Raw genomic sequence first — 72,089 nt, forward strand, 5'->3', positions numbered from 1 at the left:
CAGACCAAAATGCCCTATGTGGGGAGAGACTGTACTTCAAATATACGTTGTTTCTGGAGCCAGCTGTCAAGAGACCTCTTTCTCAGAGCAACCTCTTTCTCTAGAGCAGGGAGGAGTTCTAATGCTGGCTGATGATTAATACCAAAACTGACATTAGGCTTCTCGTCTGATCTTGGAGAAAAGTGACATTGTAATGATTGCTCACGATTAGTAGATCTTGACTAAATGAGCCGCTGCTGGAGACCTGACTAGTCCTGGCTAGTCATTTGAGTGTGTGGACCCTAAGAGCAGAGCTACTGGGGGTAGCTCTCAACTATGTCCTCACAAACCTGTCCATCTTAGGAGATACTCTTTTTCTGTTCTCACAGGCAAAAGAGGCAAAAAAGGTCTTCCACCCTCTCGGACCAAAGCTGCTCTGGGAGGAGTTTCTCTGCTGGTGGCTTTAGATTCTGGCCTGATGAGAAGGGTGTAATAGGGATCTCAGGTAAGAGCTGGGACGATCAGGTGTTTGCTGCAAAGATCAGGTGTTTGCTGCTTGGTTCATTTACAGCCTACATGGAATACAAAAGTCTCTTTTACTTTAGTGCAGGAAAGTTAGAAAGTATGCATAAGTAATCATTGTACACAGGAGAAATTCTTCCAGACGTTTGAAATTCTCTATGTATTTATAGATATACAATCAAATATAAAAATAGAATGGCATTTCGTTTTTTCAACTGCTTTTTTCACTTTTATTATATCATGAACATCTTTTAATATTAAGAAATACAAATTTGGGGGCCTCCCCAGTGGCGCAGCGGTTGAGCGCTGGGTTGCGAAGCTGCCCACGGCCTCTGCGGTGCCAGTTCGATCCCCGGCTGCTCCCCGGCCACCGGAGGAGGGTCCCGCATGGCGCGCAGACCTCTCCTGCCGCCCGCTGCTCCCCTCAGCAGTGTACCTTGGTCCTTCTGCCTGCTCTGCTCCCCGCTCTGGCTCTGGTGAATTCTCTCACCCTCCCGCGCTTCTGACTGTACCCCAGTGCATGTATAAACAAAACAAACAAACAAATAAAATAAATAAATAAATAAATAAAAAGAAATACAAATTTGGGCCTCCCCTGGTGGCACAGCGGTTGAGCGCTGGGCTGCGAGGCTGCCTGCACCCTCTGCAGCGCCGGTTCGTTCCCCAGCCGCGGGCGAGGGTCCCACCAAAAAAAAAAAAAAAAAGAAAGAAATACAAATTTGTCATATTATTTTTATGGCTACAAAATATTGTGCCATAATTTATTTCATAGTATCCTGTCATGGAGTATTCAGTTGTTTGCCAATTTTTGCTATTGTTACAAACAATGTGGTAATAAAAGCTTTTTTGTACGTGTTATCACATACGTATTTGATAATTTCATGAAGTTTCTGGAAGATTAAAAAATAATCAAAGGATAAGTACATCCTTGATAATGTACATATTTGATAATCTATCTCCTGCCAGTGCAGGATGGGAAGACCACTAATGGGCCACATCCATTGTTTTTTGTTTTTACTTCTCGGAGATCTTGTGTCTCGTTCAAATTTTAATTTTTGACTTCTAGTGAATTTGGTCATTGAAAGAATATTGAAATGTCTCTTTAAATTGGAGGGGGGACCACAGGGGACTGAGTTGATGGTGCACGGGTACATTGGTGAAGGAAATTCTATGGGGGCTACACCTGAGCGGGAGGGGGAAGCAAATATTGTTTAAAAATGAACAATGATGTAAAAAAAATATAAAAAATAAAATTGGCATAAGGAAATATATATTACATAATCATATGTATCATTTATTTTTATATATTTTTTATCTTTTCAATAAAGTTCTCTGGATATTTTATCAAAAAATGAACAATGATGTAAATGATTACAAAATGATTAAACAGGGGCCTCCCCGGTGGCGCAGTGGTTGAGCGCTGGGTTACGAAGCTGCGCGCAGCCTCTGCAGCGCCGGTTCGATCCCCGGCTGCTCCCCGGCCACCGGAGGAGGGTCCCACATGGCGCGCAGACCTCTCCTGCCACCCGCCCACTGCTCCCCTCAGCAGTGTGCTTCGGTCCTTCTGCCTGCTCTGCTCCCCGCTCTGGCTCTGGTGAATTCTCTCACCCTCCAGCGCTTCTGACTGTACCCAGTGCTTGTATAAACAAACAAACAAACAAACAAACAAACAAATAAATAAAGCATGCCTCTAAAAAAAATGATTAAACAATGATTAAAAAATAAATTTATTCTTTTGGGTATTTTCCGTGGGAGACTTATTAATGTGAAACCTCTTTGAGGCATGATTTTATTAATTTCCACCTTCTCTTTCCTTCCTTGTCCACCTCTTCCTCCTCTTACCTATGTCATTCCTTCTCTTTGGATGTTCAGACTTTGGGTGCATTGTCCCTGGTCTGTCTCTCCTGTGACCATGGCCAGAATGTGACCCAGGGCATTGCCCTGCTGTTATTTCAAACATCCCCACTTGCCCCAAACATCCCTAGGATAGAATTTGACTCATATTTTAATCTTATAAACACTGGAAGTAGGCTGGACTGAGCACTGAATGGTTAAACATGAATAAGACACAATTGCTATTCTTGGGAGCTGGGCATCTAACAGGTGACTGTTAATTCAACACAGACTCTGAGATGGAAGTGCAACAGGTCTGGAGAAGGCAATAGTAATGCCAATTCTTGGATCTCAGATGATTTCTTTAAAAAACTGAGGTTCGAGGAGGAAGATACTTCAGGTGTAACAAGCAATATAATGTTAAGAGCAACCACTTTTTGAGCAACTGCCACCTGCCAGGTGGACATATGTTACTACTGCTAGTTCTTCCAACAGCTGCATAATGGTTAGGTCTTATCCTCACTGCGTTACAGCTTAGGAAAGAAAGGTTTAGGGAGGTTAAACAACTAGCTCAAGGCTGCTAGTTTGTGTCAGAATGGAAATTTGAACCTTAGCCTGTCAACATTTGCTTCATGCTTTTCCAATTACTATTCGAACAAAAGGTATAGGGTAGAGAGTGTACAGAGATATGATTCTTGAGGGATATAAACTGGGGTGGGCTGGAATATAGGGCCAAATTCAGAGAACAGTAAAGAGCTAGCTAGTGCCTCTTGCTGTACTGTCCTTTAGGTCTCAGTTCAGATATCACCTCCTCCAGGAAGACTTTCCTGATTTCCTCAGATTACCTAGAAGTCCATCCTCTTCCCTCCTCACTTGTAAGCATGACCCTGTGCCTCTTTTTCCATGCAATAATTCACCATATACTAATTGTCTACTCATCAGTTTCTGCCCCCTGGACAACAGATCCTTGAGGGTGGAGCCATATCTGATCATCTCTGCATTTCCAGTTTGTGACTGAGAATGAAAGAGTCAATGATGCACTGGGTGTGGAGAAGATGGGATAAATATGTGCAAGGAGACTGGCAGGATTTGGCAACAAGTGGTGGGCTGAGGGCTGGGAGGAAAGAAATCTCTCAGGGCTTAGCCTGATTAGGAAGAGAGAAGACCTGTCCTAGAGAAAGGGGTCAGGCAGAAGAAGCAGGGTGGTGGATGGTCATCACCTTTCCACGAAGAGAGAAGTTGGGGCGGGGCGGTGGTGGGGTGGGGGACAGTGTGTGGGGAGATGGCATTCTAAAGTTAATGGAATCTAGTACTAGTAGCCAGGACCCCTGATAAACATGGGCCTGTGAGTAAACATCATGGCTCTGATCTAACATGTTTGGGTCCAAATTCCAGCTCCAGCTCTTGATTGCCTTAGGAGTTTTCGCAACTTAAAGAACGGCCTGTCTCAGTTTTCCTCATTGGTAACATGGGGCCATTAATGCCACCAAGTTCAAAGTCTGTTAGAGAATTAAATTGAGCTGGTGGCTTGTGCCCAGGGCTAACATCACCATCCTCCTTTTTCTCTGGAAGTCTCCTCCCTTCTCAAGGTTCTGCTGAAAATGCAAAGTGTAAATAGAGTGTGTGTGCTTGCACTGGGAGTGTGAACCACCACAGCCTGAGGCTGAGCTGGTGATGGTAAAAGAACTATTGCGGGGTTTATTTGTTTATTTAAGGTTTTGGGCTTTGTGGGGGGTCACAGGCTGTGGGTCAGATCTCAGTTCCAAACTTACTAGCGGTGGAATCTTGACTTAGTTACCTAACCACTTCGAGCCTCAGATTCTTCTATAAAACAGGAACCATAACAGTTTGTGACTCCTAGGGTACATTGTGAATGTAAATTGAAATAACTGACTTCTCATTAGACACAATAACTTTCAAATTTCTCTTCATGGTCTGTTAGTCTCCCCATTCTGACCTCAATGGTCATTCCCCTCTCCGTGAACTCATACCCCAGCCACACAGGGATCCCTGTTGCTCCTCAAGTTTGTTTCATTACTGGGTCTGTGCATTTGCTGGTGCCTTGGCCGGAGTCATTCACCCCCTCAGGTCTTTGCAAATCTTTTCCCCTCACCTCATTCAGGTTTGCTGAATGTCACCTCTGCAGAGCAGTCTCCCGGCTCTCCCAGTTACTCCCCTATTTTGCTTTCTGGTTTAGCCCTCTCCTGATGTAATACTCACATTCCTTCTTGTCTTTGTCTCTCCCTTGTGGAGTGTAAGCTTTATGAGCACAGAGACCTGGTCTGTCATTCACTGATATAACCCAGCATCTAGAAAAATAGATGGCACAGAGTAGGTACTCAAAAAATATTCATGCTATCAGCATATGAATAAGCAAATTTCTTAGCATGGCAAATCATAGCACGAACTATTAAATGTTGGCCATTTTGACTCTCACCATTCATATTATCACTACATGAAATCAGCTATTTGTGTCAGGGCATGGACTTTGGGGCCCAGTGCTGAGGTTTGAGTTCCAGCTTCACCTTTTCTGCCTGTACAATTGCCTGTGAAGGCCCTGGGCCCCGCCTTCACGGTGTGGTGAGGAGCAAATGGGTCACTCCGTGTGAAGCCCTAGAGTGGTGTCTGGGTAGAGGAGGTGCCCACGTGTTGGCATTTTGATGGATCCATGGCTCACATGTGGCCTCAGAGCCAAACCACTCAGGATTTCAGAAGAATGAATTCCAAATTACATTTCTCCCCTCTTTTATACTGTGTGCTTTGTTTTTACTTTTCTAAAACTCAGATAACATGAAATTAACCATTTTAAATCAAACAATTCAATGCATTTAGTCTATTCAAAATGTTGTCCACCCAAGGCCACTGTCTATTTCCAGAACGTTTCCTCATCCCAAATAGAATCTCTGTACCCATGAATTAGTCATTCCTTAGTCCCCTCTCCTCTCAATCCCTGGAAACCACTAATCTGTTTCTACTTCTATGGATTTAACTATTTAGAATTTTTCAAAATAAATGGCATCATAGAATATACGACCTTTTGTTTCTGGCTTCTTTCACTTATGTTTTAAAAGTTCATTCTCATTGTAGTATGCATCAGTACTTCATTCCTTTTTATGACTGAATAAGGTTATTCCACATTTTGCTTCTCCTTCCTCTATTGATGGACATTCAGGTGGTTTCCACCTTCTGGCTATCATGAGGAGTGTTGCTATGAACATTTGTGCATGCATGTCTGAATCTCCATTTTCAATTCTTTTGGGCATATTTAGGAGTGGAATTGTTGAGCAATGCTGTATTTAACTTTGAGAGACTGCCAGATGTTGTTCAGTGTGGCTGCTCCATTTTACATTCTCACCAGCAATGTCTGAGGGCTCCAATTTCTCCACATTTTCACCAACACTTGGTATTTTCTATCCTTTTGATTCTAGTCATCCTTGTGGATGTGAAGTGGTATCTCTTTGTGATTTTGATTTGCATTTCCCTTAAGACTAATGCCATTGACATATTAAAAAAACTAGCAACAACAAATGTTGGTGAGGTTGTGGAGAAAAGGAACTCTCCTGCACTGTTGGTGGGAGTGCACACTGGTCCAACCACTATGGAGAGCTGTGTGGAGATTTCTGGACCTACTAAACACAGAGCTTCCATATGATCCAGCAATTCCACTCCTAGGTATTTACCCAAAGGACACAAAAACATCAATTCCAAAGAGCACCTGCACCCCTATGTTTATAGCAGCACTATTTACAATAGGTAAGCTTTGGAAACAACCCAGATGCCCAAAAATAGATGACTGGATCAAGAAGATGTGGTACATATACACCATGGATATTACTCAACATTCAAAAAAGATAAACACATGCAATTTGCAGCAACATGGATGGCGCTGGAAGGGATCATGCTCAGCAAAATAAGCCAAAAAGAAAAAGAAAAATACTGGATGGTCTCACTCATAGCAAGAATCTAGAAAACTTAAATAAGGGACCAGGAAAAAGAATAACTATAAGAAAGAAAATATCAAAATCAACAAACAACTATGAACCAGAGACACTCTATGGGGGGGTGGGGATCAGGGAAAGGAGGGCTTGGGGTCAAAATAACGGGGTGTAATTGTATGGGGAATATAAAAAATAAAATGTAAATAAAAAAAAGACTAATGCCATTGGATGAAATTTCCTTCTCTGTCGGTTGTTAGACAAGAGGCAGGACTTGGTCTGATTACCTTGCCTCAGGTTGTACTTCATGGAAAAATGCATCAAAAGAATGTGATCTTCCTTTTGGCTTTCCCTTCATCTTGGGGGTGTGGGATTGTTTGCCTGGGTTCTTTTTTACTTTGATGTGTTGCACAGGAATTGGAATCCACTCTCCTCTGTTAATCAGGGGCATCAGTTCTGACTCAGCTTGGGCAAATGAGAAAGCAAGGAGTTCAGACTCTGAACCAGATTGTGGGTGTTTTTGCCCTGACTCTCCCTCATCCCTGTGACCTTGAGCTAAATGAGGCAATGTCTCTGTGCCTCCCTTTCTTGTCTATAACTGAGTTTAATAATAGTACTATATAAATAAAGTCATTTTTCAAACTTCAAAAAAAAGATAGAGACTCCCTGCTGGCACAGGGCTTAAAGACACAACTATCAAGCTATTGCTAGCCACAGCAGCATGAGTTTGATCCCCGGCTGGCCAGGGAGCAACCCACATGGCACAGCAGACTTCTCCTGAATTGCCTGCTGCTCCCCTCAGCAGTGTATTTCAGTACATCTACCTGTTCTGCTCCCCAGAACAGGTGAATCTTCTCTGGTGAATCCTCTCACACACACCCCCACCTCTGGTCTACACCCCAGCTCTGGCATGCATAAATAAATATATTTTTTAAAAAAGATAATTGCCTCACAGGATTACTGTGAAGATTAGATGAGTTAATATATGAAAGCCAGAATTCAGTGAAGGGCTGCTATTATAATCCTCAGCATTCTGTGCTTGGCTTCAGCTGGACAGGCTGTCAAGCTTATGTTTGTTCTCTGCTCCGCTCACCAGCTTTCTCAGAATTCTTTTTTTTTTTTTAAAGATTTATTTATTCATGCATACAAGAACCAGCATACAGGCCAGATGTGCGGGAAGGTGAGAGGATTCACCAGAGACAGAGCGGGGAACAGAACAGACAGACTGACCGAAATACACTGCTGAGGGGAGCAGCGGGTGAGACAGGAGAGGTCTGCCGCACCATGTGAGTATCTCCCCGGCCGGCTGGGATAGAACTCATGCTGCAGACAGCTTCACAGCACTGCCCTCAACCGCCTGCCCCACCTGGGAGGCCCTCTCTCGGAGTTCTTTAGGGACCATATTCCATTTGAACTTCATAGGAAACCTCTTCTCTGTTATTTGCATGTATCACTCTTCAAAGCAGGAGTGTGGTCATGTTTATTATCTCATCTTGTGTCCAAGTGAGACTAATAAAACTCTAAAAATTGTGCATCTCTGATCACCAGATGCAAGCCCAGAAACGCAGAGTGGAAGAAGTGGAATTTGAAAGGTGAGTTTAGTCGGCCTGGGCACTGGGGGCAGAAAGAAAAAACCTGCTTCTTTTTCCCAAGGGGGTCTCCCCATAGGTCTCTGAATCCTGCCCCACCCCCAATTTGGACCTCACTTGGACATGGAAGGAAACACTTAAAAGAGACTGAGATATGGGTGAGAGACTCATGGGGAGGCTGACAATAGCACCCATTATCTTGATTTTGATTTTGCTCTTTTGCTTCCAGACTTGCCTGACCCCTTTCCTATAGGTTCCTGCCAGAAGGTGCCTGAGACTTGTGTCAGGTTTTTGGGCCTCAGATAGACTTTGAGTCAATCTTGTTTGGCTGGGCATTTACTCACAAGAGGATGGGCAACTTTGGTTGTTTCATTGGGAAACTATTTTACCTATATTCTTTCGCTTCTCTCTATTGCACACTAATTGTATTAAACTTATTTTCTATTAAAGTTTGTATGCACTAAGAGTATTTTTCATCTTTATGCAGAGAATGGCAGAACCTATTAGAGAGTGCAATAGGTTTGGGGTGTCCCTCAATCTGCCTGCTAATAGAACCTCTCCCTTTCATGGAGATTACTCTCTAACGGAATTAGAGGGCTTGGGTTTGAATCCCAGTTCTGTCACTTACAAACCGGGTTACCTGAGGAAAGTTTGCTGAAAGTGTAGCAGTCAGTTTCTTCATCTATAACATGTGACTTATATTTGACAATATTTTTTGTGTTGTTGCATTCCAGGCACTTAGAAAATGCCAAAGTAACTGAGTTATAGTGAAATAACCTGATATTATGAGTCTCTTGACATGCAACATTTAGTGCACAGCATTATTTAGAAGCATTCTTGCTAAAAATAATTAACCTGAAACTATGTGCTTTTGTCTTAATTTCTAGTTTATGAGAAAATCAGAGACAGAGAAATAGGTAAGAACATTACCATGAAGAAAAATTCAACAGTGGCCTCCCTGGTAGCGCGGGGGTTAATGTCTCAGAGCTATCAAGCTATTGCAAGCCACTGCCTGCTGCTCCTGGCAGCAGCATATTTCAATAGATCTGCTCCCCATTCTGACTCTGATGAATCCTCTCACCCCCTGCAACTCTGGCCTACACCCCCGTTCTCGCATGCATGCATAAATAAAAATAAATCTTAAAAAAAAAAAAAAACATAGAATGAATTAAGTACACCAGACTCAAAAGAAATGATTTGGACAAACACTTGAGAATATTTAAATATGGGCCAGGATTTAAATGACATTTGAAAATCATTGTTGACATCAGATGTGATATTATGATTATAGAAGAGAACATTTTTACTTTTGGAGACGTATACTGAAGCATTTTGAGATAAAGCATCACCTCGACAAATTACTTTAAATGTTTCTGCAGACAGGTAGATGACTGATTGACAGGGAGGTTGATAGATAGGTAGTTGATAGACGGATGTAAATACAGCCATTATAACTAAGTTTATAACTATTAAATCTAGGTGATGGGTACATGAGTAAGCATTGTTCTATAGTTTTACAACTCTTTATATATTTGAAAATTTTTAGGATAAAAAGGTGTGAAAAAGTCCATGTGGTTGCTGCACTTATGCATGGTGGGCCTTAGGGAGGTGAACATTTGGCCCTTGACGTCAGCAAATTCTGATGTCTCTGCATGTCCTCCATCAGCACCCACAAGGCCTTGGGCAGGCTCTCTGCCACTTCTGTAAGGTGGTGTGGCCTGTGTGAGCTGATTTGTTTTTAATGTCCTTGAGGGGAGCTTTGTGTGTAAAAGAGACACTATTTGTGGTTACTTTTTAAAATTATACTCAATTTAAATAATGCATTGAAAAAAACCCTAATTTTCCTTAAGCTTTTAAGTTCAACTGACAATTCTCATTATTTTATTTATAAATCTAGTAAATTTTAACAATCACTTTTAAAGAGGCTTTCTACATTTTTGTTAATTAGATCCCCTTATATATTTTAAAGTGGAATTATAAATTTAATATATTTGGTTTTATTTATAAGCACTTCAAATACCTAACAATTGGAACATTCTTAAATATTAAAACAATTCTAATAAGTATAATAAGTTAAACTTAAAAACATAGTGCATCTCAAGTTCTTATAAACATTCCAATATTGTTTACAAACCTAGTAAAATAACAAATCTAAACAATTACTCAATTACACATTTTAAATTGGATCATGAGGCTAATATATTAAATTCTTTAATGCCAACTCCTCTTAAATATTACAAACACTCCAAATGCCAATATACACAAATTGTTGCAAAATCTAATAGAAAACTATTAATACTCAATTTGAACCCTTCCCAAGGTCAAAGGACACTCGTGGAGGAAACGTTAAATAGAACTAAAGCGAGTTGCAATTTCTATCTCAACTTTTGGGGTAATAGTTTTACCCCAGTTTTACCAGGTAAAATTCCCACACCTTGGGCCTCCTTGGTGGCACAGCCGGTTGAGCGCTGCGCTGTGAAGCTGTCCACAGCCTCTGCAGCGCAGGTTCGATTCCTGGCCGGCCAGGGAGATACACACATGGCGCAGCAGACCTCTCCTGTCTCACCTGCTCCTCCCCTCAGCAGTGTATTTCAGTCAGTCTACCGGTTCTACTCCCCACTCTCTCTGGTGAATTCTCTCACCCTCCCGTGCCTCTGACCTCTACCCCAGTTCTTGTATAAATAAATATATCTTTAAAAAAAAATTCCCCCACCCTTTCTGGGTTCTTGAGCTGGTCGAGCAATCAAACCATCAAATAGGTTGGGTGGGGGGAAGGTTTACATCCTTAATTGAAAGGCCTGGGGCACTGAGGAGAAGGGATGGGGACTTTACAAGAGAAGGAAGAGATGACTTCATCTTTATTCTGGAAATAAAGATGGATTTCTTAGGTTGAGAGAACATGTTTACAGATAAACCTACACCTGGATGTTACCCTCCCAAACTACATTCTTCTAGGTAGGAGTGGCTATGCCTTCTTCAGTTACAAGGACAGTGGTGTAGGAACCATGATCAGTTCTATTCAGGGAAGGGCAATAGGTTTAACGGAAAGGTAGGAGCTCCCTCAGACTTCTCCTTAGCCTCCAGGCCTTCACTTTTCTCAGCTGGAACTTGCACACCAGAGCCGGGTGTCTAGGGGAGCCCAACTCCGAAAATCTCGGAATGGTCTCATTTGAGAACTTTCACCGTAAACTGATTTTCCTGTGGATACAGGATCCCATTTTCCTTGTGACACTCCCCGGCAAGTTAAACTCTCCTAACAGGAACTCCTTGCTTATGAAGGGGCTTCAAGGTATACATCACCCAATTCTCCCATCTGGTCTGAATCAGCAACTCCCTAACCCAGTTTGCTTCACTTTATTTATTGCCTGATTCTGTTCAGAACCCCTCTCCGCTCCCCCCACCACCCCCAAACCCATATATTCTTCCTGTCTAGTGGGACTGCAGCTCATAGCTATTTAATGATACCCAGTTGGATTCTGTGTTCCTCCAATGCATTTGTCAGGTCCTACAAATCAGCCAAGTCATTCTGGAGACTGACAGGAGCCCAGAGTGCCCCTATTACCACCGTGCCACTGTGCGGGGAGCTGCACAGTGTGCCAGGGACAGAGGCACAGGTCGCTTCTTCACTCAAAACCCCAAAGACTGTCCTGACTATTGCCACCTCCCCAGATCTCTATGAGGAGGGACAGTGGTTCTTGATCCAAGGACCACAGAATCCGTATTCTCTTTCATTACTTCTTTTCTATCTTTCTCCTCCTGCTCACTCAGTCGTGGTGTAAGGATGAGTGGGATCATTTTGCCCCCCTTAAACCTCCTGTTAAAAAAAGAAATAGCAGTCCCCAAATGGAGTCTTTCCTGCAAGATTTGCCAAGACTTAATACCTAACCTAACAGCAGTTCAGAAGCTCTCAAAAGATTTTTTTTTTAAATATAATTTTCCCTAGACTTGGCCATATAATTTTCTTTTTTTCTTTTTTTTTTAAGATTTATTTATTCATGCATACAAGAACCTGGGTACAGGCCAGATGTGCGGGAGGGTGAGCGGATTCGCCAGAGACAGAGTGGGGAACAGAACAGGCAGACTGACTGAAAATACACTGCAGAGAGCAGCGGGTGAGACAGGAGAGGTCTGCTACACCATGTGGGAATCTCCCTGGCCGCCCCGGATGGAACCCGCGCTGCAGAGGCTGTGGACAGCTTCACACTTCACAGCAATGTGCTCAACCACCTGCGCTACCGGGGCGGGGTGGGGGGGCCTCCAAAAAGGTTCTTAAACCAATCAATCCCGAGTTTCCAGGTCTAGCACTATGGTGGTAATCTGCATGGAAGATGCTCCCTGCCTTCCCTGGACAGAGGGGCTTTGCTTGAAACAATCTCTTTTCCTTAGCTTATAACTTCGTCCCACCCTCTTTCTGATTATAAAAATCTTCAGCTGTATACAACCCCTTGCAGAGTTTTTCTACCTGCTATCACTAGGTTAGATCCATGAATCCTTTAATAAAACCAACTGGGTTTCTAAATTGAGTCCATTGAGTTTTGTTTTTTTAACAGTTTTGTTGCAGCAAATGGACATGAAACAAACTTTCACCCACCCGCATCTGGGGAAGGACAAGCTGGGTTCTGCAAACCTCCCTGAGCTCTTGGTCCTCTCTTTGTTTTCAAGGGCTGTGGTAAGTTCCTCTTGGTTTGAACTCATCTCTTTACTTCAAACTTCAGATCTAAATCACTTTTTTATTTAGGGCTTAGTGGTCAGCCTGAAACTGACAGATTCTAACAAGAACCCTATCCTTTAGTTTAATCCAAAATTCCATGCTGGACTTCTCCCATTTCTTTCTCTTTCTCTCTCTCTTTTTTTAAGATTTATTTATTTATGCATACAAGAGCCGCGGTACAGGCCAGAGATGTAGGGTTGAGAGGATTCACCAGAGACAGAGTGGGGAACAGAACAGGCAGGTTGACCAAAGTACACTGCTGAGGGGAGCAGTGGGTAAGTCGGAAGAGGTCTGCTGCGCCATGTGGGTAGCTCCCTGGCCGGCCAGGGATCAAACTCATGCTGCAGAGGCTGTGGATTTCTTCATAGTGCTGTGCTTAACTCCTTGCGCCACCAGGGAGGCCCATGGACTGCTTCCATTTCTGATCCTCAGTCTGCTGTTTTAGTCTCCGTTGTGAATTCCTGGTGGGTCCAAATTAGAAACTGATCTGGGTTCAGGTGGGACTAGGTCCAATTTAGACAGGATTGGGCCCAAGGTTAGAAACAGAATAGATCAGATTGGGTTGAATTTATTCCACAGAAATGTATAAACCCCAATCCTTGGTTTTGTACTATATATCATTTTGGGAACTGTGGGTGGCAGCTGCAGTTCTGTTTGTTTGGAATGAGTCCCTTTTCTTTGAGGTCGTTGGCTGGTTCAATCCTGTCTCCAATGCTTAGTTGGTTGGTTACTGTTTGTGTCCACAGTTTTGTTTCTTTGGATAATGCTGCTTTGTGTAAATGTGCACAATAGGTAAAGGCAGTTGATAGAAAAGAATCTCAGAATTGAGAAAGAGTTTATATGTTAGCTTGGCTCCAGGGAATCTCTTTTTCTAGCTAAAAGAAATGGAATTCTTTATGTCCAAAGAATTGGTCGTGCTTCCTTATATTTAAGAACTGTAAATGCCAAATCTAGAAAAATCACAAGGTAGCTCTTTAAAAACCTGGAATTATAATGGTCACAATGGGAAATATTCCAGTTAGACAAGGTTGTTTAAGAAGAGCACTTTAGGGCCTCCCCGGTGGCGCAGCGGTTGAGTGCTGGGTTGCGAAGCTGCCCGCGGCCTCTGCAGCGCCAGTTCAATCCCCGGCTGCTCCCCGGCCACCGGAGGAGGGTCCCACATGGCGTGCAGACCTCTCCTGCTGCCCGCTGCTCCCCTCAGCAGTGTACTTTGGTCCTTCTGCCTGCTCTGCTCCCCACTCTGGCTCTGGTGAATTCTCTCACCCTCCCGCGTTTCTGATTGTACCCAGTGCTTATATAAATAAATAAATAAATCTTTAAAAAAAAAAAAAAGAAGAAGTGCACTTTAAAGTTTGCCCTATGCCAGGTTGCCTCAAAAGGTCCTGGTACAGGGCAACCCTAATGTGAAAGGGTTGGCCTGCATGTGGGTTCTCACCTGCACACTTACACAAAACGAATAATGAGACCCAACAGTAGGCACACACAAAAAGGGTTAATAAAGCCTTTATTTACAGAAAGGGGAAATGAAGAGAGAAATAACCCAGGGAGAAAGAGAGAGATAAATTGGTGAATGCGTCCTACCAGTTCCGCTGAGCTGGGACCCCAAGGGCATGCTGAAGGCCAGTGAAAACCAACCCCCAAGGCCCACATGCCTGGTTATATATCAAGCCTGGCTGTTTAACTCCACCCTTAACTCCCAGCAATCCTCCCTTCAGTGGTGACTACATTATGGGATTTGCAGTCCTTTATACCTTGGATCTCCTTGGCCTGGGGTGAGAGTGGAGTCCATAAAACCTGAGTTTGTGGCATTCATTCAGGACATCCTCTCCCCTCAACAGCTGTAATGAAGAATTAAAGATCTAAGAGGTGCCTGAAACAAACGATGATTGGAATGACAGAACTCCTGCTTTTGTCTTTCTTTTTTTCCTGCATGCTCCTGATTTGCTTATTGTCTGAATTTTCTTTCCATTCTGGCCCATAAGCAAAAGTCCAATTTACTACCAATTTAGTACCATTACAGACAACCCCACATGAACTTCTTCCAGGCTTGGCAGGACTCAAGGATTGTGTGGCCTTCTTGGTTTTCTTATTTTGTGTCCTGAAAAATTGGCTTGGTTAACATCAAGTTGGAGGTCATGAAAAATGGGAGACAAAAATGTAGGTAGAACTCCATTTGTAGCTAGGATCCACTGACAATCCAGAAACTATCTTTGCAAGTTTTCCTTTTGGCTATCATTGGTAGTGGGGTCTTAGGAAAGTCTTAGGAAAATAATATATTTTGTACTCTTTGGGAAGGCTTCTCAGGTCCCAATACCACTAGACATATTTATTGTTTATCCCTATCTTGGCTAATACCAGACTAGATATTTAAGAAGGTTTATTTTTTCAAAGAAAATTTTGAAAGGCTTTTCCCATAAGGTAAGCAATCAGGAAAAGAAAGACATTCATATAATAGGTGGATGGGTGTGTTAGTCCTTTTGTAACAGGGTGGTCCCCAGGAAAGGGGGAGGTTCCCTGCCCCACCCAAGGGAGGGTGGAGCTGAGCAGGAAGAGGAGAAGCTGCAGAAGAGACTGAGGAAGGAAGCAGGATGGAGCCAGGAGACCTGGAGGAGGCGCATGGAGCCTAGAGACACGTGAAGAAACTGCACTTGCCTTTTGGTCGTGGACTGGGTGACACAAATGTGGGTGAGAGACCCATGGGGAGGTGACCATGGCAGCTTTTATCTTGATGTTGATTTTGCTCTTTTCCTTCCGGGCTTGTCTGGTTGTTTCTGACCCTTTTCTGTGGGTTGTTTCTGACCCTTGGACTTGTGGCAGGCTTTGGGGCCTTGCTCTGGGCCATTCCCATATGGATGGATTTTTACCCACGAGGGGATGGGTAACTTTGGGTGCTTCATTTAGAAACTAGACTCTTTGCCTTTCCTGTCTTGTTTCCTAGTTGTATTGAAGTTCCTTCCCATTAAAGTTTCTTATGTTTTGTGTTTATGCGGCGGATGGCAGAACCCATTTAGAATAGGCAGGTTTGCGGGGTTTGGGCTGCCCCTCTCCCTGCCCTATAACACTTTGACATAATTTAGGCAGCAATTATTCTTTTTTTTTAATTTTATTTTTATAGTCCCCATACAATTGCAACCCCCTTATTTTGACCCCAATCCCTCCTTCCCCCCCGCCCACCATGGTATGTCTCTGGTTCATAGTTGTTGATTTTGATTTTCACTTTCTTATAGTTATTCTTTTTCCTGGTCCCTTATTTAAGATTCCTGCTATGAGTGAGACCATCTGTTGTTTTTCTTTTTCTTTCTGGCTTATTTCGCTGAGCATGATCCCTTCCAGCGCCATCCATGTTGCTGCAAACTGCATGTGTTTATCTTTTTTTGATTGCTGAGTAATATTCCATTGAGTATATGTACCACATCTTCTTGATCCAGTCATCTATTTTTGGGCATTTGGGTTGTTTCCAAAGCTTAGCTATTGTAAATAGTGCTAGGCAGCAATTATTCTTTGAGGAATTAAAACCAACACTTTTGTTAAATAAATCTAGACTTTAGAGGATCACAGATGCTACTCTGGAAACAAGTTAAAGGCTACCCTTCTTTACCATCTATTTCTCCTTTTTATCTCCAACACTTAGAATAATTCACAAAGTCCATCACTGAGTTCCACATTCTTTCTCTGTAGTTTAGGGAAGATTTTATACCCCACATCTTTAGGAAATAAGCAAATTTGAGATGCTCCATTTAGGGAGAAATTTCTCATCAGGAGAAAAAACAAAATTATGGGAAACGGCCAGTGAAAATTCTTCAAAGTATTCTCCAATTAAACTAGTTACTAGAGGTAATTTGCATAGTAAACCTCTCTCTGTATTTGACTCATGGCTAAAATTTTAAATGAAAACAAGGATTTCTGTATGTTGTGTGTCCCAATGTATGTTATGTATATATGAGATAATAATCACCTCAAGATGGTATTTAAGAACATTTTTTTATTACGACTTAAGCATTTAACATAAATGCTCCTGACACTGTCAAATTTTTTACATAAACTAACTTAAATGTTTTTCAAGATTACATGGTTTAGGGGACTCATTGGTAAATGCAAACTAGTAAGTCTGCTGGTTTCACAAAATAGGCGTGTCTTCAGAGTGAAGAGACCACTTTATCCTATCTGCATTTGTTAATCAAATAAACTTGACTTATCTGTTATTAAAATTGGTCAGTGAGAAAAGTAGCCTAAGGATAAGGAATAAAAGTTTTTAGGTAAACTCCTCAACAATAATTATTTATTTTAAAAAACAGTTTCCAGGGCCTCCCCTGGTGGCGCAGGCGGTTGAGTGCAGCGCTGTGAAGCTGTCCGCAGCTTCTGCAGTGTGGGTTCAATCCTGGCCGGCAGGCGAGAATCCCACATGGCACAGCAGACCTCTCCTGTCTCGCCTGCTGCTCCCCTCAGCAGTGTATTTTCAGTCAACCTTCCTGCTCTGCTCCCCACTCTGTCTCTGGTGAATCCTCTCACCCTCCCGCGCATCTGGACTGTACCCCAGCTCTTGTATGCATGAATAAATAAAAATCTTTAAAGAAAAAAAAATTAAAAACAGTTTCCAGGTGGAGGGTGAGCCCTTCTAGGAGGAAAGGCGGCTATGACGCGAACCATCATGGTCAGACGACACAAGATCACCGTCTTGGCTGAGACTGGGCCCGGGACTGGGTGTTGGGTCTGAAGCTCATCGGGCAGGGCACTTTCAAGCGACCACCCATTCAGCAGCAGCTCCACAACAAGGGCCAGCTCCTGGACAAGGACAGCATGACACCGGAGGAGAGTGAATTTCCTCCTAAAAATTCATAGGAGGATGATGACCCTATCCCAGTGGCTCTGGCCTTCCGGGAAGGTGATGCATTTGGGGCCCCATGCTTGGAACCTTTCTCCAGTCCACCTTTTTATTTATTTATTTATTTTATCTTTAAAGAGCAGGTTTGTTAGGGAAAGGGACGAAAGAATAAAAGACACATGCATAGACATAAGCGGGCAGGAAGAGCTGCCCCGAAAGGGACAGGTTTGCTGAGAGAGGCCTGCAAAGTTGCAGGCAGACGGCCCTGAGGAGAGCTGCCTCCGCAGAGGGAGGTCAGTGAGGAGAAGCCCTGGCATGGTGCAGGTCACAGGTGAGCAGGAGGCTGCTGCCCTGCGGAGGGAGAGAGTTGGTGAAAGGAAGCACCTGCATAGTCACAGGTGGGCAGAAAGATTGCTGCCTTTCTAGTCCACCTTAGTTGCCCAGTGTGGTGAAGGCACAGGGCTCAGGAAGCAGCACCAGTGAAGACACTGTGCAGTGAGAAAGCTCCAGTCCCGAGTGCTCCATCCCGTTCCTAGTAAAAGATTAACTCAAAGCAAAAGAGGGTAGGCTGTGGGACTTCAAGAACGAAGCTGAAGTTGTGAATTAAATAGTCTGTGAATACCACACAGATTCAGCATAAGTAGAACTTCAGAGCTGTAGAATCTGGACACTCTCTAGTTATGGGGTGACCTCTTTCTCAAAAAGTCAGAATTCTAGGCGCACTAGACTCAATATTTCCTGGGGAAATAAGACTTTCTTTCATAAAACTCTAGTAACCAGCATCACTTTTTTATACCTATTCACTTTATGGCTCCCCTCCTCCGTGATTGGGACCATATTTTTCTCAAAGAAACAAAATGGTATTAGAATTGTTATCACTTCTCTTTATCTTGGCTTGTGGAATTTGGCAAAATTTTAAAAAATGGGACGTCATGGCCTTTGGAGCATTGCATGAATACTCAGACAAGAATGTGAAAGAACTTGAATGTTTAATAGTTTGTGAAATACATTAATTTATCCTCTAAAAATGATTAAAATATAATTTTCCTACCATACAATTCACCTATTTAAAGTACACAATTCAATGATTTTTAGTATACTCACAGAGTTGTGCAACCAGCAACAGTCTAATTTTTTCCCCTAAGATTTAATTATTTATGCATACAAGAGCAGGGGTGCCGGCCAGAGATGCGGGGGAAGGGTGGTGGTGAGAGGATTTACCAGAGACAGAGTAGGGAGCTGACCAGGTGGATCTACTGAAATACACTGCTGAGGGGAGCAGCGGGTGAAACAGGAGAGGTCTGCTGTGCCATGTGGGTCACCTCCATGGTCAGGGATAGAACTCATGCTGCGGTGGCTGCGGATAGCGTCATAGTACTGAGTCTAAACCCCTTGTGCCACCGGGGAGGCCCCAATAGTCTTATTTTTTAACATTCTGATCATCCTGAAGAGAAACCCAGAACACTTTAGTTTTCTTACTCCATGCCCCACCCCCAGTCCTAAGCAACTACTGTACTGCCTTCTATCTCTACACATCTGCCTATTCTGGATTAATAAATGGGATCATGTTATCTTTTGTAATTGATTTCTTTCACTTAGCATGTTCTTGAGACTCATTCATTTTGTTTGAATGTTGCGACAGGAACTTTGTTGCTGCTTTGCTGTGGGAATGCCATGAAGGACACTGCAGTCATAGAGCAGGTTTGCAAGGCAAGACTCTGCTACTTGAGCAGAAGTTCTTGTGCCATTTGTTGACAGCAGACAGGCTAGGAAAGCTGATCATGTGACAAAGGTATGAGGAATAAAGTCTGGAAAGTGGGATAGGAATGGGGGACAAAGTTTTACGAGGGACAGGGAAGGAGACGCTGTGACCATACGTCAAGAGACATTTACATCAGCAAAGTATTTGATGTTATCACAGGCAGAATTATCCCGAGACCACTATGGAGATAGTCACATAACCAGGTCAACAGCAGCCTAGGCGTCCCGGGACCTGCCTTGTGATATGAGCCATACGCCATAGGTAGTCAAGGAATTCTCTGCTGTGATTTGCAGACAGCAAATAGGTCACAGTTGCCCATGAGTGGCCAGCTAGTAGCCAGCTCATAGGATCCCACATTTGAATACTGTTTTCTAATAATTTTTTTGTTTTTTTGTTTAGTTCATAGTCATGAACTTAACTTAGCAATCCAGCTAGACTTGGAAGGGGATAAGGAAAATATGGAACCCAAGGAACTGTAGGGAGAACTTAAAGGATATAGGATATTTTGAGCAGGTAGGAGTAAAGAGGTATCTTCCTTAACCTCAGAAGGAATGGTCTGGTGGTTAAATTAAAACACAAGTAAAATTTACTAGATTTGTCCATAGTCAGCACTGGTAATCCTGGACCCAAAGCACTCCATGGCTTCCATAGTATTCATGCCCTCCTTGCCAAAGACCACATGCTTGCTTTCCAACCACTCGGTCTTGGCAGTGCAGATGAAAAGTTGGAGACCACTTATGTTGGGTTCATTATTCATCATGGACAAGATACAGGACTGGTATGCTTCAGGATGAAATTTTCATCAAATTTCTCCCCATAGATGGACTTGTTGCCAGTGGCACTATGGCAGGTGAAGTCACCAGCCTGGTCCATAAATCCTGGAATAATTCTGTGAAAGCAGGAAACTTTATACCAAATCCTTTCTCCCCAGTGATAAGAGCATGGACCTTTTTTGCTGTCTCTGGAAATTTGTAAATAGTTTGAAGGAGATGTGGCCAAAGGGCTCGCTATCCACAGTGAAGCTGAAGAACTTGGTGGGGTTGGCAGCTGTTCGATGTGGGAGGTCTGGCAGTGGCAGCATCTGTAAGCCCTATTTCTAATGCTTTGGGGTATATACCTAAGATAGAATTGTTGGGTCAGGCTTCCCCGGTGGCGCGGCGGTTGAGCGCTGGGTTGCAAGGCTGCCCACAGCCTCTGCAGCACCAGTTTGATCTCCGGCCACCAGCGAGGGTCCCACATGGCACGCAGATTTCCCCTGTCGTGCCCGCTGCTCCCCTCAGCAGTGTACTTCATCAGTCTGCCTGTTCTGCTCCCCGCTCTGGCTCTGGTGAATCCTCTCACCCTCCTGCGCTTCTGACTGTACCCAGTGCTTATATAAATAAATAAATAAATCTTTTAAAAAATATATTAGAATTGTTGGGTCACATGGTTTAACTATTTGAGAGCTTCCAGACTGTTTTCCACAATGGCTGCACTTTACAGTCTGAGCAGCAGTATATCAGTATACCAGTTTCTCCCACATTCTCACCAACATTTATTTTCTATCACACACACACACACACACACACACACACAGCCTTTCTAGTGAAGTGGTTTGCATCTGCATTTCTTTAAAGACTAATGGCGGCAACAGCCCTTCTTCCCCCCATGCCTATGCAGGGGCTTCTTTTCACCAACTCTCACCCTCTGCAGGGCAGCAGATCTGTGAGTTGTACCACCCCCGGCTTCTCCTCTTGACCCCCTCAGTGCAGGCAGCTCTCCTCAGGCCGCAGCTTATAATCATGCAGGCTTCTTTTAGCAAACCTGTCCCTTTTGGGCAGCTCTTCTGCCCGCTGGTGTCTATGCAAGTGTCCTTTACTCTTTTGTCTCTTTCCCTATTAAACCTGCCCTTTAAAAAAAAAAAAGACTAATGGCATCGAACATCTTTTCATGTGCTGGTCGGTCATTTGTATCAATATAACTTTGGAGAAATGTCTGTTCAAGTTCTTGCTCATTTTTTAATTGACTTTTTGTGTTCGAGTTGCATGTATTCTTTTAATAAACATTTCTGAGCAGAAATTGTGCACCAGGCATGGGGATATGGCACTTAGGAGGAAAAATGCAAAGATGACTAAGGTCAGATGCCAGCCTGCCAATGGCTCTTGGCAGTGATGTGAGCGGTGAGTGCCCCTGGCAGGGACAACACTCTGAGAGTGCAGGGGCGGGAAAGAAACTGCACTTCTGTTGGAACAATTTTGGGATTTCCTAGAGGGAGTTGGGCAAAGGGGGTTGAGTGAACTTACTTGGGAGTCGATGTTGTAGTTGGGGAAGATGGTATGAAAGGCCTGGCCAGAGCTCAAGTATCCCCAGGGAGCTTCAGAATGCAGAAGAATGTTGGGTGGGGCGGTGGGAGAAGGCATGAGAGTGGCACATACATGAGAGGATGCACAAATATCAAACACTGTCAAGGTTAAGCTGCAGAAGACTAATGGGAGGTTTCACCTTGGGATTCTAAGTTCCTGAAACCTCAGAAATACTGAGCAAGAATTGTCCTTACCTACAGCCACAGAAGACACCGTTCCAGTTTGTGGTCGAGCTGCTATCGCTCAGGTCTGTGAGTGTGACTGAGGAAATGTGGCTGGAACACCATGAAACCAGAATTGTCCTGTTTCCTACTAGGAGATACCGTGTTAGCACCTGAGCTGGTGTGTAGGGCCTGCCCCTTCCCCCCGGGGTCGCTACTTGTCTGAGCCTTCAGTGGGATCTGAAGGCCATTGGTTTCCCACCAGGGCCTCTGCCCTGTGGTTTCTTATACTTCAGGTCATCTAAGACTCTTGGGAAAAGACCCTCTGGCTTCCACTCCTTTCTATCCCAAGTCTGACAGAGATCTTGGTTCCAACTGGGTAAACTCCTTCCTTAGCTTTGGCAGGAAGACAAGTGGTAATGCAATAGCTCATGTACCCTGAATGCCTGCCGGGTGCCAAGGACTCCAGGGGGAGGAAGAAAGCCAAGATTCAAGTCTGATTCAGGGAGAGCACCTGGGCTAATCAGAGTCCAAAGTACTGTGGTGTAATGGGGCAGCTGCATGGCCAAGGTGCTCCCGAATACCCCTCTGCATGAGGAATGTTAATGGTTTGCTGGGAATGGCCTCTGGCTGTAGAGCACTTGCAGCAGCCTCTGGGGAGTGCGCACCTGTGGGAATGCTGCTGTATTACCTCACATACAGGTTGAACATTATGAATTGGGTGTGGCCTGGGAGCTGGAGAAGCCATGCTGAGCCTGAGCCAGCCTGGCATATATGATCATAGTCCTTGTTCTCCTCAAAGAGAAATGATTCCATCTTTTTCCTTTCAGGAAAAGTGTGTGTCCTGTGATTCCTTCTTTTGTCACAGGCAAGGAAGATATCTGTGAGGAGAGCGTCTGCTATGGCTACTGATAGATGGAATGCCACCTACTCAATGCAGCCCCAAATCCCAGGCCATTCTAGCTCTTGTGTGCTTTTTAAAATTGTAAAATACACATAACATAAAATTTACCATTTTTTAAAAATTTACCATGTTGACTATTTTTAAGTGTATAGTTCAATAGTGTTCAGAGTAGTTACATTGTTGTCAGTCAACGTCTAGAACTTTTTTGTCTTGCAAAACCAAAACTCTGTACCCATTAAACAATGACTCTCCACTCCGGCTTATCTCCCCTTCTCCCCCTGCAGCCAGTCCCTGTCAAACACTGTTCTATTTTCTATAAATTTTTTTAAAGATTTATTTATTTACGCATACAAGAACTGGGGTACAGGCCAAAGGCGCGGTGTTGGGGGGACATGAGAGGATTCACCAGAGACAGAGTGGGGAAGAGAACAGGCAGATTGACCGAAGTACACTGCTGAGGGGAGTAGCGGGTGAGGCAGAAGAGGTCTATTGCACCAGGTGGGTTTCTCCCTGACTGGTCGGGAATCGAACTCATGCTGCAGAGGCAGTGGATAGCTTTATAGGTTGTGTCCTAACCCTTCCACCACCAGGGAGGCCCTATTTTCTATAAATTTAACTATTCCACATACATTATATATGTGAAGAGTCACTGGGTATTTGTCCTTTGGTTTGTTTTACTTACCTTAATGTCCTCAAAGGTCATTCATGTTGTAGCACGTCTCAGAAACTCCTCCCTTTTCAAGGCTGAATAATGTGTCATCACATGTTTCCATTACATTTTTTTTATTCATTCATCCATCAATGCACTTTTGGTTTATTTCCACTATTTGATTGCTGCAAATAATGCTGCTGTGAACATGGGTGTGCAAATATTTCTTCAAGACACTTTTGATTCTTTTGGATATATATCCGGAAGTACAATTCTTGTATCACATGGCAATTCTGGTTTTTGTTTTTTGAGGAATCGTCATACTGTTTTCTACAGTGGCTGCATCAACAGTGCACAAGGGGTCTGGTCTTTTAAATAGCTATCCTTCTAAGACAGGAGTCTGTTCTCTAAACAGATCTTAGTTGAAATTGGGAATATAGAACCTTTTTCCTCTGCTTTCCATTTTCATCTTCCTTCCTCCTAAATTTTCCAGTGTAACTGGTTTGATTGAAATGAATCTGATTTTAGGGATTAGATTCAATGAGAAAAGTACTAGAAATCCCATGACCTGTTAAGAAATCGACTTCAGCCTATAGGCCTTTGTGCCAAGGAGAACAAAGTAGACTGATGTGGTAATTCCTACTATTTTGTGCATTTTTCTGCAGTGTACCACGATCTCAGCCTTTCCTCTAACAGATATTTAACCAATCTTTGAAGTTACTTGAACCCCCTCCCCCCCCCCAACTCCTGTGCATAAAATACTACTTCTTCCGTTCTAAGATAAATCATTTCAAACTGACATTTCTTCATGGAGAAGAGGCCGAAAGTACCCAAATTGCACAGACTTCTTATTCTGTTGCTCACTGAGCTAAACTCTAGAGGAGCAAATGAAACGTGTTCCCAAAAGCTTGTGTGAGAGGGAAATCTGGCCAATACCTCTTCTCCCTGTAGCATCTGTAACAGGTAAGGAGAAATGTTTCCTGGGCTTTCAGCTGGCTGAGGGAAGGTCTTCCGGGACAGACTCCAGGCGGTGGTGGAGCAGGAAGTCAGAGCAGCTGGAGGAACTGTGGTTAGGGAATCTCCCCTGGGGCTGCAGCCTTTGCTCCATCTAGTTCCTTCCGTGACAGCCTTATTCATTTCTTCACTCCCTGGCCAGGTTCTGTGCTTCCCGGCTCTCCTATGTGAGGGCCTCCCTCTGGTTCAGGAATGCTGAGGGCAGAGGATTGGGCTCCAGAGACCCCCCATGAGAAAATCATCTTAGGTCCACTTCCAGGGAAATTGTCAAGACCCCTAAGAATGTTGCTATAAATCCCACAAAATCTGACAGTGCCATTGCCAAAGTCAGAGCAGGGGGGTGAAAATAAAAGGCAGTTTTGGACAATACATTCTTTTATTTATTCTTTTTTTTTTTTTTAAAGGATGAACTATCTGTTGTCACTTCAATCAGAAAAAAAATGGTTTTATAAGGGTCAGGTGCTCAAGTTCTCTGTGTTGGCCTCAATGCTCATCTTTTTCAGAACATCACTAATTTGTTTTTCTCTTTTGATTTTTCAAGGCTGGCCAGATATTCTGAGGGTTGTTAGGACCAGCATCTGGGGAACAGTATCTATGGGTGCTTTATAGATTTTTGTCGTCCCCAGGAACTTTTGCATACAAGTAAGATTGATTGGAATAAAAGTTTCAATGGCATGTGAGTAGAAAATTCCTTTGTCCTCATAGTTCTCTGAGGAGCAACAGAGAAGAAAAAAATTCCTTTAGTGTACAGAAGATATGGGCCAGTTTGTACTTCATATGAAAGGTGACTACAGGCCACGTTGGAAGAGCACAAAGCTCACTCAGGTCACTGTTTATTGAGCTTCTACTCTATGCTTGACTCGACAGGAGGTGCTGCGACCAGGAATACTGAGATGAAGAAAACAGGAGTCCTCAGATATACAAGTGTGAGACTCATTTATTTGTGGTATAATAAAGTGAAATCTATTTTGTCTTTGCCCCCAGTTCCAGACATAGAATTCATCAAACCCTTGGAATTTCTGGAGTGACTGCTTTGTCTTATTCATAGTGGGATTCTTTCCACCTCACCTGAGTTTATGCTGACAGGTGACTCAGGGTGGGCATTTAGATGGTTTCAAGAGAGGAGCTGGCTGAGTTCATGGGTTGAAATTGTCAACAGGGCATCCCAGGTGGCGCAGTGGGTTGAGTGCCACACTGTGAAGCTGTTCACAGCTTCTGTAGCATGGGTTCTATTCCTGGCTGGCCAGGGAGAAACCCACATGGCATTGCAGACCTCTCCTGCCTCACCTGCTGATCCCTTCAGCAGTGTCTTTGGTCCGTCTTCCTGTTCTGCTCCCCGCTCTGTCTCTGGTGCATTCTTTCGCCCTCCCATGCCTCAGACCTGTACCCCAGTTCTTGTATAAATAAATAAATCTTTAAAAAAAAAAAAGAAATTGTCAACAACCCCTCCCTGTCTCATCTCCAACGAGGGAAAACGGGAATGGAGACTGAGATCATTCAGTGGACCATGATTTAATCAACCATGCCTTCCTTAATAAAACCATCATCAAAACTCTTAATCGGTGAATCTTCAGGTTGATGGATATAGAGGTCCTTTGAGACTGAGCTAGATGGAGCTGTGTGCCCCCACCTCTAACTACCCCCTGCCCCCGCCCCGTGCCCTGTGTACCTCTCCATCTGGCTATTCGTTTGTGTCCTTTATAATAAACCATCATCATATGTACAGTGTTTACCTGAGTTCTGAGTTGTTACAGTGAATATCAAACCTGAGGGGTAGGTGTGAGAAACCTCATATTTGCAGTCAACCAAATACATATGTTGGCCCTCTGGGGGCCCCACTATCAACTGGCAGCCAATGTGGGGACAGTCCTGTGGGACTGAGCCCTTAATTTGTGGAGTCTGTGCTGAGTAGTGTCAAAGCTGCATTGAATTGTAAGACAACCCAGTTGGTGTCAGAGAATTGAAAATTGCTGTTGGCAATGTGAGATGGTATTTTAAACTAGGGCTCTGATACTGGGTCTGCCACTGTTAAGCTGGATCATATGAAATTGCCTTTTTTGGTAGGTCCAAAACAGTTGAGTAACAGCAGGCATGATTCATCCTAATGAAATCTCTTTAACATGATTTGCAGTAGGCATAAGACAAATGGCTTTATGTGTATCTTCTCCTTTTTGCTGACATTTCTGGGGTATGTGCTGCTATTATTTCCCAGTTCACATATGAGGAGAATGAGACTTTGGGAGGTTAAGAAAAAGTCCCAGACCACATGGCACTGAAAGGGCGGCGCTAGATTTGAGCTAAGGTCACATGGCAGCTACTGCTGAGTGTATTCCTTCCTTAGGGCTGCCATACAAAGTATCACACACTGGGATGCTGAGACAACAGAATTTTATTCTCTGATAGTTCTAGAGGCTAGAAATCCAAAATCAAGGTGTTCAATGGGGTTGAGACTTTTTGGAGGGCCCAAAGGAGAATCTGCTCTTTGTCTCTTTCTTGATGCTACCCTTGCAGGCAATTTGTGGCATTCCTTGGCTTGCAGCTGCAGCCCTCTGATCTCTGCTTTTATTGCCACATGGCCTGCATGTTTCTCTTTTCTTCTAAGACTTCCAGTGATGGGATTCAGGTCTGATCCTCCTTCAACAAGACCTTATGATTACATAACAAAGACTCTATTTCCAAATAGGTCTAATTATAGGAACTGAAAGTTAGGACTTTAACACTCATTTGGGGAAATATAATTCACTCTGTGCTCTCCAGTGGGAACTCAATGGCTGCAGGATGCTGTGTGCTATCCACATGTGTGTGCCTATGTTAGGGCAACAACCTTCTAATGCCTGTGTGCTCCTGGGCCCTGCAGGCCTGACACAGAGCCCAGTTGGACTGGCCGAGTTGACAGAGTTCAGGCATGGAGGAGCCAGACTCTTGCTCCACCACTTTGGGGAAGACAGCTTCCAGGTGGACCCCCAGGACAGCAGGCAAGGCCAAGGGCATTTTTCACAGCTGCTATGGACAAATAGCCCTCCCTGCAGCATGTGTTAAATCACCTTTACAAGAAAATCTCAAACTTAGAATCTGGTTGAAGATGCTATGTTTTTCTTGGTAATCAATTCTCTTACTTTTGGCTAGTGGGAAGAAAGGCTTCAACAATCATAGCTAAAAAGCTTGCTAGAAGCTCCTGGAAGACATCCTGAATGTTCTCTACTGAAATGGGGGCAAGTTAAATGAGAAAGTGACTAGGATTCAGGATTATAGAACAGCACATTCTCAGTGATTTCCCAAAGAGAGAGCATGAAAATGTGTAAAGTGCTTTTTTGAAACAACTTTTGTAATGTTCCTGCAAGCCCCAGGAAGAGTCAAAATAAATAATAGCACAGAGAATGGTGGTCACACTCACCTGGCCTTGACTTTTTTGGGGGGAGTGGGGAGTGTAGTGGTTATCGATCTTGACCTGGGGCAAGCCCCGGGTGGTTTTTGGCCTACTGTAAGTTTAGTACTTGAGGGACCCTGATAGGAGTCTGTCTTGTTGTGGAGCAGACTGATAGAAGCTGGCCCTGTCCCCTCTTTTTTGGCACATTACAGGGTTCATTTGAACTAACATGTATCCTTTTGGTGATATTGCAAAAACGTTTTGTTTTCCCCCAGGGTTCTCATGAAACATTGCCTGCACTTTTAAGCAAGTCATGCTTCTGAGGCCAAGCAAACAAAATTGCCAAAGAACAAGTTTCCAGGCCTCACTTAGGGAGAAATTTTCCTTTGGTCGTTTTAACAATGGATTCAGTTACTAGAAACCCGAGTGCAGGGCTAAAGACGCCATGTGCTATCTGTTAACACTGCCCTTCACCTTTTGGACCTCTGCCCCGGGGCTGGCCACACAGATTCTTTTTCTTGGGCCAGACTGAGGTTTCTTAAATGTGACTCAGACTGGAGATTAGGTCCAGGCAGAGGAGATAATTGTTTCTAGTCTGCTTTCTTCTAACTTGTTCCAACATCACCTTTTATGACTTCCTTTGACTGCTCCTTCATGGTCCCCAAGTTTTGGTCTCTGGACCTTTTTATTCAGTGCTGTTCCACTCCGTTTCATTCACTTCACAGCTCTTATGCCCACAAGTCCAGAATCGTAGCACAGTTCTCTTTTCCAAGCACTATCCCGAGATTGCAATGCCCATCAGCTGGCATTTCAGATGCAACATTTTAAAAGTCAGATTCACTGTTGATTTCACTGCTTTCACTTAAAAACAACCATTCTTGACAAACCATTCTTCGGTCATTTGAGCTTAAGAGTTAAGGTTCCTGCACCATCTGTTAAAGTTACACACAGAGATCTTGCTCCACAAACTCTCTTCCTTTCTATCTCACTGCCAGGGCTCTCTTGCAGGCCCTACCACCTTTCGGTAACTATTGCAATAGTTCCCCTCTTAGTTGCTCTTCTAGGTCTCAAAATTCTTTAAGATGGCTTAATTGATTCTATTAACATCACAACTCTGCCCATGTTGTTTTCCTGCCTAAAATAAGTCCTCTCCTCAAGATGAGACCTTCTCAGGGAAAGCATGACACGCTTTTCATAAGTCCTGCTTCAGGCACAATGAGTATGATATTCCTTAACTCCAGGCCTCCTGATAAATCGTTCCCTGGAAATGCATGCTCCCGTTCTTCTCTCCATCTTTTGTATCACCAACCTACTAGGCTGATTTCTCTACTGGTACCTCTCAAGTGTCTATCTTGCTGAGATCTCATCATAGTCTGAGGATTCATTTGTGGCATACGGACATAAAGTTGCTCGGATTTGAACTTGTGGATTACCTGCAAGCTACTTGAGTCCTGGTCTAGGCCCTTGGCCTCAAGATATCTGCTGTATTTGCTAAACTATGGTGAATGCTGACTCCATGTTCTCTGGTCCCATGTCCCAGCTGCTTCTGACCCTTGCATCCTTGTTTTCTTTACTCCTTATTTTAATGAGACACAGGCAATAAATCTGGCATGGAAAGAACTACTCTCTGCCCCCCTACTCCAGGCCCCACTGGTTTTATATTTTGTTGGAGACAAAAGCAAATCTAAGATTCAGGTCAACACCAATTTAGAATAATTTCTGCCAGTTGGAAAAGAAACCTTTGAAAAAGACATTTGACTTTTTTTACTTGGGAAAAATTTGAAAGCTATAGCCTTTCAAGGAAACAGGATACTTAAAAAAAAAAAAAACACTAAAAAAAAGAAAAAAAGAAAGCCCACCCTAAAAACCAGTCCAGCTTTATGGAGTTCAATCCTGTCAAGCTAATCTAATCTTTTGTGACAGAGCAGCAGACCTGGTAAATCAAGGAGGAAAACAATAGTTGGAATTTATCTTTGTGGGCTTCAAAACTTTTGATTTCTGGGTCCCACTCAATATGATTATCATTAAAGTCGTTGAAAGGTTAATGAGATTGTATGTCTCTGTGTGTGTGTGTGTGTGTTAGAAAGAGAGAGAGAGAATGAGAGAGAGGTTAGTTCTAGTTGGGGGGCTCCCTATAGAGTCAGTCTTGAATTCAATGGCCCTATACACTCACCTGAGTGAGGCAGATGACAGAAAAGAGAACATTCAAAGTTGGCATTAATCTTAAGGTGGGTGGAGCGTATAGATGAATAATCAGCAAGGGAAGTAACCTTGGCAATTACTAAGAGATCAACATAAGAATGCAGGCTTGACCAGAGAGTTCACGTTTAGGGAAAGAACAGTCTTTACAAAGAATTTAGCATAAAGATGCTGGGATGCTGAGATGAAGAAACACAACATGTAGGAGTCCTGATGTGCAAAACTTGCAAATTAATTTTATCCAGTTCCAAACTGCACAGCTAAAGGCAGGATAGAGAATCTAGTCAAGAATCAAAGGAGAGCCACAGAAGTAATGAAACTAGGTTGGGACACAGGGATTGAAGACTTCTACAAAAAAGTGAAATGAATTAGGTTTATTGAACTTTCAGAAGGACACCTTATAAGGGCAATAACAAACAAAAATAGAAGTAGGTTTAAATTTTAATACATGCAGAAAAAATTAAAGAAATTTTCCTTAGTCCTAAGACTGGTAAATGGGTTGTTAAAGCAGAAGAGATTTCTCTAGGGTAGTGCTGGGGTTCCTGCTGGTTAACCTATAAAAATATGTCTGTACCCTACACTGATGAGACAGGTTAAAAGGACTTTTTTAAATTCAAAATTGAAAATTAAGAGGCAGTCAGTGCCTCAGTTGTTACCATCGTCCTAGGCTTGTTATCATTTGTAAATAAAAATTTAAATGTTGAATAAAGCTAGTTTTTTAAAATTAGTCTTGGGGACAGCAGCAATGAGTTAGGACTCTTCTGTTTGTGGATACAGCACAGATTTGATCTGTGGTGCAGCCAAACTAATACAAATCCCACTTCTAGCATAAACCTGTCCCCAAAGTATCCAATCTAAGTAGATGGTAACATTGGAAATGTGAGTATGGCACCCTAAATTATTAACATCTGTTCCTGAACACTATCTTATTAAAAATTTTTTTAAGGTGGGGCACAGCATGAAGAAAAGAACACAATGATTTTCTCTACAACAATGCTGGTAACTAATAATCACACAGTCCACTCTATGTAAGTTAATTCTTTATATTTAATCAGTCCATTATAAAACTTCCCAATTAATTAGTAAAAGATGGCTTATTTTAATAGCCTTAAACATTGGTTGCTATTTAAACAAGACATTCTAAAAAAAAAGCAATCACATAATAGTTTATAGTAATTTACAAGTGGATGGTATACATTTAGATACAGAGGTAGAAGTTCACTTTTACATTTCACTAATACACATTTACCAAATTCAAGGCACAAAATAGTTTGTTTTACAAAAAAATACTGTAAAAATGTCATTTGCTGTTCTATAATGTGAGTAAGACTTTCAAAAGAATCTTTACACCCTTCCATACATGCTCCATAGAATAAGACTTTCCCCCCTCACTAATAATAGTTGGCACAAAAATGGGGACTTTTTTAAATGTAGAAGTTCCCATTTTTAGGAACTGTTTCTTTGCAGAGTTGCTATGTAGTCTAGGTAAAAGTCCAGCTAAAGAAATGAAACACAGCAACTTCCCAAGGAAAGGGCACTTTCTGTATGCAGCAAAATTCATAGGTAGAAAATGTATGATCTTTTGGATAAGGTCTCCAGAGTAATAGATAATTAAGGAAATATTTCCCAGATAAAATTAAAAATGCAGCTAACAGTTTAGTTGTTAGGACTTTAAGAAAGAGACCAGATCACCTTTACTGTGACAACCAAACATTATTTACTTTAAATTGATGGAGATCTTAAAATTCCTTTTTAAATGAGCTGTACATACAAACACCATGAAAAAGTCACATAGGGCTTTGCAAAACCGAAACTTAGAAAACAGGAGAAAATATAGCACACTATCAGTCCTTGAAGTTGCAAGGGTGTCAATTGGCTAGAGTTTAATTACAAGAATTAATAAACTCTATAGGAATTAAGAAAAAACCACATATGCAAAATACACTGTAGGTATCATCTCTAGACTTTCTGCTTATTAAAAAAAATAATGGTAGCCTGGAGATGTTGCACAGTGCCTGTCAAAAATGTCTGGTTTTAGGGTTCTGCCTGTAAGGACTCCTTTGGCAACAACCTATGCCCACTTTTGCGGATCACGTTTTCCCAGTATTCTAGTTGGTTAATTTACACTTTATTTTTTTTAAGTTGATTTAAAAATAAGTCAACATGGATTTAGAATCCAGAGAATGTTAATAATGCTGAAGTGGACTGGACTGAAATATCTTGATCGTCTTCTGATAGAAATGATACTCCATACAAAAAAAGATTCTTAGATTCCATTTTTCGCTTCATTATTGTTTGTGGCTTGTTTTCTTTGAGCAATAAAGGGGTACATACACTTGTCTGCTCCTAGGAACCGATACATGCACACAACTGCTTCAAAAGGGAGGATGCTGAAAAAATAAGCCACAGGGTTATTAGCAAATGTGAGAAGTCTTGTGTTAATCAAGTCATAGGGGTAGGCACAGAATGACCCCATTCATGAGGGAACCCCCCAGTTACCTCTTCATGAAAGTCACAATGTACATGAGGCGGGGGGTGCAGATCATGGGCTGGTCAGTGAGGATGGCCTTCATGGCCTGCTTCACACAGTAATCAGGTTTCAGAGGGGGTAGAAATGGCTCAATTTCTTTCCTGAAATTCATACGTTAAAAAAGTAAAATTAAGAATTATCTCAAAATAGCGAAGAAGCCTGGAAATACATATAAAAACATTGACAGTGATATCAGAGGTGAGGGGCAGGATTTTAGGTCTATTTTGTTTTCTTGTATTTTCCAAATTCTCCTAATATGAATACATTATTAATCAAAACCAGTCTACTTTTCTGTAAAATGACAAATTCATGTTTTAAAAATGATTTAAAAGGTATTTTAAATTATTTTTCTATTTTTTTCAATAGAAAAAGAAAATGATGTCTGGCATAGCAAATACTAAATCCAAATAAGATGCCAAACATTTAATATGAAGTGTAGTTAAAATAATGGTGTAGAAAGATTGGCATAACTTTCCTGAGCTCTAAACTCTCCTGGGTGCCTGAGTAGAGAAAACCAAGGTATTTTCTTTAAGTGGTAGCGGTAGGGAAGGTTCTCTGAAATGAAGTACACATAGATATTCTGCTTTCAGCTGAATTCATTCAGTTACATGTTGAAATAACCTAATAATATAATTTATTCCTTTCACTTTTCATTGTCTAGCCACAGCTTTGGACACCTGCCGTGATGCTAAATAGGAAACAGAGCTCCTTGGAACCTCTGCAACTTGTTCCCTAAGTACACAAGAGGACAAACCCAAAATACACATACACACACACATGCACGCACGCACGCACGCTACAGCTCAGCTTCATTCCCAGTCCAGACATGGAGTCAGCCGGACCTGAGATGGAATGACTCAAATCATCCTCCCCTCAACCTACTTCACAGCTTGCTCAGGTTCAGCCCTGACCAACAGGGAACTGGTTGGGTTATCTTCCTTTGCCTTTCAAATTCATCCAAGCAAAGACCTCAAAGTGAGCATGTCCTCACAAGTATCCTTTTAATCATTCATGGTTTTGTTTATTCTGCTTAGTTCAAGTCAGATGTGACTTGACATCTTTATTCCCATATGCCTCCTTTCAAAGCATGTGGGTATTTTATTTCATTTAGTAAACTAAACAGTTCTCATTCTCTAAGAGTGAATCTGGCTACATATACTCTCTGTAAAAAAAGTTCCTAAATCTGAGGGTTTATAGTTAAAGGTCTTTATAGAAGAAAGCCCTTCCTTTTCTGTGACAGTGACATTTTTTGTACTCAAATTCACGTTTATTTACCAACATTAATATTAAGAAACAAAATAACTCCTAAAGAAGTAGTTCCTAAGAAAAATCCTGGGTATTTATGTTTTCTCCTTGATGATGTATAGAAGCCCTTTCCTATCTGATGCTTCTAGTTGACTTCTGGTTACATGTTGATATTAATCAGTAGCGGTACCAGTTTCTCATCAATCTCATACTCAATTTATAAACTTTAACCAATGAAAACTATAAGTTAACTGTCAAATAATAACGTGCCAGGCTATGTTTGATGTTCCAATCCCAAATATTCCACCAATAGGGGAAGATGATTTTTAAAATGGCTTTTCACCAGTAGTAAGATAGGTACTCACTGACCTGATTCGGCAGCCTCTGAACATGCCAGTGTCTACAAGGTAAGGGCAAACCAATGTTGTTTTAATTCCATCCTTTTCAGCAGCCTTTAACTCATGGCTCAGGGATTCATGAAAACCCACAACTCCAAATTTACTGGCACAGTAATCCTGAGTTAGAGAGGAGAGAGAAAAGAAATGCTAAGTATGTGCACAGATCTCCCAAACAAACCCACTGAAGTTTCCCTGGTCCTAGTAGCTTTGGTTATATGTTTGATATAAAAGGTTACAGGTGACTAAGCAAAGAAAAGGAAAGCATTTTAAAAGATGGATATCTGATGTGGTTCAGTGCAGAAATAATATTTTCAAAGCAACAGCAGAAACAGATGAACACTTTTTGCCACATCAACGAAGTATCATATTACTTTGGGGAAGTTACCACAAAGGAGTCTATGAAAGCTAACAAGTTGAAGTTAAAAATGGAGAGAGGCTCACTTTGAAGTGTCTGGAACATTTACAAATGATCTCTTGCTCTGTGAAGGAGACTGAAAAACCAGTTTGTTTAAATTAATGCTGGGAGAACAAAGGCAAGTCTAACTTAGGTTATATGTTGTTATGATCCTATTTTCTTTTTAGGGTGAAGTAAAAATGAAATGATAGCTATGTCTTGTAAATTTAAACTAGAACTTAACTGAGGTATATATAGGTTAACCTAAGTATAACTTAACATGGTGTGGAAAGAAAGTTCTTTTCTATTAACCAACTTTAAATTTAGGAAAGGAAATGTAGAAAGTAGAAGCCATCAATTTGGCGTCCTTCGTATATTTGCATGGAGTGGTGTTTTCAAGTTCATGCTACAGGCACCCATAAGACCAGTAGCACAGAACAAGATACGCACATGCTTTAAAATTTGAAGATGGTGAAGAACAGGGTTTGATTAAGCCCAGTTCGACAATGCTAGACACCTCACAACTGATGAGCAGAACTATCTCATCTGATAAGCTAATACAAGATAGCTCACTTTTGGCAAGCTGACCAAAACAGAACATCAACCTTTGGCCTCGTTTATCTGTTCCCTGTGGCACTGCCATTGCCCTTCATGGTTTCATTTCTGACCCTCTGCCTTTACACTGTCATCAAATAAAACTGCTTAGAAAAGGGGGTATCCTGAGGACTGGCCCTCCTACTTCTCTTGCTGCTGCTGCTTTGTCAAACTAGTATAAGTGATTTTACAGCAGAACATGTGGAGTTGTTATTTATTGATCAATTGATTGAATGATTTAAAAGAGTATTTTTTTTTTTTAATTTTTGCGTTGAAGACCTGGGGTATAGGCTAGGGGTGCCGGGGGTGAGAGGATTCACCAGAGATAGAGTGAGAAGCAGAACAGGTGGATCTACTGAAATACACTACTGAGGGTAAGACAGGAGAGGTCTGCTGTGCCATATGTGGGTTAGCTCCCTGGCAGGGGATCAAACCCAGCTGGTAATGGCGACAGTACTGAGACCCAAACCCAAGGCCACCAGGGAGGCCCTGGAGTTGCACTTAAACAGCAGGACCAGGTTACTGTAGAACACACCACAAACAGCACACAAGTAGAGTGTTTTCATGAGTATATAGGCAGCAAGTATTCTTTAAAGATTCTGGTGTATTTGTCATGAGATATAACAATTGAATGAAAGAAATGCTTTATATCTGACAAACCTCAACTCCAGCAGTACTGAACAATCCCAAGGAACTTGCAACTGTCACAATATGACCATGATTAATCTCCAGCATTGTAGGAAGAAAAGCTTTAGTGGTCTGAAAGAAAAGTAAGATTCAAGCTTTAAGAACTAATATTTTGAGTTTCATCTAACACCCATCTAAAATCCCAGAACAAACCTTTACCAGCATAATGTTACATTTCCCAATTTATTTAAAAATATTTTACATTTAGCAAAAAGAGAAGTTCCTTTAAGGATGTGTGATTAACCTAGCACCGTATCATCGGCATGGCATTCTATTATAAGCCGTGACCAACAAGGCTGTAATACAAGAGCTCTGGGGGACAGTATCCAGAGATGAAAAGAAAGCCATTAGTAGGCTTTTTATCACCTTTCAAGTGATAGTTATCTGCTAATCTAAACTACTCCCAGGTCAGAGATTTTTTTTTTTTTAATGCTCAAAACACTTTAGTGCAGCCTACCCACGGACAGCGGCCTTGTACTGTTTGCCTTGTGGCTATGTCTGAATACCAACAAACCCATGAATGAAAAAGACACCAGCATCATCCTCTAGCTCCCAAAGCTTTATAACCAAAGTGTACCATCAAGATGTAAAGTATTTTAGACATTAAAAAGCAGGATAAACAATCATTTTAGTGAAAATTATGTCAATGTTAATTCTGAATGGGAAGAACCCACAGAACTCTAAACCACTACACTCCTCTATGGGGTTTACTGGGGAGTGACTTTCCCACGGAGGCAGGTGACTGGCTACTCTGGAGCAGAACACGGGGCAGGCATTCCAGGGCAATGGACCAGAGGTGGCACCAATTCCTTTATTCACCAAACTCTTTTTCATCTGGCTTGCTTGCCTTTAACACACAAGGCTGTGTTTAAAAAAAATTTACTTCAAATTGCTTAAGATGATCTATTAACTACTCTACCAGGCTTCTAACAGTTTTATAACCTGCTTCTTAAAAGAAAGCAGCAAAGAGCAATCTGTCTGCTGTTGAATTATATCCTACTGCCAACACAGCTTCCCATGATTTATGAAATTTAAAAAAACCCAAAAACCTAAACACTACACAGAAAAGAAGAGATGCATTCCCTTCTTAGAGGACTTCCTGACAACAGATAATGGCATTTTTACATACATATCTAATCTGTTACAACTTTTGTATGTACAGATCAAAAAACAGGTATTCCATTAATTTTGATAGTCCATGTTCCAATCTATGGTGGACACAGCTGACAGGGGAATCTTTGTGAAGAACCCTAAAGTCTTCCCCAGTCTGATTTCTGGTCATCACGCAACAACCCTTATCCTCCAATTCATACCCCGTTTGTCTGGACCTTCCTGCTGTTGCTACCCATGTCACACTTACTCTCACTTGTAGGTTTTACCCATGAACTCTTCTCTTCTCTGACAACCTGCCTCCAGTGGCCTCCCATAAATTTGAAGTATACTATTAATCGCATATTTAAGTCTTTTATGCTTTCCAAAGTGCTTTATAATAATTGTATCACTGAGTCTCCAGATGAATTTCTATTGAAAGTGGGTAGGGTGTTTAGCCTTTAATACTATTCTACTCATCTAGACTTTGTTCATATTTATTTGGGACACACAGTGGATACTACTCATATGCTTTATGGTGTTTTGATTTTGACTGCTTTATATTTGTCTGGTTGCCCCAGACTAAGCTGGGAAAGATATATTATTCTTCAAATATTAAGCAAGAACAACTAAATGGTGCTAGACATTGATGAAGGTGAAGGGCCATTCTCATGCACTTCATAGACCTAGCACACTGCTGGATGTACAACAGAGACACACGCCTCAGCTTGTTTTTATTTCTTTGTAGTAGTAACAGGCAATGGTTAGAGTAATTATGGTAGTAATTAGAAGTCTGTCTGCTTGATAGCCAAAAAACGCAAGAGCTGATACTTTAAATCATTATAGGTTCACCACTAGGCTCTATAGCTGATATAAAGCTATTAAGTCATAGAATTGCAATACAGTAATATCATCGGTAGCTTATCTATTCCAATTTAGACTAGAAAAACATATCCTTAAGTAGTCAATTCTATGTGAATCCTAAGTATCTGGTGATGATTAGTTAAAAAGTATGAAATGTTACTCTTGATGTTATCCAGATATTTCTAAGTATTAAAAATTTGCCTAGTCTTAGAAGACAGGGATAGATTTAGCATTAAATCTATGCAGTTATATCCTAAGAAACGACACACTATACAAAACAGCAGTAAGAATTTGCTCTTTGGTTACCTGACAAAACTCATTCACAAGGTTAGTGTCCACTTCAATTCTAGCTGGCAGTGAGCTCTAACTAGAGTAACACGACTTTGAGTGGTTGGCTCTAATATCTTACCCTTATTCATGTTCAACATCATTGCCTGCAGGTGTTAAATGACTAATCCAGAGCCCCAGCACCACATAAAGGTAGGTGATAGAAGATTAACAAGTTCCTAACTGTTTTTTAAGTTTAATTTGTGGCAAGTTTCTGAAATGGATTAATGTCCCTACCTCCCTCTCCTGAAATTAGTCTGGAGGTAGTAACTTAATTCATTCAACAAGTATTTCTTGAACATCTATTAAATGCAGGTACTGTATTATTATCTGGCAAAATGATGATGGGTAAATGGAGGCTAATACCATTCCTGCCTCTAAGCAGAATTTACACTCACCAGCAGTAAATGTGTGTTACATCAGCACAACAAATATAAAAGAGTTCTAGTATAACCTACACAAAAGCACAGTACTTATGGCTGCATATTCTAAAAAAATGTGACTTGGGTCTGGTTCCTCCCTTTTCCCCAAAGTGGTTTGGAGGAACAATTAAGCTACTGGTTTTATATTTGAAGGAAAAAGGAATCCAAATACGGTTATGTGACTAAAATATTTCCCAATTTTGGTTTGTAAACATGTTTTTCAGGGAAATATACTTCATTTTAAGTAGCTAGTAAAGGTACAGGTTTGTTTCAATATGAGTTTTTTTTTTTTTTTTAAGAGGAAGGGGTTTGTTTGTTTGTTTTTTTAAAGTAGTGGCAAGTCAATGTTTAGTTTTAAATATGTGATTTCTATGTCTAATCAGGGACAAATTTGGCTTTCTGTACAAATGAAATCCAATTCACCACTGCATTTTCTACATTCCAAGACAAAGGTCAATATTCTTTATTTAGAAAGACTTGCCGATTATAGGCCTAACACTACGGTGACTACAACAACCACTAACTATGTCGAGACAACAAACAAACTGTTGAGGAAACAGGGAGGTGAAGTAAACTAAAGCCACAGTTGGCCTTGGAACCCAGACCGGTGGTCTTCCGTAGCCTGTGTGTCAAGCACTACCTACTATGTGCCTGGCAAAGGCAAGTCCAGGATAAGAGCATTCACACCAGGACCACTCAAATTTCTTTTTAAACTTGAGTTTTCAGGGCTCACTGTGGAGCCTGAGTCACGTGATCAAGTAATAAGGCTGTTAATCATTTCCTTTGCTGCCTGAATGAAGGCGAGCAATTACTGCTCGAGTGTTATTTCCACAACCAAACTCCTGCCTTATGTCTGGGGCACATTACCAAATAAACTTTGATCAACACTAATTCTGTTTCTTACTTTACAAGATAAATGCTATAAATGGGTGGCTAGAAAGCATCTAGTTTTCAGGAATTCTCCCAAACTGACTAGTTTTCTTCTCTAATTACTCTTGCCCTCAACAGTCTGGTGGATGACATCTGAGATAGCACAGCATATTCCGTCCTTGACACAGTTTGACAGCACAAAGAAATCTGGCACTTTGCAATGAATTATTAATGTGCACAAATATTGTAGCATGTATGAGATGGGGACCAGCAAAAGGTGAAGTGCTAGTTGCCATGACACCAGTCAGTTCAAGCTAAGGTTTGTGATCTTTAACTTTGTCTCAAAGAGGGGTTAGAAGAATATAAAGGGTGAATCTCAAGTACACACACATTGAAGTATAAATTCATGCACATGCTGCCATTGGTGAATCCAAAAGGGGCAACTCAGAAAACTCACTGACCACCAGGACTGCTGTTTTAGCTTCACTCTAAGAAGGGATTATTAGATTAGGAGTTATCAACTAATAAAGGGATCTCTAAAGGATATGAAGTAGAGTTACTTGGAGCCAATGGTGAATGGCAAGGTTAGCTAGACACTTAACCTAATACAGAGAAATGCACTCCATTCCACAGCTCTACCCTCTCATTTAAATGTTTAAGAAACAAAAGAAGACATCTAGTTTGTAATCAGGAAAATATGGTTGACTCTGGATCTAGTGAGTATCAAAGTCATTTACCAATATGCACCAATTGGTGTGTCCAGTTAGAGAATTTAGAGTTGAAAAGGACCTAGAAATTATCTGCAAAAGGGAAAATAATGGACTCTAGCTAAAAATTGTGGAGTTAGAACTTTGATTATCTGGGATTAATTTTATCACAAGTCTCCAATACCATAATCTGCCACAGCTGACAATGTGACTGAAAAGGAAAAAAAAAGGAAAAAGGACAGTCAAATGGACACTGACATTCCTCTGAAACATGCTTAACAAGTCTAATATTGCCATTGCTCCTCAGGGTTCCTCTTCAAAGCACTGGGCACTTTGAAAGATAACTGTAAAGGTCATATTTATAATATAAACAAGAACTTCTTAAACACAAGTGTGACTGGACATAGATGTGACATGTCATATCTCGAGAATCTTTGAAAGTTGGGTTTACGCCAAATTAACTTCCAACAGCTCCAACCCTCCAGATCATTCTTGGTGCTCTTAATGACAGACTGCATTGCAGAGCCTGCAGCTGCACTGTCAGGACAAATTAGCCTAAAGTTAAACAAAAGAGAATGTGAAGAAATGCGGTATCCGGCAAAGTCTGACTTTTGAAATTTCAAGATTGATGACATTTTGAAGGTGTAGGTAAAACAACCAGAATGTGTTTTCCATATTTGTAAGCAATTCCAGGTTATGGACACTAAGGGAAATGCAAAGTTAATTTCTCACAGAAGAAGACCTCCTGCTGTATTCTTTTGTGTCTATTCTGTGGCCAATCCAAGAAAAGGCATCTTTTTAAAAGAATCATTTTTGTGTGTTTATCTCTCATTTGAACATCAAGAGACAAAGCACAAAGTGGACTTTCATTTCTAAAGAGGACCATAAATCATTATGATGGGGAAGGATTAATACTATCAGCACATACACAGTTTTCTGGTTCAGAATCTCCAAGTAAGAGTAATAGATACAATTTGAAAACACAACCAAGACCCCACTGAACAAAGAACATCTAACTGGTGACTCGTATTGTTCACCTCCGAATAGTGCAACACTCTCCTACATGTTTTCTTCCGGTCTGTGTTGATAGCAGAGTAACTTATCTTTATCGGAATCACAGAGGAACATATTGCTATTTACAAGGCTAAAATGACATCTGGTGGCACTCATCTCAGGAAACTCTGTCACCACTCCTCGAAAACTATATTCAACAGTACAAACTATCGAAGGCACTGAAAATATAGTGAACTGAGTAAAAAGTTAACAGGAAAAACGTGTGTTCAAAGATGTAAAATGCTAATACCACTAAGCTAACCTGAAAAAGGAACATGGCAAAATAGACACTCTTAATATAGATTTAAAGTTATCTGCTTAATAAATATAGTATTGACTATCAAACTTCAGAAATTTCACTTTGACCATATAAAGTGTTACTTGAAGATCTGCATATTGCAATTATCTTTGATAAGGAATTGAGGGCCTCCCCTGGTGGCACAGCGTTTGAGCGCTGGGCTGCGAGGGTCCCACAAAAAAAAAAAAAAAAAAAAAAAAAAGGAATCGACACCTAAATGTATATTTGTTAATGATAGTAAGTTTAAATATTTTAATTGCAGTTGCTAGCATCAATTCTGAATTTATATAGCCAGATAACTGTTTTTTTTTCTTTTCTATTAGGATGTATCTGTAGAGACTGAAAGGTTTTTTGATGAATGATGCAACAGAGCTCTAAGATACTGAAATACTGAAGCCTGAAACTACTTTCTTAGGTTTAACAAAATGGTCTCAAAATCTATCAGATTGAGAAAAACACTCTCTTTAACAGTAGAGGGAAGACTAAAGAATATGTCACAATATCCAAATTTATACCAATGTTACATCTACTATCCTTTTTATTATTATTTTGGAGTTAGTTTAAAATTTGAAGGCATCAGCAGTTAATACTTAATGTACACGCACAAGTATACTCCTACAGTTGCCCTGCAACCAAGAAGCTAATAAAAAAGCTAGGCTCTTCAAATGAACACCTAGATGATGACACCATTAGTTATTCAGCAAAAATAAATGCTTCATTAAGTTGCCTTCCCAATGTTAACACATTGGACGAATCTACCCCCAGGCAGCGACTCAGATATCAGCATTCCCTTATATTTTTAGGAATTGCTATGCAGAAACACCAGAAAGAAGGTGACTTAACACTCAGTCTGTCTGGAAAGAACCCTGGCTTTCAGGGTCCAGAAACCACCCAGTTCTGACTGCCAATAACTTTACCTTCCTCAATCTTAAGTTAACTTAGTTGTAAGCTAAAAGGAATGAAATTATTTCTAAGGTTTCTTAGATCAAAAATGTTATGATGACTTATAGCCATTAATTCTTTCTTCAATATCTACCACATATTCAAAATGCATGTCGTAACACTGCGGAATGACTTGCATAACACTCTCGTAAATGACTCAGCAAGGTACGACTCCATGGTGCAGTTGCCAGCATCTGATGAGTAGTAAAAATATGTATTCATTAAACATTTATATGTGTCATGACTGTGCCCTTTAAAATAATGTAACTTGAATTCATGCTTCTTATACATTAAAAAAATACAAGTTATCTGCAAAGAAATCCTTGTTTTTCTGGTTTTACTTGCATCCACGGAAGCACAATGTGTTAGAGGAAAACTATGAATGATAACCAACTTTTGTGAAATGCGACTTTCCCTGACTCTACTCTTGGCTTAGTCCTAGGTAATCAAAGACGTGATCTAAGAGCTGCTTCAAGCTCTGGCCCCTGCCCTGATCTAACAGCTTACAGAATAATGAAAATAACCCACAAAATTACAGTCAAATAGTCTGCTAAACAACAGGTTGTCATGAATCTTTTTGCTTTGTCCCACTCAATTCACAGCTCAGAAACTGTAATAAAGACGGAGCCGCCGAAGGGCAGAGGCTTTGGTTCTGCTCGAGTGACTAGTAACCACTTTCATGAGACATAACCTTGTGCAAGGAGCTCAGCCGCTGCTCAGGCAGGCAGTCTGAAGTGGCAAGGCTCCTCTGCCCTCTGGCCCACAGCACAGCCCAGCAATGCCCCCATGATCACTTTCCATCATTCCTTGTGTTTTGTCTATGTAAATAATTCAAATTCAAATGCTTTCTAGTTTGCGTACTGTGGAGTCTTAAAAAATACAATCAAGAGCTTACTCCTCAAAACTTGTTATTCTTAAGTATGCACATCCACTATAATAACTTAGAACCTAATTACTATCTATGTTTTATTAAGTACCTACATTGTAGTAGGCATTGTTAAAGATACTTTTTGTGAGCTCTGAAAGAAATTTAAGAATCCTAGAAGCCATAAGCTATAAATCAGTGGTTCTCAGACTTTGCTCTTCTTAGACTTTGCTACTTGTTAGTCACATGGTGAGGAGTTGCTCCTGATGCTCAGGGTGTACCCAGGCCAGTTTTAACAGGGAGGGAACTGCATATCAGGAGGCAACATTTCCCAGGTGATTCCAGTATGTAGCCAAGTCCAAGAACTAGTGTTCCAGAACAGAGTAACTCAATCTCAGCAACACTGATGTTTGGGTTGGGTAATTTTGTGTCATGGGAGAGCTGTCCTATACATTGTACTGTGTTTAGTAGCTTCCCTGGTCTCTATCCCTGGTTACTAGATGCCAGTAACAACCACACTGGTTCTGATGAGCAAAAAATGTCTTCCAGATGTTGCCAAATGACTCCAAGGGGGAAATGGCCCTCATGAGAACTACTCTCTAGAAGGCAAATCAAGTTCCATATAGTTGAGCAATAATTCTTTCTAATCTCTAATTCTCATATTCTAACATATTTTTTCTAGGTTTGGAAGACATTCTGGGTTTAAAAAATTCCACAAATTTGGGAACAAAAACCCACCACTTTTAGTTTATGCCAACACTTTCAAACTACCACTCTACTACTAAATGAAGAAATATCTTGAAGGATAATAATGCTAATCCAATAACTGCTCTGATGTATTCTATCCTCCTCACAGAAGAGTACTAAAGTATAAATAGAACTAACAGTAATCATTTATCAATCACAGCACTGGCTAAGCTACCCAAAACATTATTAGGTTGTAAAAATTAAAAAGGAAAACTTCCTCTTAGGTATCGTGTTTGTGAGATACCATTCCTTCCTTTACCCAATACTGAATGCTGACTATATGCCAGGGGCCAGGAGTTAAGAAGGGGTATGCACAACAGGCAAGATTCCTGCCCTTCTTTCTAGACTGGCATTTAAGTCCTTGGCAGGAACAATGTAGCTCTTCAATACATGACCTTGACTTTCTACCATGATGCTTAAGACTTTGAAAACTCCATCCTGGGCGCATCAACCAAAGGGAAAACATGTGAACTCTTCCATTTAGACATTGTGCTAGAATCCAAACCAAAAAAATTTACCTAGATTAGGGTGGAGGCCAGAGTACTGACATTTTCCTAGTCTAGAAGATTCCTAAAGGGCTAGTTACAGCTCTGGAAGTAAAACGGCAGGTAGAAGGAGAATATTAGAAGCAGGAAAGAAAACACTCCGGAGGAGTTCCTTCTCAAACTTTGATGTGCATTAGGAAATCACCTGGGAGCTGAATCAAATGCAGATTCTGATCCAGCAGATCTGGGAAGGCGGCTGAGTCTGTCTAGTGTGCAGCTTGGCCAGGTGATGCTGCTAGTGCTCGGGGTTAGAGACTGGACATAAGGTTCTACATGAGCTGGGTGTCTGTTTACTCCCAACTTCAAGCGGCTTCACATCAATTTCTAGAAATTCAACAAAACAGGCAGACTAATTTATTCATCCTCTATTACACCCAGGTTCTTTGAAAGAGAACATTAGGGGTTAGGAAGTTTCATCTTCCACTTCTCACACCCTTCCCCTCCATGTTTAGCAGATGAAATTTGGTTCAAAGGCTGGTCAGAACTCAGAGTTTTGTATAAACAACTGCAGGAGTCTATTCAATTACCGTGTGCAAATTTGCCTTGGATCCAATTTTAGCACTAACAAGCTCCTCTGCTGTGGTTTGAATGTTAGGGAACCCCCCTCCCACACTTCCCCTCCCCATTCATATGTGTGTTTAAGTTTTTCAGTCTATGGTATTCTGGTACAGCAGTGTGGATTGACTAAGACACTGCACGCCCAAACCCATTGAACAAACTCTCAAAATGAAACCTAGAATACTTCAAAACTCTTTCCCCTCATCAACAGAAGCTTTGAGGGTTTAGATTTCAAGACAAGGAATTAGACATTAATCTCAGCATTTACCTTTTTAATTTCTACTTCTTTACCTTTCTGAAGCTTTATGCTTCAGTAAGCCTGAGAGAAAATTTCACCTAGGAAAAAAATTACCCCTTTAAAAATCTGATGCTAGAGTCAGCTAGCTAGAACTATACAAATCCATGAATATGAATAGCATGAATAGTAGGTCCAAAGCATGAAAATCCATGAATAGCAAGTCCAAAGGCAAAGCTTATGGAGTTACCTGGAATTTTGATCCAGTAAGATCATTATATAAGAGAAAAAAAATGGTCTTATGTTTTCCAGGAGATAAGAGGGGGTAAGGATGGGGGGTGGGCAGAGAGAGGGGGAGGACTGAACTGAAACCACACTGATAGTGACATTTCAGTAACAAGAATTTACAGATGTTTGTTCGGATTTTCCTTCATAGAAGAACCTGTTGTATTCCCACTTTTCATGTCCAGTTTGTCAATGTTGATAAGCAAGCTAGGAAGAGTAGAATACTGGGGGACTAAGGATATATAATACTATTCTCAGTGAAGTGACCACCTTAGATATAGATCATGGAAAATTAAAGAGAAGGTGCAGAAAAACACGTAAATTGAGCTACGGTAATAAAAATTGTAGTGTGTTATTGGTTCTTTAGTCTAGAATTTTACATGCTTGTCTAATTAATGGAGGAAACTTTCTGAGTATATTAACATAGGATTAACCGGTCATTGCTAAACTAACTACGCTAATAAAAAAATCAACATGTGAAGGTGAATTCTTACATTATATCAAGGGTGGAAGCACAAGTGACTCATAGGAAAATCTATTAGGAATTTTGACGATGGAGCCCAGTTAAGTATTTGTAGAGATTCTAAACTAAAGCCCTAGAATGACAGTCTTGTCCTAGCTTCTTCCTTCCCCAGTGATAACCTTAGGCAAGATCCATAACTTCTCTCAGTTTGTTTCTTCATCCATAAAAATGGGGATAATGGCTCTACTTAATACAGAGCTGCTGTGAGGCTCAAATGAGAGAAGAGTGTTTATGAAAGGCCTTTATAAAACTTGAGGTCTATTAAATGCACATGTCTCATTAAGCATATATTCAATAGGCTATTTTGGTTATAAGTGCTATATTTTAGTTATGTTGTGTCTTTAGGTTCCTGTAATTCTTGCTCTTACTATGTATGGCTGTCAGGCTTCCCTGCCCTTCACACAGGGCCAGACCACACTTCCTGCAAAAATACCTGACCACTAGAGGTAGCCTCAAAACATCTCTTTAAGCAGCTGTTTCAGCTGCCTTGCCCCCTTTCATCCAAATCCTAGATAATGCTGGGAAGCAACAATAACAAGTACTTTCTAACAACACTTCTTTTCAAATTCTTCATCTTGTTTTATTAAGAGCAGAAAACAACCTTTAAAATATAAATATGAATTACAAAGCTTGAAGGAGAGTCCAGCAAACATGCAGATAGTAAACATTAGTACAGAACTATTTTAACATAATTTTTGATACCTTGTTTCTTTTTCCCAAGAAATGGTAGAACTCCTTGAAAAATCAGTAGGGGGCAGTATGCTAATTACAACTTGCAGGTGGGAAAATTCAGGCTTTGAATTTTAGGTTTCACTTGTCCTCAAAATGCCAACGTGCTTACATAAGTTACACCACAGATATTTTCTCATTAACACTGATTTTGGAAGTGTTATTCTGAGCCTCATTGTTTAGTGTAACATTAAGAAGCTGAACCACGTTAATATTCAAAAAATCCAGTACTAAGCTATCTGAAGGAAAGGCCAAAAATTCACATTTTATCCAAGCCCAAACCAAATACAAACAAATAAAACCACAAAAAGCCACCAAAATCCAAACTCTCCCCCCCCCCCCCCCCCCCCGTCCCAAAACAAAACCTACCAAGCAGCCAAGCAGTGTTAACACTGCTGCCACCTTTCACACATCATTGTGTGATCTTTGAAAGTTTCACATACCAAGTAATGTTTTGTTTCCAAATGTGAATTCATTTTAAGTGGCTTGTCAGTTGGGCTAATTTGACAGCACTCAAGGTTGCCTCAGTTAATTGCGCTTATGTGTTAAATATTCTAGCAGCATTTACTTCAGTGTTGAAAGTTTTATGATCACTATGAGAGGATATTCAATTTTTCCCTTGTGGTTCACTTAATTTTAGTTTCAGAGCATTTAGGAAAATGGTCCGTGACAGATGTGAACCTGAGTTGTAAGAGAATTGACAAATAAAATTAAAAAAAAAAATTAAAGAATGGGTCATGCTCGGTAAGATAATCAAGTAAAAGATGTTAGCAGTCCTTCATTCGAAAGGCAACCCCTCCAGTGCTGAGATGGCGTAACCCTGCATTAACCCAGTGATCCAGGTGACTAGAACTGGCTGGCCAAGTGTGTCAGGGCAAATGTGACCAAATCCCAAGGCCATGCTCTGATAACCTGACCCTGAACAAAGGTATCTTAGCAAGAGTGTTAGGTCACAGGGAAGTTCTCTAAGGCTGTGCTTTAACAGGGACCATCTGCAAGCTTTACTTCTCTAGATACTGAATATTTTCAAAGAAAGAATTAAAAAATCCCATTTTGAGTGATTTTCCAGCCACGTTTACAAAGGGTCTCAGTCTAAAAGAAGTTTTGGGGTCAGTTAATAGAAACTATCAGAAAGGGTTAGTTATTTGAATAACTAACTACGACAGTAACTTCTGAGATTAAGAAATCACTGATTAAACCAAGGGATATTAACACATTTTACTCTGATCCTTGGAGTTACAGGCTCAAAATATAGGACTGAACCCATTCAGCTGAGCAGGGAATAGTTTCCAATTTCCTAAGGACTATCAGAGTTTGTCATACTCCAAAGATTAGCTACAAAAGGTCCTTTATCTTGGGAAAATAGTGTTTGTGTGTAGAAGGAAGAAAGATACAAATCTACCCTGTCAGTACACCCCCTAGTGGAATTTCAGCATAGCACAATTTTGGGGTCTAAAAATATCCAGGGTATTTAGACTTAACTCAGGCTCCAATGGACTTTTCCAAGGCCAGTGGCTGTAACTGCACCAAAGTCATGGGTATCTACTTATCACTAAGCATTCTAAAACAAGAAAACAAGCAAAATACTTCATCTACACATTTATCCGTACAGGCAGGCATCTGGATTAGACAGAGGCACACTGGCTACTTATAACTTAAATACGCTTAATTTTAGTTTCTGAAAAAACTACAGCAGAAATTTTTGATGATTCTGTTATTAATATTCCTTAACTCAAGGAAAAAAATTAAAAGGGGTTTCCTACTTTAAAAAATTTGTCTAACTCCCAAGTGAGGTTATTACATTGCTTGAAAGGAATTTTCTGATTGCCTTATCTTAGGTATATTAGTTATCACTAAAGGTAATACTAGAGGTAATCCACTAGAATTTGCCAAAGATTTTTAAAATCTGAAAAATGATTATGGAAAAAACAAATTTAAAGGAAGAGAAAAATAGAGAGAATATGAGCAGTTAAACACCTAATCACAGGGTTTGTTGCTCTTCTCCAGGCCTCAGGGACCCCGTCCTGCAATGAATAACTAAGGACTCTGCTGGGCCACTCTCCATTCAACCTTTTTGAAAAAGCTCTTCAATCAGTGTTAGCATTAGCACAGGTTAAAGAATGCTTCCACTTTGACATGTCCTATAGATTAATTTCTACTTGGGAAGATAATGGATAAAACCCTGGATGTAGAAATAACGAGGGAGAAAAGAACAAATATCAACTTTGCTTCTAGAAATGAAGATAAACAACACACAATCGAACAAGAAATTGCCATTCCCTGAACCAGGAATTTGAGAGTATTCTACAAGTACTGCTCCATTAATATATAAAGATACCATTAAGTCAACATGAAACAATTTTGAATGTATCTTTCTTTCTCATGAATAGTGGTACATTTAGTTTAAACTATTCAACTTCTTTTGTTTCCAAGTCAGACAGGACTCAAATGGCCGAACAACTGATTCTACAGAGCCCCTTCTGGGCACAGTGAGATACTCATTCAGGCTGGAGTTTAGGGTATACCAGGGATATAAAGGAGGAGGAGTTTGGAAAGGCAGGTGAAATCAGCTTTGGAAGGCCTAAAGAACCTGGAATTCAGGCTGTGAAAATACAAAGGTTTTGGGCAGCTTCTAGTCAATCTCTAAGCAAGCACATAACAAACAAGTGTGCTTACATAACCCCAGGTTGGAGAAAATAGGTTGGAAATAGGGAAAGAAGTTCAGAGACTCTTTTTCCAGAGTCCAGGCTAGATGTGATGGAAGTACACAGGACGGAGCAGTAATAGAAAGGCAGGGATGAAAGTACATGGTGGCTATAAAACAATCAGGATTTGGTGAGCCAGGAATTCATGGAAGATGAAGAATTAAAGATACTGTTGATGTTTCCAAACCTGGTACTGGTGATACCAGATTTCAATAAGGGGCAAAAAGGAGTTAGTTCAGTTTTGAGATCTCCAGAGCTTTGAGGACTGTAAGGAACATAGGAATGTGGGAACTGCCTTAAAAATCACAGTTGAAGCTACTGATAAATAGATTACCCGCCTAGAGGTGCACAGTGAGAAGAACTTTATGCACACAAGCCTAAAAAGAGTCACTACGTTTTAAAAGCAGAGAGGCTCAAAGGATTGGGAGGATAGCAAGAGAAGGGGGAGGAAGCAGACTTATCATGGAAGCTCAAACACTGGAATTTGGAAGAGATGGTTAACATGATCACAGCCTGTAGAAAGATTAAGCTGCACACTGGATTTGGCAATGAAGGAGCACTGCCATTTTTTTCATGTGACACTGGTTACTTGGCAATATTTTCTAAACAACTGAGGTAATCAGACATATTGTATGATAGATCAAAAGTGCTAGGAAACTTTATAGGATGGTTCCCCACATATACCAGTTATATAAGGTGACATCTGATCATGTCATAGATGTTGATTTCTAATAGCGATAAATTTGAGTCCAGCATGTAATACATCAAATACAGAAACTCAAAATTCAATGAGCATTTTATATTGTGCTATGGAAAAGACTTTGAGGCCACCCTGTGAGGTATACAGTCCCAGCTACCCTAACAGTGGCTACCTTAGAAAGATGTTTTACTCAGTTCTTAACTGTGAGCACAACAATAAGATAAAGTATGCCTACCCTTGTCAATTTATAGTTCAGTTCAAGACATAAAAATGTCTTTATTTCTAAAGTTCAAACATTTGACTATTACACATATATTTATTTAATAGTAGAAGAAAGTTCTGGTACAGATTTCTAAAAACAGGCATAAATTCAAAGTTTTAGTAGCTATCTGCAGGGAAGTAAGACTAAAATTTTTATGTAAGTATAGAATAATACATTTAGTATAATAATTCCTAATTTTATGGTATAGAGGAGGAAGTATTGACCAAAGGGTTTCACATGGATACCTTAGAAATTATTTTTCTAAAAACTTCAATATCTAAGAGGCTTTCAACAAAACTAGGTTTCTCTAACCAGAGAACACAGGAATACAGTATGAGATTAAAAACCAGTAAATCACATAAGAACTTAAACATTAATGATTACGGACCATTCATGAGATATTAGATACAACCACAGCACTAATGTCTTTAAGTGCTGCATTACTCAGATCTAGCTGGTGGGCTTTTACTTTTGGATGGATTTTAACTAAATAGACTTTAGACATTTGGATATAGATAAATGCCTAATTCAGTAATTAGTATTTTAAAACTGTGAAACCTTTTAAGTTAAGTGGTCTATTAATTAACTACCAATTATCTTGTCTGACTACCATATCAATAGAAGTAAATTACCGACTAGCTATTTGACAGATTTAGTCCTTTACCATGCAAAATTTCTTCAGAACATAAAAGGCCTGGAGTTAAATGCCTTTGCTTCCCCTTTTTGGTTAATTAGGGATCATTTCTGCTGCTTACTTATAGAGGCCAAAAGCAGCTCTTTGGTCAAAAAGGATCTACCGATAAACTCTGTCTTTTAAAAATGACAAGTTAAGATACTACTCCCTTTAAAAAAATAACAAGTGAAACAATATTAATATTGTGGGGAGAATGCAGGCTTGCAATTTCTGTTTGGAGGAACTTTCCTTATATCAAAGGGGATGAGAAAGTATTCTCAAGTTTTTCCATCTCACTGAGATACAGAAAGGGCTTAAGTGAAAGATGTCTGTGATTATTCCAAAATTAAAAGTGCATTGTATTACATACATCCTCCGTGGTCTTGTCCTAACCCTGGCAGATTATGCTGACAAGAACTTACCCCAAATCTATCATTTCTTGACTGGTGACTAAGAGAAGGTTCCTAGAACTGCTGGTGATAAAACACTGAAGATAAAGTGTCATAGCAGACTGCAAGGCTGTGTAGAATGCCAAATATTGTAAAAACTTAACAAAGTCTACAGAAATAGTATGAGGTCAAGAAGGAAGGAGTTGTGGTAGGAATCCTCCCCTTGAGACTTATTCATTGAGAAATATGAGTGGTTGCCATACACAATCTGAGCTTAATTCAAATTGATACATCAACAATAGTCCTCTCAAAGTTGCTAGCCTCACCAACACATAGAGTCAATGTGCTATAGTAAAAATGAGCATGGGAGTGGGGGGGGGGCGGCGAAAAATGCTACAGGAAAACATAAAGAGACACAGTAATAACAAATGCAAGCCAATTACATTTTGTCATTCTGACTCAGGTTGAATGAGTCTGACTTAATTGCTCACCTTTTGAGACTTCAGAAAACAGATCCATGTGAGCACTCTCTGAATCGGTTAAATATTAAAGCAGAAGCTAGCCTTTATCATAAAACATTTGTGTGACTTATGAGTAGATTTCTGTTCGAGGCAGGGGAAAACAAACAGATGTATATGACACACTGCCTTCAGGCAGCTTGCCATCTGCTTTGGGATCTCACTGGCACAATGCATAAAAAGTTATATCACAGAGCACATGCAATGCACCTAAGGATAGGAATGATAACAAAGACGGGAATACACTATTGGAAAGAAGAGAAAAGCCCTAGACAAGTTATTTAACTGCAGCTTCATCAGAAAACAAGGGGTTGGGCAAGATCTCTAAAGATCCTTTCAGCTCTAATGTGCAGAAATGCCAGGAAAGGCTGCAGAGGGAGAGAAGGTTATATTAAGAACCTGAACTAGCCTTTTAAAGGTATATGAAGTGGAAGGAAAAAGGCTTTCCAGCACGGGTAGTAGTATGAGGAATGGTTTGGAGGTAGGAGTATGCACAGCTTTTCAGTGAGAATCTGCATGGTTTTCTAACTCACTGCATATGACTCTAACTCTGAGACAGGACCAACATACTATTTATTATTTTATGAAAACAGATATCAACTGCTATTTAAAAGTCTGGCTCAAGATGATCTGTTCAAAAGGCTGAACAAGTCTGCTCTGCTGATATACTATTTAAAATGTATGGGGCAACTTCTTTATCTTACCCAGATATAGTTCAAGATACAATGGCTATTTTTTCTGGAAGGAAAACATCTGGAAAATGTTTGTTTGTAGTTACAAACATTTTACCTAAGAGGGTTACTACAAGCTGAAATCTGGTGACTCTGACATCATTAAACTTCCCTCCCCACCCCCCTGCCACACACACTGCCTTCAAGGGGGGTGGGGGGGGGGAAATCACTGTAAAAATTAAAGTAAGTCTTCCTTTAAATTTTACTTGCTAGACCGCAACTTCTGAAAAGGTTTGTAAGTCTCGGCAAAAAGTCAGAAATTCCAGCTCCAAAATGAATTTTCTGACTCAATATTGAAAATAAATTCTTAAGTTTAGATGCTTAGGAGAAAAACAGCTGGAGAATTCAGGAGCCTCCCATATTTTAATATGAAGTGACGTCATTACTGCCAAGGCTTCCAAGAACTCCCTAAATTGTGTGGTTAAGCAACATCTCAAAGCAAAGTAAGGACACATGAAGAAGGTGGTATATGTCTCCTTGATATATAGATCCAGTTCCAGAATAATTTTTCTTTTGGAGATTTGATTCAATTTCCTCATGTTAGAAAACCTAATGTTAGAGATATAGTATATCAATTGATGTGCATTTTCAAAGCTAAGGCTATGGATTTTCTGCACTTAACACACTCTATATTAGCTCTCATTTTATAGAATGTGTAGAAAAGAGAACCTGCTTTCCTAATAAAAGTATTTAACTGCACACTGTAGGAGGTTTCATTAAAAATCTGGTTACTTTTGATATTTTCTTAATTAAGCAAAATGCAGAAAATGCTGGTAAGGTGGTTAAACTTTAGAGTATGTTGTGTAGGTAAAAGTTCACAGTTCAGAATGTGTGAATCATCTTAGTCAAACGTTGTGGGTGGGGGGGACCCTAATTTTGGTATATGTGATTCATAAGTAGCCTACCAATGGTTATGTATCTGAAATTAACAGAATCTCTATGCCTGTACCTACAAGTTACTTTTTTTTAATCAAATTTGTTTTACTGAGTTTATAAATACATAAGATTCTTGATAAACTGTATCGCCAAGTTTATTCAATTGTACTGGTAGCCTTTACTCATCTAATCCACCTCATTGTCACTTGCTACCTGTTTTTATGGATCTGCAGCACAAGGACTTTAATTCAGATCCCCACCCCCACTGAACACAACACACACCTGTGAACACTTAAATTTCCCCAAGTTGCATTTGGGAATCCCCTTACTGGTTTAAAACATAACTATGAGTTATCTCGGGTCATTTTTATGTTCATTTCTAGAGGTTTGGAAATGAATGAAATATAGTTCATGTTTGAAAATAATCTTCCAGAAGCAAAGAAAAGATTTGATGTTTGGGAACAACATTTGAATAAGTAGTTTTAAAGCCAGATTAAGTTTTTAAGAAGTTACTAAAAAATTAATGAGGTTTAATGTGACCTATTTAGGAGAAACAGTTCTTTGTTGTATTCTCTAACAAAGTAATCTGCCTATGGAAAACCAACCAACCAACCCTATCTCCTTACCCTTTCTTTATTAGACCCTACCTGTCTACCAAAGTAAAAGGGAAATACCGTGGAGGAAGAAAAGAATAAAGTGGGTCGACTGTATGGTTGCAGGGGAAAGTTTTACACATACCACCACTGAAGGGAAGTTCAGCTGAAGAACTGCAGAGCAGCAGAAGGCCCTCTGCCTATCACCCTTAGATGGTAGCCCTGATGGTTAGAAGCTGACAGGGTTTAAATTCCTGGCTCATTAGCTCTCACAATTCCCCTGCTCTCATATGGTGACTCTGTGGTCCTATCACCGTAACTTTTTGTTCTCATAAGAAAGGCATCTTCTAAGCTGAGATATACTACAGGAGGATAATTCCACGGACCTGCGGATGGTCAATGATGTTCAGTGACTGCCAGGGTGGCCTGACCACTCCCGGTGGATCACAAATGCTGATCTCAGAATCTCTGGCACTTTCTAAAATGTGGCTGAGCAATAACTTGGAAGTCTAAACTCTGACTTTAGGAATTCATAAGAACAACCAATGTTTTACAAACTCAACAGAAAGTAAAATAAACAAACCCAGAGTTTTATGCTCCCTCTTGTTTTTTTATGGCAACCTTTCAACTAGTTCAAAATGTTCAGTTCTCTACTCTTTCAAGAAATACTGAATTAAGTGGAAAAAAAGAAAACAACTATTTAATAGTAACCAGCATACATTATAATCACCATGTGGAGGACAGAGAATAAGAAGGAAGCTTTTAGTGAAAAAGCATAGGTGGCTTTTGGCTGGTGCTCAAGTCTCCCTCCTTCCCAACCTTCTCATTGAAGAGGGCCCAGTCATAAAAACGAGGATGTTTATATTTACCCAGAAGTGTGCGTGGCAATTGACCATCATGGTTCTCTCAATGAGCTCATCAGGACATTCCAGAAGGTGATGCCCAGAGACCACGCCAGCATTATTGACCAGGACTGAGACCTCGCCAACCTCCTTGCGGACCCTTTCAGCCGTCAGGTAGACATTCTCCCTCTTTCCTACATCACAGGTGTAGGTAAAAACCTGCAAGTTACAGTGGGGCAGAATTTCTTCCTCACCATTCCCAGCTGTCCTCAGAAGTCGAAATGAGGAGAATGGGGGGGGGGAGGGGAAGAGAGGGTACAAAACATAAGTCACATGGCAATCAGTAGGACAAAGATCACACAACACAAAAATACTACAGTGAGCTTCAAATTTCTAACACTGTAAAGCTTGCCAATGACTGAACTTACAGCTGCCTTCCCTCCCCCCCCCCACTCCCCCCCCCCCCCAAATCTTTGGGAATTACAGCAATTTACTGGATAACTTTGCTTTGGGGAAAATCATGTAATTGTGACAAGCCCAATACAAGTCAGACCTCATGGGATCAGCTTCCTGGAGCTAAAGACACCTGGAAAAAACTGATCTCAGCCCAGAGACTAATACCCCCTTCCCCCAACACACACACTACACACTCTTTTTTCAGGGGTGCATGGATGGAAACAATGACCAGAAATGGTTCTTACTCTTTACTACGAGCACTCTTAAAAATGGAAACTCACTTCAAGACTCACAAACCCAACTGTAATTGATCATCTGAATTCACCCAAGAAATGAGCCTAAAGTTTCTCATTAAAAAAGTGAAGGTCACTGGTTCGTTCCCAACCAGAGTAGCTGGACTCCCCTACAAAGCACCTTCACACATAAATCAAGTTTACAGGTAAATAAACAATTTTACTACATAGGAGCTCAACTTAAAAACCAAAATAATTTCCCTGGAAAGCAAATAACTTTATAGTTTAGGTTTGGCATGAAACATGAAAATCTGTATTTGCTACCGTTTCATGCCATCATTGAAAATGTAAAATTTTTCAGGTCTGATTTTTCTGACCTACAAGACAGGTGCCATTATTTTGGTGACAAATGAGCAATACGTGGGAGGGCCAGTGCTCAAATTAATGTAGTTCAGTGTTTTCCCTGGAATTGAAAACTTTTGTCAAAAAGCACAAGCCATGATCAAATTTCCTGGCCCAGAGTTTACCGTTGGATATGTTCTTCACTTTGGTTTTCCTTAAAAAGTCTCAGATTCAGGTCAGTTAATAAATACTGCAACGTACACTTTCAGAGGCTACCAAAAATCATGGAATAAATTTACAAAAAGGCTTGAATAATTCAAATGCTGTCCCTTAAGAGACAGGGCATCTTTCAATCGGGCCGAGTATGTCACTGAGGCACTACTCTCGGGCGAAACAATGTTAATTATTTTCCTGCGGCTGAAGTTCGGGTGAAATCATCAGTGTTGCCCTCCTCGAAGCGGTTCGGACCTCAGCAACTTGCATACACGCATCAATGGAATCTGAGATCAACTTCCCAAAGACACTCATTTCCCACCGCAAACGCGAGTCAAGCATTTCTTCAGGATTCAAACCTGTGGTAACAAGTACTCTCAGCCTTCCCTATAATCAAAGGGTTTAGGAAACCCGATAGTTCTCCGCAAAGGGACGGGACCTGCACTAAGCCCAGGGCTGGGCACTCTCCTCCTGTAACACGGAGGCGATCGTGATCCTGCGCAAGAGGGCAAAATCCATTCGCAGACGACCGGTGCGCGCAAGGTGGCGGGTGGGGGGTAGTGGTGACGATCTCTCCCTGGAGAGCTGCACGACCACCGCAGTGGGGTTTAGGGGCCCCGCGGGGAAAGGCTCGGGGGTGGGGGGCGGCTTGACCCAACAATGCTGGTGCTCAGGTCCCGCTTACCTTGCAGCGCCGCGGCGTCGGCCGCCTCCAGGTCGCGGTAGATGTGGCGCACCATGCCGGCCGTCTCCTCGTTGCTCTGAGTGTTGATGTCCCAGAGCACCAGCAGCGCCCGGCGCCGGGCGAACTCCAGCGCGAAGAGGCGGCCCAGGCCGCTGCCGGCGCCCGTGATGAGGCACACCTGGCCCGCCACGCTCTTCTCCTTGGGCCGCACCAGCCAGCGCGCCGCGGCCAGCACGAACGCCCAGAGCACTTTGAAAGTGACCACGAAGAACTCCACCACGATGTTCATCGCGACGCCCCGGGCCCCGCACGCGCCCAGCGCCCGCGTCCGCGCCCACCCCGCGCCGGGCAGCTGGGCTCCCGACGCCGGGGGCTGGTCAGAGCGGCCGGGACCAGACGGCTGCGCCCCGCGCCGGTCCCCGAGGTGCCCGCCGGGCTGGCGTGCGTGGCGCGGCCCCGGGTTCGCGCGGAGCCGCTCCCGCCCGGTTTCCGCGCGGTGGCCCCGGGCTGCGCCCGCCGCGGCAGCTGTCCCGCTCGGCGCCTCCTGCCGGCGACCGCCCGCCCGTCCCGGAGCGCCCGGCCGGCCGGTCCCGCTGCAGCGGCGGTGACAGCCGCGAGTTAGGCGGCGCGCGCTGCCCTCATGGCCAAGCCGCCGCCGCCCGAGCGTCCCCGGAGCCGGCGCCGCGGCTCCCTCTCACCCCGCGGGAGGGGCGCGCGGCCGAGACGGCCCCGGCCGGCGGGCCGCGGCGGGAGTTGTCAACTTGACCCAAGTTGCGAGAGGGTGGGGGAGTGGGGTGCGGGGCAGCGGGAGCGCCGGGAAGGGGCGACTCGCTCCGCGCAGGCGAGCGCTGCCCAACGGCTTGCAGCTGCCCCCGCGGGCTCGTGTCCCCCTGCCCTGCACGCCCCGCGGCTGTCACTCGGGCCCCCGGCTCCGCGGCGCCGCGCCACTTGCAAGTCGGAGCGCTCCCGGCCGCCTCTGAGCGGGCTCCACGCTCAGCGCTATATAACCCGCGACCGGGAAGAGCCGGCGGCGGCATCGGCCCTCCCTCCGCCCGGCCCTCCCCGCCCCCGGGCGCACCCCGCCCCCGGCCCAGCCCCCCGCCCGCCCGCCCGCCGTCCGCCGAGCCGCGGCGGGGCAGCCCCTCTCACATGGCCGTGGCCGCAGCCGCCAGCCCGCGTCCCACCTCCCTTCGCGGCTGACGCCCCCTGCCGTGGGGTGTCCCGACCTCCGCCTGCCGGGCCCAGCGGTCCGCAGCGCCCCGGCCATCCTCCTCGACTGTCCGGCCCTCGCCGGCCCCGCGCTCGCCACTCTCGTTAATCAGGGCGCGCTGAACGGCCCGCCTGCAGTCAGGCGCCGCGGAGGACAGCCCTGCCGCTGAGGGAACGGGGGGAAGGACCTTGGCAGCGCGGCCACGCGAGCGCCTGTCTGTGACTAGGGTTGGCAGCGAGCCGAGAACGCGACTTAGAATCACAGCTAGCTCTTTGGAACGTAGGTCAAAAGACGCCTTTTCCTGGCTGGCATCTACAGCGCGATGATAGCCTACAGTCCCGGTAAAGGGTTGCCCTCCCACCGAGGGGGAAGGGGGAAGAGGGCGGGCAGGGGAAATGATGCATGCTGGGATTTGTAGTTCGCAGCCGTGAGGCGTGTCATTTGCGTACATTACTGGGTGGCATTCCGGTCGTATCCTGTCAAGGCAGCCTAGGCACTAGGACCCCTAGTAGTCAAGGTGTCAGCGTTCTTAACTCATGTCATATTGATTAAAGAGTCTAATCGATGCATGCATTATCCGTACACATTTTACCCAAAACTTAATCTTAAGAGGCAGAATCAGGCGATTCTTAACTTCGCGTCTGTAAAGCGAGTTCTCAGTTCTGCATTCTTTTCTGGCTTATCCTGGGACACCTATGAGTCGCGGGGCTTCGCTCTCGCCCTCTTTAAGTGGACAGTGCGCATGCGCTAACTTCCTCTTTTTCCGGCTGGAACCATGGAGGGTGCAGAGTAAGTTGCTTCTCGGCCTGTGGAGAATCTTTCTCCATCCCCGAAACCAGAGACCCTTAGTCTCAATCCCCCCCGATCCAACTGTAGCGTGTACACTTGCCCACTTATTTGTGTGTTTGTGACGCTCTATGACATGAGCGGTGGCCCCAAGAGAAGATGGTATGCCTGTAGTCTTAGGGCGGGGGTTTTGGAGATACGCGGAATGAGGTATTGAGGGCTGGCTACGTGTGGTATCGGCCGCTTGAGCTGAAGTGCACATTACCGTCTTTTGAGAGGCGCAAAATCTGAACTGAGTTCGTCTTTGGCTGGCAGTAAACCCCCCTCACCCTTGTCCCCGCCATCAGGCCTTTGGGCTCAGCATGTGGAGTTTGAGACTTGAACCTGGATCAGGGTGGTGGTTTGGTTTTTGTTTTGTTTCTTTTAGGCATACTAAGCCTACGTTTATATTCGTTAAAAGTCTCGGTATCGGTGTCTTGCAGAAATCTCAGTATACACTTCGTTACTTTACCGTGCATGTTTTTTATCGTGGGAGGCTAGGGCTCGTCGTGGGTTAGGTGTGGATTGTTCTTGTGACTGCCGTGTAAGCAAAGTGGTCGGTGAAGATGTTGACATGGAGATTCTCCTAGAATCTGTATCTCTCACCGCAGCATGCTAGAGCAGTTGATACTAGTGGTCAGGGCCAGCGACTGTTTTGTTAAGGAACAGAGTGCTCAGTACAGAATGGGAGTGACAAAGATCTGTGAGCTGTTACTAAGGTTATCTGTTTGCTCATGGCAGGGAGAAGAAGAAGAAGGTGGCTGCTAAGCCACAAACTCGAGAGAAGAAAAAGAAGGTTCCTTCTGTGCCGGAAACCCTTAAGAAAAAGCGAAGGAATTTTGCGGAGCTGAAGATCAAGCGCCTGCGAAAGAAGTTTGCCCAAAAGATGGTAAGTAAACTTTTTAAAAAAACATTTGGCTTGTGAGAAGCTGGTGCACATTAAAAATAGGATGGATGTTCTTAGTAAGATATCTTCACCTGCTGTACAATCCACACCTAACCCACTACGAGCCCTAGCCTCCCACGATGTTGCTAATAGAACTGATACTGTGGATTGTAATTATGAATTAAAAAATCAGATGAGTAATCGATCCTTGGTTTTTCAGCTTCGAAAGGCAAGGAGGAAGCTTATCTATGAAAGAGCTAAGCACTATCACAAGGAATATAGGCAGATGTACAGAACTGAGATTCGAATGGCCAGGATGGCAAGAAAAGCTGGGAACTTCTACGTACCCGCGGAACCCAAACTGGCATTTGTCATCAGGATCAGAGGGTAAGTTCAGTGTTTATTGCATGTTGATTTTAAAGGGAAAGCTATGGGATTCCAGCAAAACTTCACATTACTTCTGGGTGGTTTGATGCTGAAACACTGTAAGACAATATTTTGGGGGAAGCTAGAAAGAGGGGTTTATATTAATAGTTAAGTTGCAGACTATGCCCAAATGCCCTATTCATTTTCTAGGTGAACACTTGCCCTCCATCCTGGGGATTAATTTCAAAAGTAGCTAAAATGTCTGTATAAGTACTACCACAAGGATGTTAAAACTAGGAAGTCTTGAAGGGGCTAGGGGAATCTTAAATGTCAAATGTGTGTGGTTGTCATACTTGGATGAGGCAAGGTATTGGAGGTAAAAAATGTTCTAGCTGACTAAGGAAAATACTCTTGTAACATGAGAGGATTCCTTTTATTAGGTGAATCTTGTGTTGTCCAAAATTATGATGGTTTTTATAATTAGTTTCCTGTCCTTTACTAGTGAAAATTCTGACTAAAGCCAAATGAACTTTTTGTCTTTACTGCAGTATCAATGGTGTGAGCCCAAAGGTCAGAAAGGTGTTACAGCTTCTTCGCCTTCGTCAGATCTTCAATGGTACCTTTGTTAAGCTCAACAAAGCTTCAATTAACATGCTGAGGATTGTGGAACCATATATTGCATGGGGGTAAATTTAATATTTCCTTTGCTTTCTGTTTGGTAGGTTGGCTATATTAGCCAGATGAATTTTAGGGGGTTTGAAGATGATAAACTGTTAGATCATTCGCATGTCTTTTATACTTCAGGTATCCAAACCTTAAGTCAGTAAATGAATTGATCTACAAGCGTGGTTATGGCAAAATCAACAAGAAGAGAATTGCCCTAACAGATAACGCGTTGATTGCACGATCTCTTGGTAAGTGCTCCGTAGTTGAAGAAAAATTTCCATATTAGAAGCATTCAAATCAAAGGTTGTACTTCTCACAACTTGTCACCCTGCTTTTCCTACTGCTGTGCCCCTTTCCATAATCACTTCAGTGCTTAAGACTAAGACATGGTTTTTATTGGTTTGAACTTGACCTTTAAGTAAAGCCATTTATTTCACTTTGTTTCTTTACTCTTGATTTGTTTTCTAACTGTCCCAACCTGTATTTGCTTGCTGACTGCATTAGATTTCATTATCTTTAAAACCATTAAATTTTAATAACTTTATAAAATGTTTAGGTAAATATGGCATCATCTGCATGGAAGATCTGATTCATGAGATCTACACTGTTGGAAAACGCTTCAAAGAGGCAAACAACTTCCTCTGGCCCTTCAAATTATCTTCTCCACGAGGTGGAATGAAGAAGAAAACCACCCATTTTGTAGAAGGTGGAGATGCTGGCAACAGGGAAGACCAGATCAACAGGCTTATTAGAAGGATGAACTAAGGTGAGCACAGCATCCTGACAAAAATTTACTTAGTGCTAGCAAAAAAGTAGTGATAAGCTCAACTGCTTCCTTTATTGATAATAATTTGGTTGTTATGATCCATTTTTTTAGTGGGGAAAGATACCAACCATTTAATATGACAATGGTTGATTTGGTTCCTTTTTTGACAACATGAGGGAAGGAAACCTACCTTTTTTTCTACTTAAAAATGAAAAATAGTTGGTATTTCCTTACAACTTGAGTGATTTATGCTAATTTTTAATTGTTGAGTTGGCTTCTTTAATGAGTTTTGTTTTTTCTTTCAGGTGTCTGCCATTGATTGTTTTTGTAATCTGGTCAGTTAATGTTTATTAATAAACAGTGACTGCTTTCAAATTGAAATGGAATGTTGTCTTGGTGACTTTTGTTTTTCTTTGCTATTCCTTAAGGCAAATCTGCGATGAAATTAAATCAACCTAGTTGCTTGCCAATCAGGGTTTCAGGTTGAATCTTGTGAAAAACACTCCCTTTAATATTTGTTAAAAGACTTATGTTCAAAAGAGAAAACTTATATTTTCACTGAATTGTGCTGTTGAGTTAGCGAAAGGTCTAAGGACGGTCTATTCTAAGGAAGCCTATTTGTGTAGGAAAGGTTTTAAAAGTTTAGTTTACAAATAAAAATTTTTTGCTGAAATTGCATTTTCTCAGTTTTTAGTTTGCCTATAAGTATGATGTAGATATATTTTTCTTTTGCATTCCTTTGCTTGTCATACATTGCATTTCCTGCCCTGGTTTAGGCGCATTTTTAGTAATTCTAAAGTAGTTTGTACTACGAAGGAAGAAATGAAATGTGTGTTCTTGGTTGCACGATACTTGGGAGCAGCTGAAGCACTCATGAGACTAGAGACTTGAATGGAAAGCTTTGGCATTTTATAAGTCCTGTTTGTTTTATGTATTATCCACCAAATCTAGTGAAAGTTCTCAATGTGGAGTGTGTACTTAAAACAGACACATGATAAAAGTCAGAAAGTTCTCTGGTTCTCATTGACCCCAGTGAGAACAGGATGAAACAGGTGCCTGTAGTGATTCTTTCTATGCCATTGCCCCAGAATCACTCTGAAGTATTTGAAAGTTACTAAGTAAAGATGTTTAAAATTTTTTTCATGTTTGGTTTTAAAAGCTATTTGTCCAGATTAGTGAATTTAAAGTCAGTGAATCCTGGATAGAAATTGAAATACTGTAGTTAAGAATCATTGTTACATGTTTGCATGTACCAGTGTTTTGCAAGAAATTTAGTGCCTTAGTTAACTGTTGAGTCAATATATGAGAAATAGTGCAGTAATCTCTAGATGGAACCTAAGAGTACATTTTTAAATGACCTATTTTGGTCAAAATCATATAGTCCTGAATCTTTATACATCTGTTGTCCTGAAAGGCAGAGGTGACTTAGAAGAAGGAATGTCAAATTATAATCAAGTTGTACAAATAGCATGTTGCTAACTACCTAGGCATGAGGGGGTGGGGAAAAGTTAAATATAGAGCATCCTAATTGGGATGAAAAAAGAGACACTTTATATGGAGTTAGTGGTATTAACCAAACTTTAAAAAAATTATAGTTTTAGACTCACACCAAAATTGAGTGGAATGGACAGACTAACCATATACCCTGCCCCCAAACACCCAGTTTCTCCCAGTGTTCAGTGGTACATGTTAATGATCCATGAACCTACATTAACAAATGGTTCCCCAAAATAGCAAAGCTTTTTGAACTGGTAATGGTGTGGAGAGATTTAGGATAAAGAAATGGAGAGAGTATTTCTGTAGACACCCTCCTGTTTTTCTTCCTGGAAATACACAAATTACTTTCCAAGTAAGACCAGAGGATGGAGAAATAATAAGAGATTGGAAGAAGAAAGAAATTGCAGAGGTTTAGGATTGCCATAGAAAATGCTGAAGCACTTGCTTCAGACTTGAGAAACAGGTGCTTTCATCGTGGGGTTCCGTAGAAAAATTTAAAAAAACATGCTGTCAGATGGTAATTGGAGCTGTTAGGTTTCTAGAGAGTGGTATAATCTGCTCAAAATGATTTTGAGAGCTGTTACAACCTACTGAAATACATGTTTTAACACCTTATTTTACTTAGAGAACTCATTCCTTGAAAATGGTATCACTGCCTAAAAGGGGCCACCACTAGAAGGCTAACAATCTATGGGCCACCTAATAGGTTGTTACAAAATTCCTCTCACAAGTAGTATTTCTGTTTGTACCCTTCAGAGTTCCAGCTTTATTAGGTGTTTCCCTAGCATCCTAGTCTTCTCAAGTTTAGCTGTTGCATTCACTGGTCCTTAGCCAATGCTACCTATTTATCTTTGAAGATTCCTTTGTGTGGATTGTGAGTGTGGATTAGTAGTGCTGGCGCTGGAACCAAACTTTCTAAATTGGGTCAATAATCCCATAGTTAGCAAAAGGGTGAAAAAAATGGGGGGTTTCATGAAAACTAAATGTCAGGTTATGTAACATGCTTAGGTACATGGCTTGAAGTGCTAAGTAAATAAATGCTACTTACTGTGATAAGGTAATGAGCACTTACCATAGCATGGGGGTGCACAGATGAAATAGCTTCTGTTTCCATGTGTCAGTCTAATGGGCAAGATAGACAACATAAATATGAGAGAAGGCTAGAGGGCTGTCTCTAATGACAACCTCTTACAGTGTCTGGGGACCACCTCCAGGGAAAGAGACAACTTATCAAACCTGCCAGAATACTGCTGTCACATAGGTACCTACTCATGAGTAGTAAATTTTACAAGGTCAGGCTTTTTTTTTTTTTTTTAATGCTACCCAGTACCTGACATAATGGACATTAAATATTTTGTGTCCTATTGCTGTAAAATTTACCACACACTTAGTGGCTGGACACGTTTATTGTAGAGTTAGGGAGTATTGAAGTTCGAAATCCGTTTCACTGGGCCTAAATCTGGTTATTGATAGGCCTGTCTGCCTTCTAAAGGTTCTAGGGGACAACCCATCTCCTTTCTCACTTTCTAGAAGCCACTTGCATTTCTTGGGCAGTGGTCCTTCCCTCCATCCTCACAGACCAGTCTGCTTCCATATTTAACGTTTCTCCAGCTCTGACAACAACTGCCTCCCTCTTATATGGAGCTCCATTGGGCAGTGCAGTTAATCTAGGTTCATCTTCCCACCTTAAGTCCCTTCAGGTACATCTACAAAATCTCTACATAAGGAATATATTGCCATTTTCCAGGAATTACAGCAGGGAATTATTTGGGAGGAACATTTTTTGATTTTTAGTTTCTATCTCCCAGCTCTGCATTTTTTTTGTGCCTCAAAAAAAGGGTAAGCTTCTAAAGTAGGGTGCTGGCCCTCTTACCTAAAAGCAGCTTGGCTTTTTTTACTCTGGAAAAGCCTGATACCGCTTTACAGAACACTTAAGAGCATCTCTGTAATACTTTTTCTGTTTACTTTTTTTCTCAGTCAATCCTCAATGCAAGTTTTGAGTTTGGGCCTTATCTATTTTACTACTTAGAAGAATGCCTGGTGCTCTGCACACCAACCCCCCCCCCCACCTTTTTTTTTTAATTGAGTGACTCCTAAGGTTAATAGCCATTTAAAAATTTGAGTCTCCAGGTGTTGCTCTGCTCACTACCCATCCTTTAGTACATGTGGTCCTTGTGGCTGGTGATGAACTGGTGAGAGGAGTGAGAGTTGAAAATTGGGCTTGTGGGTATATATATATTTTACACTGGAGAACTCAGACTCAGAGTTGAGTATTACGTAGAGAGAATCTGCTAGAACATTTAGGAAAACATGGGTGATTCCTCTTCTGAGGATTGGGAAGTTTCACAAAGGAGGTAGAATCTGGATGCCTACTGATGGGCATGGAGTTGAGAAAGCATGTCAGTGTGATAGCCAAGAGGATGTGATAGCAAAACTTGAAAACCACTTAAAAATGGAGTGGAGTGCTAGTGTATAGTTTAGTCCAAAGTTACTCTAGGTGGGTGGTTTTCCACTTTGATCTCAACCCCAGGCCTAAATCCTATATTGATTTTTGGGCTACACTCCAGACTTTTTTCTTCTGGGTTCTCCAAGTAATCTTTTCATGCTCAGCCTATTCTAGTGTGCCAGTACCTTTCTCTATATAAGTATACCACAAGTAAGGATCACACAAGTAAGTTGTGCAGTATTAGGTTGCAGGTCTAATTTGAATTGATTTTAATCAGAAGAGCTAGGAAAGATTAGTATCAAATATACTGAAAACAGAAAAGTGGTATCTTAAAAGCAGTTAAGTTTTGCCGAACCCTAAAACCATTATTACGAGGTATGAGATTGCATCTTTACTGAGGGTCAAGAAATGGAAGTAAAGGATTTAGAATATAATTTGGCATGAGTATAGATGCTAAGATCACAAAGTGTACGTCAGGATGTTAGGCTTCCTAGCTCGGGAGCCACTCACCTAACATTTCACCGAAGAACCCAGACTAAGGAGTCAAAGAACATGGAATTTGGCTAGGCTGGGTGAGAACTCGAGTGACCATGTCACTTACCTAATCGGGTATTGCTGGACTAATCGGGTATTGCTGGACTATTATTTGGAAGGTGCCGTCACATCAGTACTCTGGAAAGCCTTCTTAGTTTGAATTGTAAAAATGCAACCCGGAGAACTGGACATCAAACTTGCCCGACTGCCCGCTACCCAACCTGTGGTGCGTGGCTTGATTTTGGTGCCCGACTCTCTTGTCAAGACTATCTCTATTCACCCAGCCCTGTTTCAGCGCCCTCCTCCCACCCATTTTGTAGCGGTGACCCAGCAGGCTGCAGGATCTACAGTACTTGTTGAGTGAGTCCTAGAGGCCTCCTAAGTCATCCAAGTACCTTCCTGGCACTGCACCCTAATACTTGTCCCCTTCTGCGGAAGCTCCCGGTGCCTAGCAACCAGCGCGCGTCTGGCGGGTGGGGTTGCAGCTGCTGGAGCTACGGCTGCCGAGCTGATCTCCGGGACTGACCGGGCTGAGCCGCGGGCGCGCAGCGCTCGTGAGCATCGCGGGGCTGCCGGCAGCCGAGCATGCTCACCCTGAGAGCGGCGCCAGGGCTGGCGCCAGTGCTAGCGCCAGCGCCGGGCGGTCGGTCCTGCCCCGCCGCCGCAGCCAGTCCCGCAATAGTGCCGGGCTGACCCGGGAACTGGTCTCGGTGGCTGGCCAACCCTGGCTTCCGCGCTGTTCGCTGCCCCAGCTTCCCTCTCTGACCCCACTGCCGGAGACTCACATCTGGGGGCCGCCACCGCAGCCCAGGCGCTCGAAGAAGCTTCTCTCTTCCTCAGTGGAATTGCCTGGACAGTGAGTGTGGGCTGTCAGCTGGTCTCCAGGGGAGGCGGGGCGGAGGGGATCCAGAGGGGCCCAGAAGGGCCAGGGGACCTCACACGGCCAGAGTTGAAAGGGGAGGTCGGACCTGGAGGTCCATTAGTCCTGGCTTCTCCCAAGAAGAGAAACTAGCCTTGTGAGGCACATGGGTCCCACCAAGGAATCTCTAGAGGCTTTTTGAGAGGGGCAGGGGAAGACCGCCGCTGAGGATCTGACCAAGGTTGCCAGGTGGGGTCGGTTGGGAGTTGGGTGAAGGAGAATGGAGCGAAACCTTGGGAAGAGGGCCTGCTTGCCAGATCTTTCTTCTTTCCTCCTGTACACACACATTAGTCTTAAAGGTTCACTCTCCATTCCTCCCACGGCTCAAACTGAAGAGATGGGAGAATGTGCTCACTTCCTTCCTTTGCAGCTGTCTCTTTTACCCACACTTGTACCCAGCCATGTTGTCTAGGACTTGGGATACTGATCTTATTAATTAGATGGTCCTGACCCGGTTTTCATTGCCCACTTCACTTTGTACCATTTCTGACTTACCTGTGATATGTGTATTACTTTTTTCATGAGGGATTAAAACACTAGAAGAGATTTGTGTAATGTGGGTAGCCTAACCTATTATACTATCATTTTCTCCTTCAATCTTTTCGGGATAAAGATATGAAATTGTGGAGTCTTTCCAGACAAGTGCAATTCTGCTACCAATTCAGCAGATTGTGTTCTGAAGCTCAAGAAACCCTGCTCTTTGTCTTTGTTTTTTGTTTTTTTGTAATTTATTTATTTATGCATACAAGAGCTGGGATACAGGCAAGCGGTGTGGGGTGGGGGGGCACGGTGGGGGGGGGCGGTGAGAGGATTTACCAGAGACAGTGGGGAGCAGAACAGGATGATGTACTGAAATACACTGCTGAGGGGAACAGTGGACCAGACAGGAGAGGTCTGCTGCGCTATGTAAGTATTTCCCTGGCCAGGAATTGAACTTGTGGTGCAGAGGCTGTGGATAGCTTCATAGTGCTGTGCTTAACCCCTTGGGCCACCAGGGAGGACCTGCTCTTTGTCTTTGATTGCTTATCTACCTTGCTAATGACTTTATATCTCCCATTACAATGGATTTTCCTCTTTTTTCCTTTTTTTCCAAGATTTATTTATTTATGCATACAAGAGCTGGGGTATAGGCCAGAGGTGAATGGTGAGGGGAGCAGGGTGTCAGGATTCACCAGAGACAGAATGGAGAGCAGAATAGGCAGAGTGACTGAAATACACTGCTGAGGGGAGTAGCAGGTAAAAGAGGAGAGGTCTGCTGCTCCATGTGGGTTACCTCCCTGGCCAGGGATCAAACTGGTGCTGCAGTGACTGCAGATTGCTTCATAGTGCTGACACTTAACCCCTTGCACCATCAGGGAGGCCCTACAATGGATTTATTTTAAAAAAAATACTTCTGATAGAAAGGTCTTAGATTTTGAAAATTTAAATACACTTAAAACATTGCTACTTTTCATTTATATAGCACAGAGGATATAGTTAGAGGTGAAATACCTCTTTATTTCCCACTCCTTTCTTTATAACACTTTCTTGGCATTAATTTAATGTTTATCCTTGCATTCATTGTTCATTTGTTTTTTAATCACCAATGGAATCATGTATTTTTTTTTTGAGAATTTGTCTTTTTCACTTAAGGTATGTTGAATACCTTTCATATCAGTTTACTTAGCTTGGCACTGAAAATCTCACATATATACCATAGTGATGAATGATAATATGGTATATACATAAATGTATCATAGCTTATATAACCATTCCTCCTTGAGATCGGTTCTAATTGCTCCTTACTACAAACAGTACAGCAGTGAAATAATACTGTTATATGGGAACAGTTCTGTAAGATGAATTTCTTAGAGCAAAATTGTTGGGTAAGGTATGTACATTAAAACATTTTGGTAAAAGCTTGCCTTCTAAAAAGTCTTTACTAATTTACTTTTCCAAGCATAGACTGTGGTGAGAAAAAACTGTTTATTCTTACTTTAAAATAATGTTAATAATAATTTCCATTTATTGTTTACTGTATGCCCAGCATTGTGCTGAGCAACCTATATGCATTTTCTTTTTTTTCCCACCACCATCCCTTATATGACCTTGATCTTTCTCCCTCTGCCTTCATCTTATCCTCAGAGCCCTCACTTTGTTTATTAATGTCTGCTAGTTTTTGCAAGTATTTTTGTCAAATCATCTGTTATGTAAATGTCCAGGATTTTTTTTTTTTCATTCTTACTTGCTTTACTATATAATTCCCTTGAACTCCCTCCATTTTTGCTGTAAATGACTGCATTTTACCTTTCCTTATGACTATTATTCTATAGCAGGGGTATATCACATCTTATTGATCTGATTGTTTATTGATAGACATTTAGGCTGTTCCCATGTCCCAGCAAATGTAAATAGTGTTGTAATAAGCATTATAGACCATTTAGTTTTTTTCATTGATCATGCCCTAGAGTGGGATTGCTGGGTGATACAATATTTCCATTTTAGTTTTTTTTTTTAAAGATTTATTTATTTATGCATACAAGAACTGAAGTACAAGCCAGAGGTGGGGGGTGGGGGTGAGGATTCACCAGAGACAGAGTGGGGAGCAGAACAAGGCAGATGTACTGAAATACACTGCTGAGGGGAGCAGCGGGAGAATCAGGAGAGTTCTGCAGTGCCATGTGGGTAGCTCCCTGGCCGGGGTCAAACTTGTGCTGCAGAGGCTGCGGATAGCTTCATAGGTTGCATCTTAACCTCTTGCGCCACCAGGGGAGGCCCCTCCATTTTTAGTTTTTTAGATGAATCCAAATCGTTTTTTTTTAACAGTTGCAACAGTTGCAACAGTTTACATTCCCATCAACAGGGTAATAGGGTTTTTCATTCTCCACATCATCTCGATCACTTGTTGGGGATCTTTTTAATTTGAGCCATTCTTACAGGTGTGAGATGGTTTCTCATTGTGTTTTAAAGCTGCACCTCTCTTATTTGATGTGATGATGAACATTTTTCCATGTCTCTATTGGCCTTCTAGATAGCATTTTTGGTGAATTGTCTATTCATATCTTCTGCCCATTTGTTAATTGGGGTTGTTTGTTTTTCTGTTATTGAATGATATAGTTTTATATATATATGTAGCATGGAAATTAGTTCCTTGTCAGTTGTATATTATGTGAATATTATTTCCCATTCAGTAGGATGTCTTTTTTTTTTTAACATGCATTTAAAAATTTGATCTTCACTAACTCTAAGAGAGACAGAGATACATTATTTTCTTCATGACCCTATGGTTATTGAAGGACAGAATCAAGATTGGAATCCAGGTTCATTTTATTCCAATCTTGTGTTCTTTTTAGGATTTGAATTTTTGCCCAGTTGTTGACTGAGGAATGTGTTTCATTTGGGTTGTTAGAGAATTGAGGTTATGTATTTATATTATAGTATTATTAGTAGTCCCTTTCTTTGCTAACACCTGTAGAATTGGACTTGTTCTAATGCTTCCTATGATTTGGTTCTTCTAGATTGCCTCTCCAATCACTTCTCTGCCTTTTCTTTATCTTCCTTGTGTTTATTTCAAGGAAAGCCCTGGTTTTCTTCTTTCTCTCAAATCTCCTTTGGCACCTTTAACCCAGTCTCTCCAGTTAAATAGATAACTGTTAACATTTTCATTGCCCAATCAACACTATACTGTTCAAGTCTTAATACAGAGATTCAGGTTATATATCTCCGCTTTGATGTCCTATTTTATCTAAAACTGAATTCCTCCTCCCCCAGACTAACACTGAATTTAATTCATGGTTCCGTAATTCTCTTACATAGTCAGCCTAGTTCACATCCCCAGCAATAGTTGATTGCTTTTTTTTTGCTCAACCCTTAAATCATTTGTCAGTCTTGCAGTCCCACTGCTCCTACTCTAAGCACTCTGGGCTGTTACTGGAGTCTCTTGGCTCCAGTTTCTACCAGATTAATCTTCCTAACGCTTAGCTGTGAATATGCCACACCTTTGTTTAAAAGTCTTCAGTGACTTCTCATCACTCAAAGAAGAAAGCACAAACCTCTTTGGCCAACATTCAAATTTTTTTTAAAAGATTTATTTATTTATTTATTTATTTATTTATTTATTTATTTATTTATTTATTTATTTATTTATTTATACAAGCACTGGGTACAGTCAGAAGCGCGGGAGGGTGAGAGAATTCACCAGAGCCAGAGCGGGGAGCAGAAAGTACACTGCTGAGGGGAGCAGTGGGTGGCAGGAGAGGTCTGTGTGCCATGTGGGACCCTCACTCTGTGGCCAGGTATCGAACCGGCACTGCAGAGGCTGTGGGCAGCTTCGCAACCCATCACTCAACCGCTGCGCCACTGGGGAGGCCCCAGCATTCAAATTTGTCTGTGATTTCACCCCAGTCTACATTTTGTTATTTTTTCCAGTACCCTTATCTGAACCCCTCTTTCCAGACAAGTCAAAAATTCATATTCTATTCTCCATCACATCTTTCATATATCTATATCTATCCATATAGATATAGATATAGATGTAGATATATCTATATATATATCTTCTTGGATATATGTCTATCCACATTTCTGTCTAAATTCTATTTATATATAATTTCCTAGTTTCTTCCAATTGTTTTTTTAACTTCTATGTGAAAATAACATCTCCTGCCTTTAAATCCTCTCATATGATGATGATGGTGGTGTGTGTGTGTATCCCCCGTAAGGCTACAATTTGTATTTTGCCTTATATGATAGTTGTATAAGTGACTTGTTTTTCAGAATCTCTAATTTGTATTTGTTATGCCATGGCACATTCACATCACCTTGTACAAGCATAGTACAAGCATAGTAAATATATTTGAGAAAGTAAGCTATTACATTCATACTTGGGAATACAAAAGTGCATATCACTGGCTTTAATAACAAACAGATCTCAATATTTTAGTGATTTAACATTCAGAAATCTGTTTCTGGCTCACATTACAGTTCCAGGCAGTTGTTCCTGGTCAGAAGTCTTCCATTTGGTAATAGGACTCAGGCTGTGCCACTCATAAGTACTTCACCTTAGTCTAATGGAAGCCAGC

At 41.7% G+C, this 72,089-nt stretch overlaps 2 protein-coding genes across 2 annotated transcripts; one reads left to right on the forward strand and one right to left on the reverse strand.

Annotated features, from left to right (window-relative positions):
• Positions 1-32,055: 32,055 nt before the first annotated feature.
• RDH10 (retinol dehydrogenase 10) lies at positions 32,056-57,336 on the reverse strand (the record flags this gene model as incomplete). The annotated part of the gene is made up of 6 exons (XM_084230026.1): positions 56,915-57,336; positions 55,013-55,248; positions 35,611-35,709; positions 33,934-34,079; positions 32,289-32,420; positions 32,056-32,179 (listed from the first exon to the last, which is right to left on the reverse strand). The coding sequence occupies exons 1-6, from the start codon at positions 57,201-57,203 to the stop codon at positions 32,056-32,058; spliced, it is 1,026 nt and encodes a 341-aa protein (XP_084086152.1). The 5' UTR covers positions 57,204-57,336.
• Positions 57,337-59,707: 2,371 nt separating this feature from the next.
• On the forward strand, positions 59,708-62,014 carry RPL7 (ribosomal protein L7). The gene is made up of 6 exons (XM_084229433.1): positions 59,708-59,838; positions 60,056-60,222; positions 60,750-60,887; positions 61,006-61,115; positions 61,424-61,633; positions 61,939-62,014. The coding sequence occupies exons 1-5, from the start codon at positions 59,836-59,838 to the stop codon at positions 61,630-61,632; spliced, it is 627 nt and encodes a 208-aa protein (XP_084085559.1). The 5' UTR covers positions 59,708-59,835; the 3' UTR covers position 61,633; positions 61,939-62,014.
• The last annotated feature ends 10,075 nt before the right edge of the window (positions 62,015-72,089 follow it).

Source organism: Talpa europaea (genome assembly GCF_964194135.1).
Source record: "Talpa europaea genome assembly, chromosome: 3".
Lineage (NCBI taxonomy): Eukaryota > Metazoa > Chordata > Mammalia > Eulipotyphla > Talpidae > Talpa > Talpa europaea.

Bases quoted from the DNA above. Each gene is read 5' to 3' on its own strand.
- RPL7 (XM_084229433.1), top strand. The intron at 60,223-60,749 runs GTAAGTTCAGTG...TCTTTACTGCAG, and splicing joins TTTGTCATCAGGATCAGAGG to TATCAATGGTGTGAGCCCAA. The intron at 60,888-61,005 runs GTAAATTTAATA...TTTATACTTCAG, and splicing joins GAACCATATATTGCATGGGG to GTATCCAAACCTTAAGTCAG.